The 72089-nt window shown below is 47.2% G+C and overlaps 1 pseudogene; it reads right to left on the bottom strand.

Moving 5' to 3' along the window:
• Positions 1 to 34010: 34010 nt before the first annotated feature.
• On the bottom strand, positions 34011 to 63028 carry LOC147750626 (uncharacterized; annotated as a pseudogene).
• Between the last annotated feature and the right edge of the window lie 9061 nt (positions 63029 to 72089).

Genomic DNA, 72089 nt, shown 5'->3' with positions numbered 1-72089 from the left:
CTTTTGTGTAAATATGTCTATGACCGTATTGTAAACTCAAGAATTCTTGCCTGAAGTGTAATATTGTGTATAAAAGGAGAAGGCTGGTTCTGTAAAAACGAACAGTCTCCTGAGAACTTACGACCCGTGCTGTCGTGCTTCTAGGACACATGTTACTTGGTTGCAGCCAATAAAACTCGATCTCTGACTTCAACTAGAAGACTCTTGGTTTCTGTGGTCCGGAACAGGGAGAACTCAGAGGTCTTCGGGTGTTATCCCCTGGCACCACCGGGTTCCTAAAAACCCGGCACCTCAGTTGGCGCCCAACTCGGGGCGGTATCAAGCGGTGACGGTCCAAGCCAGATGTTCGTGAGGAGCTTCGTGTGAAAATTCCAGAGGACGGCCAGCCACTTCAGCGACCCCTGTATGTCTACGTGGTTCCGAAGGTCTTTGCTGCGAGGTTCCCCGCGTCCCGACGGCTACGAAGGACTGCTGCCCTGACTATCGCCCTGTTTTGGACCCAGTGATCCTTGGTAGAGCGAAACGATAGACGAGTCTTCTAGTGACGTCACCGATCTTCAATACTTCAGTTAAGTATAAGTGGAGCGTCTCCTAGTCCTTAGTTTGGTTCTTAGTCTTTGGTATCCTTGAGGTACACCTTGTTTGGAACTTGCAAGCGCCAAAACCGAGGGATTCGTGTATTCACGAAAATATCATAATTAGATAATCCCTTGAAGTTTGAAGCTAGACTAGTGAGCGAAGATGCCTGGTCTTAGCAGACTTGGAAACTTGTTTTGTCTTGGTTGTAGTAAGGACTCCCGATTAGAGGATTCGTGTCCGGTTCCTCCGATTGGAACTCCAACATATGAGTTATATATCAAGCACGGAGTAGGCCCTATCACATATAATGAGGTATGGATAAAGTACACCAGAAAAGATGGTGTTTTAAAATGGCCCCAATATGGTAGTTTTGACTCAGAAGTCTTAGACTACCTCGAGGTGAAACTGTTTAAGAAGAAAGCCCGGCCGGCGATGTTTGACTCTTTTCGCTTATGGCGCAAAGAAGCCAAACAGAAACAAATAAAACTAGCTAAGAAAATTAAAAGAGGTATGTCAATGGTGCAAGCTGCCGTTGCATACAGGGATAACGAGGAAGAGCAGGAGAGTGAACAAATACTCAGAAGCAAGAGGTTAGCGGTAGATAAATGCTACCCGATGTTGCCACACGAAGGACAAGGTTCCAAGGGAACATCCGAGAAAGACCCATCAATGTCCCATTTATTGAATTCACCTCCCCCATATACATCGAGTATTGTTGGACCACCGAAGCGTATTGTTATACCGCGCCCTGGCGCACGAAATGCAGCTCTTGCACAAGCACCAGCTCCTCTTCAGCTGGTTCCTACTTCTCCGGCACAGCATTCTCAAGGGCCGCCGCCTTTACTACATACTCCATCTACTTCTTCTACAACTTTGCCTACCGCCCCACCTGTTTATCCTGATACTACTTCTGCTACTGCTTCGACTTCCTCTGCTATTGCCTCGACTTCCTCTTTACATCAGCCTGTCTTTTCTGGCGCATCTGCCTCTCCGCAAGCTTCTCCTTCTGTTCGACAGAGAGTGGCAAGTACTGTCACTGGTCTGTTCTCACCTTTCTTTGGGTCGCCTAAAACGACCCCTAAAACAGGACGTAGACAGTTGCTTAGTCAACTGCCTGATTATGAGGAAAGAGAAGTGCTGAATGAGTTAGCACGCAAATGGGTTACTGACACTGTTAGATATGATGTTCAGTCTGTTATGGAAGTCTTCCGACAATGGGATGCGCCCACTCAGAGATATGTATTCGAAGAGATGTGTGTATATCTTTGTGAAGATTTGGAGACAAACGATCCAAAGCGCAAAATGAAGGAATTATTTCGTATGCGTTTTAAGTTCTATGAAGGCATGATTGTAGGTGCCGATGTTGAAAAAGCAATAGATCTGTTATTATCCTATAGGAGTAAGGGAAATGACTCTAGATCATTGTATGAAGATGACGTGTCAGGTAGGAAAAAGGCGCAACAGTCCCCTTTGAGAGAGGTTCCTCCAGTTTGGAGGGAAGGCGATGCGAATGCACATCCACCCGTTCCACCGCATTTCCAGCGTGTATCGGTACATGTCCCCTGGAAAAGATCTGAAGTGTTAGCACTCAAGCAGACATTACCTGATCCATGTAAAAATCCTGCAGGGTATTATAAGGAGTTATCACAGACTGCCAGCTCATGTATAATGAATTTAGCAGATGTAGACATGTTGTTTGGGAACGTCGTTCCACAGCCTTTATGGAGTAAAATTCGTCATGCAGATCATGATCAAGAACTAGGTGACACATGGGCTAATATTACTGCTGCAGATACTAGACAAGTTGGTGGTTCCAAACCTGAGCCTTTAATAGCTGAACTTCCTGGTAGAATTATCACGTACATGAAGACCTTAATGCCTGAATTGCGTGTCAATTGGGATAAGCAAAAGAAAGATGAGAATGTGTCTGACTTTTTCACAAGGTTTGAAGAGACTTTCGTCGATCACAGTGGTCAGGATATGGCTACCGAGGGTGGCCAAAGATTGTTTGTAGACAAATTTGTACATAATTTGCTTCCTGAACTGTGCAATAAATTGAAAGATTCAGAGAGTGCTTGGGCTGTTTCCACGTCAGCGCAGATTGTAGCCACAGCCCAGTACTACGAAAATAGGCGCAAAGACGAGCTAGATAAGGCAGACAAAAAAACTAAAGACTTAAAAACTAAAGTTCTTCTCCAGCAAGCCTATCCGCCTCGCACTCCTAGTCAGCCCAATTATCAGCAACCACAGCAGTATTCGAGAAATCCGCAAGGCAACGAATTTTCCCATCAGCGTTTCCGTACGGCCCGAATCAGTGTGCCTATTGCAAAGAAGAGGGTCATTTCAAAAACAATTGTCCAGCTCTGGCGCGACGCCTAAATGGTGTTTCTGGTGCAAGAGGTAGAGGTGTTCAACAGGCTCCTAGGGGTAGGGGGCGTGGAAATAACACTTCTTTTCCGCCTCAGAATTCTATGAATAGCTTTGACCAACAGAATAATGCGTCCTCTAGGTCAGCTCAGTACTATGCTAATGACTATTACGCAGAAAACGAGAATGAGGGTAATAATTGCTAGGACAGCCATGCACAAAGAGAGGGAGTTGTTTCAGTTCCAGTAGATCAGAATGGACCTTATGTCGAGGTGATTACATCAGGAGTGTCAGAGCCATTTCTGCTGGATACTGGTGCTACAAAAAGTTCTATTATGCACTCAAAACTTCCTGGCGCACCTTAGTCTGGCGAAATGAATATTTCAGTAGGTTTCTCTGGCGCCCCTGTTAGAAACCCGATTTCTAGTCCTATGCCCCTTTCTGTTGGCCCATGCGAATTAGAAGCACCCCTCATCCTTACAACAGGTTGTGGGGAAAATTTGTTAGGTTTGGATTTGTTAAAAAGATTATATGCGACTTTGTACTGTTCTCCTTCGGGAGTACAACTTACCCTTGGTAAGAAAGTGATTTCCCCAATGTTTACAAGGCTAAGCTCTCGCAACTACATGTGTAATAACAATCAGGGTACAATGACCAATAGGAATAGAAGCACAGAAGCAGATTCTTTAGTGTGTATCTCCTTGTCACAGCAAGATGTAGGTTTTATTTTCTCCAGACTTGAGAAATGTCACATTCGCCGACACGTGTTTCGTCGTGTGCGGTTGAGTCAACACGACTCTTCAGGACTGGTGATACAAAAATAACGTAAGCATGTTTTAATTCTACGTCATATCAAGGTGACAAACTGCATATGATGACGGAAGTGCATCCAACATGCAGTAGTGACGTGCGTGTTCATTCGCACAAAGTGGGTGTGATTGGTGATATCGTTTGAGACATAAGAAATATATATGGGTGGTTGGCCTAGTGTGGTAGTGCACAAGTGGTGAGGGAAGGTGATATAGAGGAAATGTGTGTGGTCGTTGTTAGCTCGCACACAGTGGTCCTGTACTTCGAAGGTTCGTGAGGTGGTTGGGCATCAACGAAGAAGTGTCTAAAATAAAGTGTTTTGTGAGAGCATTGGTGATAGAGTCTAGCGTCTATGTGACATCAATCAGATCTCTATGAGTGGAAAATGAGTTATTATATAATACATGTCTAAGATACTCATGAATAATTAGTACACATAACCCGGTGTGTTCTTTCCTTTCCCAAAAACACTTCATGTCGATATGCATCAGCTCCAGCGCATAAAACTTTTAGTAGACTACACTAGTTTCGGATAAAAACAAGTCAAAATCTATATATAAGAACTTTTCAACTAAACTTCCCCTCTTAGTAATGGCGCCCATGTATATACAATAAACATGAGGACATCATTGATGTCTACTAAATCCTTTTAACCTCACCTCGCCCCGGGTCACGTGTTCGTACACGAGAGACAACCGCCGGGAACTACCAGAGGAGGGATTTCTTACTACGGGTGAGTGCCATTGCCTCCCCCGCCAAACTTTGAATTTGTGCCCCATTCTTTATGCTTAACTTCCGAAGCCCATAGCTCCGGGCTCTTGCACGTCCTACACGGACACTAACGATAATACTCTTGCCTTCTCAGTACACCGCCGAAGAGGAGACGCACCCGTTTCCTTCCAACGAGCACAACCGAAGAATCCCCTCCCGGCTTCCGCCTGAGACGCAGACGTACTCAGGTATTCCCCTGTTTTTAATATATCACTAGGCAACCGAACTAGACGTACTAAAGCCAGAGGAAATACTTTGGTGTAAAGACAAATTAAACCGTATTTACGTTTATATTCATGATTTTCTTATCTTAACAGAGTGCCAATACTCGAGAATCATCACCAACCAGTAAGGCGGGATCATAACAAGACAAAATAATCACCACACGTGTACCTTACTGGTTAGACGCTTCCATATCACTGATAATTCCGATTCTGATTAATAATATAGTGGTAAGAGAAGGATCTATCTTATGCCCAGTAATCCTGACCTTTGTTAATAGATGTCCTATGACATTTCCCCCTTTTTGATGCCTCCTTATGAGTTTCTTTTTCTTTCTTTTTCCCCCACTCAACTTACCCAGAACATACCAACAAGGTCCAGACTTACTTTAACCCATACATTTGGAGTTGAACATTAAGGTAATAGAATTTATCACGTAGAGAAAGCTTGTAAACGCATGGAGAGATTCTTTTGGACCTTAACCTATAATAGGCACCGCTATTTTCTCACGCTGTCACGTCACATAGACGCTCCGGCTAGACTCTATCACCAATGCTCTCACAAAACACTTTATTTTAGACACTTCTTCGTTGATGCCCAACCACCTCACGAACCTTCGAAGTACAGGACCACTGTGTGCGAGCTAACAACGACCACACACATTTCCTCTACATCACCTTCCCTCACCACTTGTGCACTACCACACTAGGCCAACCACCCATATATATTTCTTATGTCTCAAACGACATCACCAATCACACCCACTTTGTGCGAATGAACACGCACGTCACTACTGCATGTTGGATGCACTTCTGTCACCATATGCAGTTTGTCACCTTGATATGACGTAGAATTAAAACATGCTTACGTTATTTTTGTATCACCAGCCCTGAAGAGTCGTGTTGACTCAACCGCACACGACGAAACACGTGTCGGCGAATGTGACATTTCTCAAGTCTGGAGAAAATAAAACCTACATCTTGCTGTGACAAGGAGATACACACTAAAGAATCTGCTTCTGTGCTTCTATTCCTATTGGTCATTGTACCCTGATTGTTATTACACATGTAGTTGCGAGAGCTTAGCCTTGTAAATTTGCTTAGTCTGTTGACTTTTCTGGACGGTTAAGGGTGTTTGCCGTCTGCTCTACACGCACTACACAACAACATTCTATTTTACACACTGTAACGTACTAACTTAGGCAGTGCGCCCTTGGGTTCCGAATCTTCTAAAAACCCCTTTTCAGTTCATATTGATTTCCCCAATGTATTTGTCAAAGGAAAATATTCCAACTGAATTGTCATCTCTTCCAGATATACTTTGGGCTACCGGTTCTAATGATGTAGGTTGTTTGGAGATAGCACAGTATGTCATAACATTGAAAGGCACTGTTAGGTTGCCACGTATTCCCCAATACAAGATCTCTAGCGAATGTGAGAAGGCGTTGTTAGCGATCATTTACGATCTGATTGAGAAAGACGTCATTGAGGAAACAACAGGCAACATTTGTAACAGTCCTATTTTGCCTGTCTTAAAGCGTACTGATCCTTCACAGCCCCCTGTGTACAGATTTGTGATTGATCTCAGAGAAGTGAATAAGATCGTTGTACCGCAGTTTCCCGTCGTCCCCGACATTTTTGCCTTATTGACAATGGTTCCAGCTTCAGCCACTTGGTTCTCGGTGATTGACCTGAAGAACGCCTTCTTCAGCATCCCGATTGCTGAGGAGAGCAGAGACATTTTTGGCTTCAATTTAGGAGGACGAAGCTTCCGCTTCAAACGCGCTCCTCAGGGCTATTGTGAAAGTCCATCGATATTCAGTCAGGCTCTGAAAACACAACTAGACACGATTGTTCTACAGGATGGTGCAACTCTGATTCAGTATGTAGACGATCTGCTGATCGCTGCAGATACTGAAGAGATTTGCAAGCAAGCCACACTGTCGTTGTTGCGTCATTTATATGAAGCATATAGTCTCTCTTTCAAAACTGCAATTTTGTCGACAAGAAGTGACCTACTTAGGTGACATCTTATCGAAGGAGGAAGGAGACTGACCCCAGAAAGAATACAGGCAATTGCAAGATTGAGTGCCCCAAGGACACAAAGAGAACTTCGGGCCTTCTTGGGCATTACATCGTACTGTTGACAATGGATACCGAATTTCTCGCTATTGGCTAGACCTTTGCTGGCACTACTCTGCAAAGACACACCCGATCCTATGCCTTGGTCTGAAGATTGTCAGACAAGTTTCCACGAGTTGCGCGAAGCATTGTGTTCGGCTCCTTTGTTGGGCAACCCCGACTACAGTAAGCCTTTTACATTATACGTCCATGAGAAGGAAGGTTGCGCATTATCAGTACTGACACAATACCTTGGGGACAAACAGCGCCCATGCGCGTATTTCTCAGCGACTCTAGATCCTGTAGCTAAGGCATTACCAAGTTGCTTGAGGGCCACTGCTGCAGCAGCTGTCTGTATTCGACAGTCTGCTGGGTTAGTCATGAATAATACTCTGATCGTTATGGTCCCACATGCAGTAGACATTTTACTAAACAGAACGAAGACGCAGCACTTAACTAGTGCTCGACTGTCCAGCTATGAGCTGACACTGTTAGCGAGCCACATACACATAAAGAGGTGTGATACACTTAACCCCGCCACGTTATTGCCCATCTCGGCAGAGACAGATGAGGTTGAAAAACATGATTGCTGCTTTAGGACAGAAGAAGAGACAAAAGGGAGAGTAGACTTGCAGGACACTCCCCTTCCTGAATGTAATGATACTTTATGGGTTGATGGTTCATGCTTCAAGTTGCCAAATGGTGATACGACTGCAGCATATGCTGTAACAGCATTGCACACGATTGTAGAGACCGCGCGCATTCCGCACCATTCTGCGCAAGCAGCAGAGTTGGTTGCACTTACAAGAGCGTGTGTGCTGGCAAAAGGAAAGCGAGTGAATGTGTATACAGATAGCCAATACGCCTTTGGCGTAGCCCATAGTTTTGGACGATTGTGGCGTGAACGTGGGTTCCTGACGTCACATGGTGCAAAAATCCAACATGGTCAGCTAGTTAACGAGCTCCTCGAGTCACTGACCTTGCCACTACAAGTTGCGATTGTAAAATGCAGTGCACACAGAAAGATTCAAGATGATGTTGGCCGGGAGAATGCATTTGCAGACGAGGTTGCGAAAGAGACTGCAAGGAACACAATAAGTCGGATGTATGTTGTAGGTTCTGCTAGATGGATTGCTGATGTGGGTATGTGTGAGGACACTATTGAAAGTGTGAAGTCCATACAAGCAGATGCCACTGAAAAAGAGGTGAATGAATTGAGAGAAAGCAAGGGAAGATTGGATGCGAATGGTTGTTGGGTCGAATTGTCAGAACATCAGCGATGGCTATTACCTGACGCATATGTACTCGCAGTGGTGACAATGGCCCATGGAATGGCGCACATCAGTATGAAAGGAATCTGTAAACTGTTGGCCCCAGTATGGCAGAATAGTGGTATCCCGAAATGCGCGGAGAACTTGGTCAGGAACTGTATGGTGTGTTTGAAGTACAATCCCAGTAGGGGAACCCCAACTCCAGCTGGTCATTTTGCGCCTCCAATGTATCCGTTCGAGGTTTTGCAGCTCGATTTCATCCACATGGAGAGGTGCAACAATCTGAAATACGTGCTTGTTGTTGTTTGCGCTTTCTCCAGGTGGGTGAAAGCGTGTCCCCTTAAGGACAACACTGCCTTGTCAACTGCCAAAGCCCTTGTCAAGGAATTCTTCCCTAGGTTTGGTATGCCTAGAATGGTCTGGAGTGATAACGGAAGTGAGTTTGTGGGACGAGTGATGAAGAGAGTGTGCGAATGTCTAGGCATCCACCAGAAATTTCACGCTGCAAATCACCCCCAATCAGCAGGTCTAGTAGAGTGCTACAACGGCACTCTAAAACTCAAACTAGCCAAGATCCAAGCCAGCACAGGTCTTAAATGGCCTGACGCCCTGCCTTTAGCACTCCTGTCTACCAGAATGATTGTCCATTCTAGATTAGGACTTAGCCCTCATGAAATAGTGTTTGGCCGCCCAGCTAACATCTGGGGCGTGCCAAGGCCAAAGAAGCTAGACGAAATAGAGCACCCTGTACTGCTTGACTACTTGCACGAACTGACAACTAAATTGCGTGTTTTACACCAACAGGTTCACAGTTCCTCTCCGCCAGCCTATGATGATCCAGGTCACTCCATTGAACCCGGCACCTGGGTGCTGGTGCAGAATTTTCAGCGCACGAACAACGAACAGCCCAGGTGGACTGGACCGTACCTCGTCCTTCTTTCCACAAGATCAGCCATTCGGGTGGAAGGAAAGAAGAACTGGATCCACGGGACCCACTGTAAACGGGTCCATCTGCCTCTTCCATATGACCGGTGGGTCCAGGACGGAATCGCTGACTCTGAGACCGAATCCGTACCTCGCTTTGCACTCTTCAGCGATGCACGACTGAAAGGAACTGGTACAGAAAAGGAGAGTGATCGTATTTTGCAAGGATTTGTGCCACCGTCAATGCAGTTGGACACTACAGAACCTGAAACATTGTTTGAAGACCACACCGTACCTGGGAAACAACGATATAATCTGAGGTCGAGAAAAAGGGACTATTAAAAGCAAATTAATGCGATTTTCCTTTCCCCCAAGAACTATTTTTGATTTTACAGCTCTCTCGCCCAGGGAACTTGCTCATTTTTGATTTACGAACCGCCATCCGGTTCTGCTGCTAGGGTCGCGGTTGATAGTCTGAGGAGTGCAGCTGGGGACGCCTAGGTCAACGGTTCTGGTCGGTCTGAGGGAATTACCCCAGACTGAACAGAGCGCACTCCTTGGCAGAATCAAACTCCCACCGCGGGCAGCAACTAGAGGATGGAGTTTCCGAGGGTAGAGAGACCTGCTAGATCCACGAACTTTAAAAAGCAAATATGCACTGTGATGGCCAGAAAGAGATTCTTGATAGTATGTATTTTACTGTTGTGCAGCATAACGATGTTCTTGATTAGCTATACTCTATCCACGTTCCAAGTTACCTTTGTAAATAACACTCAGCCCACACCTCCTCCTACTGTTCCTACACACTCCTTTCACCCTCTACCTGAACACGAGTCCGCCAGAAGACTAGAATTTGTAAATAACTCATTCATCCAGCTCCTACAGCAGCACCAGTCTATAATGAACACATCGAACTTTTGGATCTGTGGACTTATGCTACACACAACCGATAAGGGCATCCCTTACTTCGTCCTGCCATTCAGTTACTATGGTTCTCTCTGGGCTTTTCAGACAATGTTCCTGTTTGCCATAGAACCATATCCCCCGCGTCCCACAGGGAGCAGTTCCAGCAGCAAGGCACTAGTGGCAGGAGTAAGGAATATGAGCAGGGATATCGACACATATCGAACGATTCCCAAAGATGAGTTTACCCCGTACAGTAGGTGGAACATCACTAAGTATGGGATTTCCTTAAGTGAGAGGCAGAAAACGAAGAAATCCTCCCCGGTTTGGATAGTACCCCACCGAGGTCACCTATGTCTGCAAGGTATTGGCAGGGATCCCAAAGCACAGTTGGGGAAGAGCGTATGAACAGAAACGTACGTGTTTGCATCCCGAACTTCCCCTCCATTCTTGGCAGCTAAGGGTACATACTTCATCTGCCATGACAAAGCATACACCTGGTTGCCCCCTGACTTCTCGGGCACATGTTTTATCTCGTTTCTGCTGCCACCCACCAATACGGCCGGAGCAGATTACCATCGGACAAGGACAGTTAGGGGTGTCGTGAGTCAAGACGACACTGCGGGTCAAGAATTTGGGGACTTCGCAAAGGGTTTTCTGCCCTTTTTGGGGCCTATGGTGAACAGCAGGAACATTCGCCAGTTAACAAGGGTAGTCGAATCCGCCGTGACCGAAACGGCCGGTGCCCTTAGTAATTTGACAGCTGAGCTCCAGTCGGACCGGCTTATGACTCTTCAGAACCGGGTTGCCCTAGACCTCATACTTGCAGACCGTGGTGGTGTATGTAGGGTGATCCAATCCAGTTGCTGCATTTTCATCCCTGATAATGCTCCAACAGTGTACCAGGCCATCTCCAAACTGCACAAAATCTCTGATTCCCTTCACGTGGAAAAAGGGGATTGGTCCCTGCTAGGGTGGTTCTGGGAACTGATCTCTGCCTGGGGATGGAAAACTCTGATCTTCATTGGGATGATCTTAGCCGTTCTGTTTATGTTCTGCCTGTTTGTACAGTGCGCTCCTGCAATATGTAGCCTCTGTGCTACTTCATGTGTAAGGAAGCCTGTGTCAAGGGATGAATCGAGCAACAGAATGATGCTACAGCAGCATCTCCATGAATTCATTAATACAGATTTGGACTCAGATTAGCATGAGTTATTGCCTAATATGAGGGCAAAAGGAGGGTCTGTGGTTCTGAAATTCTGGACCCTGCTGTAATACCGGTACCGAGGTCCAACACTCGTGTCACAAAATATCGTCGTACCATGACGAATTTGGTATCGGCAGACCGGTAATGATTAGGACATTATCCCTGTGCATTTGCGTCGTGATTGGGCGATGCCAACACCCTCAAATCGTGGTTTCCGTTCTGAACCCTCGGACTCCATTTTGTGAACGGCATCCATCTTATGCCTTGCCCTCATATAAGTCAATTGATTAAGGTCGAGCTTGATCTGAAAGGACACGTCCACCTTAGCTGACTTCCCCATGACCTGGCCGAACTGACTCCACCGCCTCCAGCCAAACCTGTTTGGGCAGCTCCTCGCCCAGTGGCCGAGTAAGATATCATAAAAGCACAACATGCCATAAACCATTCACCACATACAGACCATGTTTTCTACACACATACACCTGTCCATGTTCCTTGTTTATGGCCAGTTTTATGACAAGGAGGTGCCCTGTTTTATTGGGGTTTCATCGATATCTGATTGTAATTCCGGGCTGGGCTGGGTCATCTATCACAAACTGGACATCTAAAATATGGGTTGGCCAACATAACTGTGCGTTTTGCTCTATTGTGTAAATATGTCTATGACCGTATTGTAAACTCAAGAATTCTTGCCTGAAGTGTAATATTGTGTATAAAAGGAGAAGGCTGGTTCTGTAAAAACGAACAGTCTCCTGAGAACTTACGACCAGTGCTGTCGTGCTTCTAGGACACATGTTACTTGGTTGCAGCCAATAAAACTCGATCTCTGACTTCAACTAGAAGACTCTTGGTTTCTGTGGTCTGGAACAGGGAGAACTCAGAGGTCTTCGGGTGTTATCCCCTGGCACCACCGAGTTCCTAAAAACCCGGCACCTCATCTGAGGGCGTTACCCTGCAGGTCTGACTGTGGTCTTTTTCACATTCATGCAGTCCACCGGTGGCATCGCTCTATGGCTTATCCGCTGGAGTCTGCGGTTCGTCCGTGGCACTGCTTTGCAGGTGTAAATGCTTGTTTGTTTCATCCAGGAGGGTCCTTTCAGTCTCACTTTCTTGTCTTTTTCAGTTCTGCATAGTTCTGCCGCTGCGAATGTCCTACCAGTGGACGACCTTGGTCGGTGCCCTGTGGCTGTACTAAAGCGCGCAGGGTTGCCAAAACGCACTTCTCCTTTGCTGTATGTGCATCCGGTGGTTGCTCCCCACTGTATTGGCTGTTACAGAGGACTGACACTTTCCATTTCCTGGTTCTCCCCTCCCCTTCTGTGCTGGGTAGTGCTTTTCGTGCTTTGTTCTTACATGGTGGCATCTTAATCACTTGCGTCGTTCATGTATATTGCCTTGTGCCTTGCTTTCCTGGGTACTTCCCTGGCATGAGTTTTCCTCTTCCCCTGCTGCCATTCAAGCAGGAGCTTTGGCATACTTCTACTTTGGGATGCTACTGCTGCTGCTGCTGTCTGTAGATGTGTTCCCTTAGGACGTTCACTGTCTAAATTCTGTTACGCTACGTACGCTTTGTGCTGGTTCTGCCTGTACTGGTCACCCTTCCAGCTTGCCTTGCGGGGGACCCTGGCTCATCCCTGCCGAGTGGCTGGTATCGCTTATAGATCTGGACTATATCTGTCTGGTTCTGCTTCAAAATGGCTGTTGCTACCTATGGTGCACTCTTGTTTCTTTTATGCCACTCTTCCTTATGGTTGAGTCTTCTTCTGATGTTGTTCTGTCTGGCGTCTACACACACCCAAGGGCCACGCACACTAGTTTTTTTCTGCGGTGTCAGTAGGCTTGTCACAGACTTCTCATAGGTGCAGTCCTTCATTCAGTGTGTGTTCGTTTGACAGATACCTTTCACAGGGTACATACCTGGTGAGGCATCTCTCGCATCTGGACTATCCTTGTGGAACTTGCTGGTACCTTTCCTTTTATGTGGTGTGGTTATGGCTGTATACACGGTCTAACCTTTTGTACTTCTGCCACCCGCATGTGCTTTTTGTAGTCATGATTTTGTTTTTTATGTCCGCCCTTTCCAAGGTCTCTTTGGGAAAGGGAGATTGTGCACCATCAAGTCTGCTGTCTCTAGTGAGATTGGATCTTCCTTGGCATGGTCAGCACCCTCAAACTGCTGTCCCCGGTGTCCTCCTTGGTGCGCTTCAACAGTGCTTCCCCACTGTATTCATATTCAACTTGTATACTTGGACTCGGTCATACCGTCTTGTCCTCTCTATGCGCCCTTCTTTTCCTGACGTTTTGGGCTCTTTTGTTCTGCACTGCCCTTCTGGTTCTGTGCTCCCTTTCAACACTGCGTACTCTGATGGGCTTTCTGCTGTCCCTCGGTGACTTGTGATCCTTTTCCTCCCACTGTTTGTCACTCCTTGCAGAGCTTCTGGTCTGGGATGACCACTGTGGCACTGATGCCCCCACTGTGTCTCGTCAAGGCGTTCAGTTGCAGACCTGCCTCCTGTGGGGTATGGCTTTGGTATCTTATTCTAAGTTAAGGAATCTGCTGCTAGATGTCCTTATCAGAAGTAGGCGTTACTTACTGTTAGAACTGGGATTTCTGGTTGACTAAGGCTAACGCCAAAGCCAGGCAGAAACCACCATCCTAGTCAGGGCAAGGGAGTCACACGCCAAGATAACCCCTGCTCACCCCCTTGGTAGCTTGGCACGAGCAGACAGGCTTATCCCGGGGCAATGTGTAAAGCATTTGCACATGCACACAACAGCAACAACATCCTAGGCACACCACAAAAGGAACTCCACACAAGGTTATATAACAATAACTTTTGTATTGTCAAAACACATCATATAGTAATCACAGAATATACATTGTGCCAACTGGCACAGGCAATATTCACAAGGGATTATTTACAGGACAGGGCCACTGTCAGAATCAACACTTTTAGAACTAGAAATACTGTTAGAAATTGCACTTTGAACATATAACAATCAGAAGTTTCACACATGATGCATAGAACATTCAGAGGTGTAGGAAAGACACATGATGTATAAACATACATTCAGCGGTGTAAGGAACAAGGCACATGACGCATCAAAAACATTCAGAGGTGCCGGAGAATAACACATGATGCCTAAAACATTCAGAGGTGTAAGGGATGGAAACACATGATGCATACAAACATTCAGAGGTGTAGGTAAGACACATAATGCATAAAACACATTCAGAGGTGTCACAGGCATAATGGCATAGCACATTACGCATAACTCACATTTGGGCCTAACCAGTAAAAACTACAGTAGACAATCTCTCACTAGTCTAAACACATTAGACTCTGCCTCTTAAGAATAACTCACATTTAGGGGCGTAACTCACATAGTGAAATAAACTCACTAGCATAAACGTACATAGGTAAGCACAGCAAAAACACATGATGCATAACCAACACATTCAGAGGTGTAAGAACAAGGCACATGACGCATAAAAACACATTCAGAGGTGCAGGAACACACAATTGCGCAAAACTTACATAAGCCACCACCTGTGGCAGTCCCTAGGCCAACTGGCCTTGTTGGGGCTAGGACGCCCTGTGTCCAAAAGTCAGGGGACTAAACGTGGCAGCTGCCCACTAAGTGCTGGGCAGCTGTAGGATCTCTTCTGGGCCCTCTGAAAGAATACTGGGGCCCAAGAACTACATGTGAGCCTCGCAGGCTCTAGCATCCAAAACAACTGTGCCCCCGAGCCTCTCAGGGCTCTCAACAGATGCGGCACTCAAGAGCCTCTCTGGGCTTGTAGAACAACAATGATGCGGGGAATCGGATGAGTCCCACTCGGGGGACTCAGGATCAGAAAACTGCCCCTGGAGCCCTCGCAGGGCTTTAAAACAAAACTGCCTTCAAGAGCCTCTCGTCGGCTCTACAAACAAATGCGGGTCGTTGGAGCCCCATCCTGGGGACTCAGAAGCACGTAAAATGCCCTGGAGAGGAGCGGAGACACCTCTGGAGCGGCCCGCTGTCTCTCGGGCCGCTCAAGTACTCTGCCCGGCCCTCATGAGGTCCCTATGACCACCAGCGCCCCATACCTCTAACCAGCCACACGGGGGCGGGCACCGGCAATGTGCCCCGACGGATCCTCCTCCTTGAGAACCCAACACCACATGGCCCCACTCACCGGGTCTTGGCGCTGGGACTCATCTGACTGCACCCACGGGGCTCTCCTCTTCATACGGGAGTCCCGTTTCTTCTCCATTGGGCTTCACTGTTGGAGACACATGCAGGGCTCTCACTGCATCTGCGGGAGCCCTGCTTCCCCGTCTCCTACGCTGGTGCAGCTTCTTGGGCGTGCACTACCTGGACTCCTCCGCCGCTTCCTCTCTCGGCTCCGGGCTTCCTGTTTTTGGTGCCTGGCCCTGTCACGCTGCAGTTTGCCTGATTTCCGGTTTGGGGGCTGCCAATGGCAGCGCGGCCCTCGGTCGGGAGGCGGGCCCAGCACTCGGCAGCAGAACTCTGGGTAGGCTCCCGATTAAAATAACGAAGGCAAATATGCGGCGTGGCAGCCGCTCAGGGAAAAATAAAGCGCTCTGAGCGCTAGCAGCAAAAGTAAGCGCTCCCAAGCGCTACCACAGCAACACAAGCGCTTCCAAGTGCTAGAGGCAATCAACAGCGCTCCCAGGCAATAAAGGTCTAGCAAAAAGTCAGCAAAAGTCCTTCAGCCGTCCAGGGCATCCAGGGGCTGGGCAGGGCTCAGGGAGGCAAGCTTTCCCCTGGGCCCAAGCAGCAGCACGTCCCTGGCAGGATTCAAGTAGAAACAAGAACATTTTTTAAGGGACACAGCCCCGTTTTATACCGTGAAATCCTTTGTCTAGCAGGGTGCAGGCAATGTGAGAACCAGCTACAACTGGTTATAGGGAACTCCTTTCACTAGCCAGGCTGGGGACATCTCACACAACACAGGGGGTGGAGCCAGCATTGTGTGGGGAAAGCCCAGCACTATTCAGGCCCAGGTGCACCCCTCCCCTCACATCAGCATGCTAATCACCCCATTCACCACCGGCGCAGACCCACCCAGACTCTTGGAGCCAGGCTCACCAGCCAGCATCAGCCAATCACACGCCAGACACAAATTACACAAATATGCCAACTTCTAGAAGTGGCACTTCCACACTAGACACAATCATGCCGCATATATCCTTGCGCAGCATTCAATCTCACAAGTTTGCACATACCAAACTCAACCCTGCACTCCCCACACATTAGGAACTACCATGGGCATACATATTCACCATTCATTCCTATGGGAGGGCAGGTCACTCTCACCACACTTACAGAGAGCTCACGCACTTTACACTGTACCACAGTGAAAAAGTGCGCAGAGGCCTAAAATCACCAACACCAGGTCACAGAAACAGGCTAGGAAAAAGCAAAAAGTTTCGGGGTGAACCTGCCAAAAAGGACCAGGTCCAACACTTACCTTTATAACGATGTATCTGGTAGAGACACAGTCTAGGCGCAGATTCCTTAATGCCCGCCCATCCTCCCCGTTCTGCGAGGGCCTTTTCAGGTTGAGTTTTATGCTCACGCCTCCCTTTAGGTGGCTTTGTATTCCTGCAGGGTGACATCTTTCCTCCTCGGAAGGATGGTTCTTTCTGGTTTCCCTGTTTTGCTCCCCCCATTCTAGTGGTGGGGCAGGGGGTTCACATCGCCTCCTGACACTGTTTGGGGCAGAGGGTTCATCTCCTCCTACATTCCTACACCCTCACCGTGGTTCTTCCAGTGTGGGGTCTTCTAGCGTTCTTCTTCCCTCTCTTCTCCCACTTTTTTGTTGTGTTAAGGTCTCTTGTCTTTGATTCTTCTATGGTCCGTTGGCTTGGGGTCTCCCTCACTGAGCCCCTCACCAATAGTTTTCTCACAAGAGTTAAGGCATGCCTAGTGTTGCCGACCTTTGGTGAATTGTTTTTGATTCAATAGTTCGGGTCTTGTTGCTTGTCACGGTCCGATCTTGTCATTGCAGGCTTTCTGTTGTCTGCCTTGGCATATTTCATTTGCCTCGGGCAGGGCATTGCCTTCACTTTTGCAGGGCTGCTTTTCAGAGCGCTGCTTGGCTCTTTCTCTTCAATTGCTTTCCGTGTACGGTGCTTGTTACTGTTCCTTGTGGTGGTGTTTCTCACCATCCCTTCTTTTTGTTTCAATGATTTTCATAATTTTTTCACACACTGTTCCCATTCTCTCAGTTTTTGGTGGTGGCTCCGCGTTGTGGCGCGGAAAAGTTTCTCCGAAGAAAACTGATGTCAGCGCACCGGGAAGGATTTATATGGCTTCACTGACATCATGTTCGCGGACGATATCAGGGCGGAGCCATGCGGCGCCTTCCCCTGAGCGCAGAGGTGATGCTGCAAAAAATTTCCCTATCCAGTCTGACGCCTGGGGATATTCTAAGTTAAGGAATCTAAGTTAAGGAATTTGCAGCCAGACTGTAACTCTACCAGATATATTGTTACAGAAGGTAAATAACTTGTGCTTTAATGCATAAATGGGAAAAGCATCCACGAATAATCACGCACCACTTTCAGTACATAATACTCAACCGGTACAACAAAAAGTGTCTAATGTACTCACTCCCCTCCCTTGCTCTCTTCCTTCTTCTTTTTCTCCCTTTCCTCTCATTAAATCGTATTCACACTATTCTTCCTTTCCCTCTATTAACCGTCCCACTGTTTCTGCCCATAGCATAATTAGGCAGTACAATAAGCAGTTGGCTGCATTCTAAATTATGTCTGCCTGATAAGGAATGAAGACAGATGCTTCTGAAAAGTAGTCTCTGCATAGGCCAAACTTCCTGTGAATTTGGACAAATCACTTATTTTCCATCCGCCTAAAAATGAATTTGTGTAATGTAATTGGTTAGGCAAGATCATGTAAAACTGTCATCTTGCATTATCAGATTGTTGGAACAATACTGATTTGAAGCATTCATGCAGCCCTTTTTCCTTTCATGACGAATATAAAACTGCTGACCCTGTGGAGAAACTGAAGTAACAGAATAAAGCAGTAGCCTGCAATTCACTCTCTTCCCATGATTTCTGCTTTGCCACAAAACGTCCCAACTGCTGCAGCTGGTGGAAATATATAGTGAAAATGCCATTCTTCACATTTTAAAAATTGTCAATGATTACTTGACAGAATAGGTTTTTCTTTATAAAGCCCTAAAATAGCTGTATTTTTCGTACATATATCACAGAAATAGTGCTGATATTGCATCAAACTATACAAATTTAAAAAATAATTTCTCGGGGGAAGACCGCCCAAACCCACCATAACAACCTGCATGCAGAAATTCAGTGATTGCTTTTACGCCTCACCAGTCTTAAATTCCACCAGCTGCCACTGCCCCACACCTCGTCACACTTCAAGTCATCCAAGTCTTTGGGTAAGTCGAAGCACAAGAAGAAGCACCATCACTCTTCGCCTTCTCCCTGTCAGTCGGCTGATGCGATGTGGGACCTAGAGTATCGTTGCTCGAAGGCTCCATCTTTGGTGTCCCCTTCCGGGATGACTCCGCGCCTCCCTCCCTTTCCGAGAGCTGAAGCGTCCCCTGAAAAGGTTTGTACATTTTACGAAGCTCTCCACTCCATCTTTGGGCAGCCCGACTTCACCGGCGCACCTTCGGGCCCCGCGGAGCTGGCCGGGGGTCTGTGGCTTTGAAGCCTCTGGCCCTTGCACCGGAGGACCCCAGAGGATCCAGGCATGGCTCTGGATCAACGCCTGTTGACCTTAATCATCCTTCCCTGGCGCCAATCTCGGCAATGATACCCCTGGCACCGGCCATGCCCCTGGCCAACGCATTACACAGCCTCACCCCTGAGATGGACCCGAGCCGGATCGACATCGACCGACGTTCAATCCGACGCCAGAGGGTAATTTTGTTATCCTGTTCAACCCTGGTGTTCTCTATTGCCCAGAAGGTGGTAATGAGGATTGGGAGGGGTCTTCTGACCCTTTGGCAGACTAGCTTGAAGAGCCAGACTGGAGAGAGGATCTGGGTGACGCCAGTGGTCTGGACACTTCTGACCTTCACATTCTTTCTCCCCTACCATGGCTAGGAAGGAGGGAGCGTCCTATGCTGTGGTGGTGAGAAGGGCATCGCCCTGGGCCTCCAGCTCCCTTCAGTGGCAGGCAGGACTGATCTCCTGACGGAGGTGCTTCAACCGGTGGCAGCCTCGTCTGAGCCCCTTTTGCGGTTCAACGAAGCCCTCACTGACGTCCTTATGGGCACCTTGTCCAAGCCCAGCACAGGGGCTCCTGTGGAACAGACAATCACCCGCTGCCACTGCGCGACTCTGGGCGACTCTGGGCGACCCAGTTTTCCTCACCCAACACCCTTCCCCAGAGAGTTTGGTAGTCAAAGCCTCTTCCTCTAAGGGCGCATTCCCTTCTGCTCCCCCAGGTAGGGAATCCAAGAGGCTGGATCATTTTGGGAAGCGCATGTTCTCTTCCCCCAGCTTAGCAGTGGGGTCCGTGAATGCTCCATGCCTCTTAGGCCGATACTCCCATACCATCTGGGATACGTTGTGCAGGTTCTGCCTCAGTGCCTGGAGGAGGCCTGGGCTGTTCTCTCCCAGGTTTTCGGCGGATGGGAGGGACGCTGCCAAATTCACGATTCGATGTGGACAGGATACCACTGACTCTCTGGGCAGACCTGTTGCCACGTTGATAGTCCTTTGGCCGTATGCCTGGTTGAGGACGTCTGGCTTTTTGGGTGATGTCCAGGCCGCCTTGCAGGACATGCCCTTTGATGGCCATCGCCTTTTTGGTGACAAGGCAGACTCGATGCTGGAGCGCTTCAAGGATTCTTAAGCTATGGCCTGTTCCTTGGGTTCGCAGCGGCTCGTCCACCTCAGTCTGCTTTTCACCCCTTTTGTAGCTACGGAAGGGGCACCCCAACATGTCCAGCCCAAACCAGCCACTGGTTCACGCAAGCTCCACAGCCTCAGCGTGGCCGTGGCCTTGGGACCCAGCGACGCAGGTCTGGGAGCCAGCGAGTGGGCCAGTCCAACATTTCCCCCCTGCAGCCGCCTCCAAACCTTCCTAGCCTGACCTTTCAGGGCCATCAGAAGCCAGTGGGCGGCAGGATTTGCCATCAGCTCCCCCACAGGCAAGCCATCACGTTGGACAGGTGGGTTTTGCAGATAGTCCGAAGGGGCGACTCCCTCCCCTTCCAGACTACCCATCACCTCCATGCCACTGTCTTTCGATCACTTTTCGGAGGACCATTTGGCACTTCTCAGCTCTCTTGGCCAAGGGAGGTATTGAGAGGGTTCCTAAGCAGAATTAGGTTGTGGTTGCTATTCCCACTACTTTGTGGTGCCCAAGAAGGACAAAGGCCTGCGTCCTATTCTAGACCTAATGGCCCGCAATTGCTTTCTCTGGAAGGAGAGGTTCAAGATGTTAACTTTGGTTCAGGTCTTGTCTGCCGTCGACCCTGGTGACTGGATGGTGGCGCTGGAATTGATCGATGCCTATTTTCACATTCCCATTCTGCCAGCCCACAGGCTCTACCTGCGTTTCATGGTAGGCCATGAGCATTTTCAGTTCACCGTGTTCCCCTTTGGCCTTACCAGCGCCCCTCGGTAGTTCACGAAAGTGATGGCCGTGGTCGCAGCTCATCTGCGCAGATTAGGGGTTTCAGTCTTCCCTCACATTGATGACTGGCTGTTGAAGGCGGGCTTGCCACCTCCAGACTAGTGCAGACCTTCTGCATTTGCTTTGTGTTCACTGTCAACGTGCCGAAGTCACACCTCATTCCCTCTCAGATGCTGCCTTTCATCAGAGCTGTTCTGGACACAATGCTGTTGTGGGCATATCCTCCTGAGTAGCTAGTCCGGGATATTCGGGCTATTATACCAATGTTTCTGCCTCTATCCCGGATTTCGGTGAGCAGGACCCTGAGGCTGCTGGGCCTCTTGGTCTTCTGCATCCTGCTGGTGGATAATGCCAGATGGCATATGGGGGCGCTGCAGTGGGATCTAAAGTTCCAGTGAGCGCTGTAACAGGGCAATCTTTCCGACAACGTCCATATCTCGGAGGGGACTGCGCAACAATTGCAGTGGTGGCTAACAAACCAAACTTGGGTCAGAGGCAGATCCCTCTACCTTCCCCAACCAGACCTCACAGTGGTGACAAATGGGTCACTCCTGGGATGGGGTGGCCTTCTGGGAGAGGCAGAGATCAGAGTTGTCTGGTCTCTGGCAGGGTCCGGGCTCCATATCAACCTGCTGGAGCTCTGGCGATTTGTCTGACACTGAAGGCATTCCTTCCCTCTCTCAAAGGGAAAGTGAGGCAGGTGTTCACAGACAACACCACTGCAATGTGGTACTGCAACAAACAGGGCGGTGTGTTGTCATGGACCCTATGTCACAAGGCTCTTTGTCTCAGAACATGGCTGGAACATCAGGGCATGACCCTGGTGGTTCAATAGCTGGCAGGTTCTCTGAATGTCAGGGCGGCCAAACTCAGCCGCCAGTGCCTGGTCAATCATGAATGGCGTCTTCACTCGGAAGTGGTGAAAGGTCTCTTTCAGCGGTGGGGAGACCCTTGGTTAAATCTGTTCACCACCGAAGAGAATGCATAATGTCAGCAATTCTGCACGTTGGAATTTACAAGGCGCTACTTGCTCGACTACGCTTTTTGTTGCGAGTGGAACTGCGGCCTCCTGTACGCCTTTCCACCTGTACCACTTCAGCCCAGAGTGCTGAAAAAAATCAAACCTGACCAAGCCCAAGTCATTCTTGCAGCTCCGGACTGTGCATGAAGAGTCTAATACCCAGAGCTCATGAGCATGGCCATCAGACCTCCACTAAGACTACCTCTTTGGGAGGATCTTCTGTCGCTGCAGCAGGGGAAGGTTTTTCACCCAAACCTGTCCAGCTTCCACCTCCTTGCATGTAGATTGAGCGGTGACAGTTGACAGATTTTGACCTTCATTCCGAAATCTGTAGCGTCATCTTGTCAGCCAGGCGTCCCTCCACTAAGACGGTATACCCCTGTTGATGGAACACGTTTTTGGCATGGTGCACAGCAAGGGCTGTGGATCCCCTTTCTGCCCCTCTCTCAGAAGTCCTGTTGTATTTACTTTTTTTGGCCCAGGAGGGTTCTGCTCTGGGCACTCTTAAAGGCTATCTAGCGGCCATCTCTACTTTCCTTCAGCTACCAAATCAGCCATCTTTGTTCAGGTCCCCTATTGTGCATAGATATTTCAAAGGCATTACTCATCTTTTTCCTCCTTCTTCCTTCATAATGGCCCAGTCGGACTTGAACCTGATCTTAACCTATCGTATGTGCACTCACTTCGAGCCTCTTCACTACTGTCTTCTCACGCTCCTCACTCTGAAGACAGCTTTCCTTGTTGCCATCACCTCTGCTCACACACTGAGTGAGCCCCAAGCTCTTTCTTCCAAGCCCCCTTTCTTCTCTGTGTATTTGGACAAAGTGGTGCTTAGGACAAGGCCCTCCTTACTTCCCAACGTGGTTACACCTTTCACAGTGGACAAACCATTACTTTGCCCACATTCTTCCCACCACCACACCCTTCCAAGGAGGAGGGGAGACTCCACTGTCTGAACCCCAAATATGTGTTGTCTTTCTACCTTGACCACACAAAAGATTTCCAGGTGACAATAAAGTCTTAGTTGGCTATGTGGGTGCCAAGAAAGGTCGGGCCGTTCAAAAGTGGAAAATTTCTAGATGGGTTATCCTTTATATAAAAATATGCTATGCTTTGGTGAAGAAGGAACCTTCAGTGGGTCTCCATGCTCATTCTACGGTGGCCAGCACTGCTCTTGCTTGGGGAGTTCCACTCCTTGACATCTGTCAGGCGGCCACGTGGACATCTTTGCACACATTCACCAGACATTACTGCCTGCACAACTATGTCCGGAGGGATAGCAATTTTGCTCCGTCTGTCCTCCAGAATTTTCTGGGGTGAACTTAGTTTGTAGACCCTCCTCCAGAGTTGGTATTGCTGGGGTATCTATTCTAAGGTAAGGAATCTATAACAAACAGTCTCTTTCAGATGAACAAGTTACTTACCTTTGGTAACAATGTATCTGTAAGCGACATATGTTAGTTTTCTTACAGCCCCACCCATCCTCCTCGCTCTGCAAACTGACTTCTATGGCCAGGGAAACCCTTGCAGGGCCCTAGTTTAGTGCACCAGTGGTCAGTGTCTGCATGGCTCTGTGCTTCTGGCATGGAAAGTCATGACAGAACTGACGTTACTGCACAGGGGAGCATCTAAATAGACACCGCAATGTCATACCGGCAAACGCGATGCCGACGACGGACGTGGAGTCGACCAACGCCACCTAACGACACGCAGGGGTACTGCTAAGAAAAATTTCTCCAGATCCAGTCTAACGCCTGGGGGTAATTCTAAGGTAATGAATCAATAACTAACATGTGTTTCTTACAGATACAATGTTACCGAAGGAAAGTAACTTGTTGTTCTGAACCTACTACAGACATTTTATGATACTTTACAGCAGAGATTTTGTTGCTGGGCATGTTCAGAGGCCAGATCGTGCCTCAAGGACTCAGGTCTCCTATGCCACTGTGCACTGCACTTGACTATATGCAGAAGCAACAACTTTAGTCAGTCTTTTTGCAACATCTATGTCTTACCTATGTTCTCTGGATAGTGCCAGTTTCTGACCATTTTTGAGTCTAAAGATATAAGTGTAAATTTGCTGAAATATAATTGGCATGACCAATAATCTCACAAATGCATTGAAGAAACCCTGCAAATCAATATATCTGCGCAACTGTAAAAAATCCTGTGGCACAGTATTTTTTAAAAATCTTGAAGATTGCTTTTTATTGTACACAAGGTTACTTAACAGCGTGATCTATAATGGAGTTCCTTTAGTCTCCCAAAACAGCCCTATTACTTGAGAGGCTGGTTTGATTTCCTCTCTGGTCCTAATTTTGCCACTGGAGAATAACATAATATTAATACTGAGCGCATTGTAAAGCAACCATAATGTGCAGGACACCCTGCGTTTTGCTTCAAATTAAATTATGCAGTTGTGGAGCAAGGATGTTTCAAGTTGAGGTCCTGCTTCTTAAAAATATACCCTAACTTTTAAAATCTCTGTACCCGATTATAAATCATTTTGAATTCCAATTTCATTAATGCTGCAACAGTTAATATGAAAATCAGATGATTTGGGTAATTCTGTCTGAAAACATAAAATCTACAGATCTAAGTTACCTAGTTTCGTTTTGGAAGTTAGATGTACCGTAATGTGTTATTAGGCCTGATTAAGTGAATCAATGAGATCTGAAAGAAACACGTTAGTGTTAGATTCCTTACCTTAGAATATCCCCAGGCGTCAGTCTGGATCCGGAAACTTTTGCGTAGCAGTACCCTTGCGCGTCGGTAGGCGTCGTCTGCAGGCGTCTCCTGCGGCTCCGCGTCCGTCGTCGGCGTCGTGCGCCGTGATGACGTCGCTTGAGTATATAGACGCCGCCTGAGTATATAGACGCCGCCTCCGCGCGCTGACGTCAGTTCTTCTTTTTTCCGCGCCAGTGGACGCAGATCTGAAGAGCGGTACCCGGTCTTTTGACCAAGTTATTTCAACTTATCTCTACTCTTTTGTGCCTGGTAGGATGCCCGGTTTCAAAAACTGTGACGGTTGTGACCGCACGATGTCGGTCACGGACCATCACCGACTCTGTCTCCGGTGCCTGGGCCCCAACCACGACGTGGACGCCTGCGTCGATTGCCGGGCTCTGACTAACAAGGCTAGGCGGGAGCGGTCCTGCAAGCTACTCGAGCTCCGGGTGTCGGCCCCGCGTCGAGAGCGGTCGCGGTCCGGCCGGAGGTCCAGGGAGCGTTCGAGGGAGCGGTCGCGGAGCCGCGCCGGGCGCTCCGGAAGTCGACATCACTCGTCGAGTTCATCAGGTAAGAAACACAAGAAGTCGGGGCGTCGTAATCGTACCCCCGACTCCCCCCGACGCTCGCGCGATGCAGCCGGGGGTTCGGGTGACCCCAACCCCGCGGCTCCGCGAGAGTCGCCGGCGCGGCCTGCCCCATACCCTCAGGTCCCTGGGCAAGGTGCGACGCCTGAGGAGATAGAGGCGTTCCTCGTGGCCATGAGGGCCCTATCTCCTCCGGCGGGTTCCACGGCGCCTACGGGCCCAGTGAACCCGTCCGGGGGCCCTAGCGGTTCAGCTGACCCTACCTCGACGCCGTCGGATGCTCCGACACCGGCGCCGCCGGCGGCGCTGATCCCGGCGCCGCTAGGGCCTTCGGGGTCGACGCCGGATGGACGTCCATCCAATCCAGCGCCGATTCCATCGGGGTTGCCCCCGGCGCCGCCTCCGCGCGATGCCGGTTCCTCGGTGCCGGCTTCGGGCGGCACTGGGGCTCCGGAGCCGGCTCCGGGCGGCGCCGTCCCCATACCCTCACCGAATCCGGACGCGGAGTCGGACCGGCGTCGCTCGACGCCGGGCTCGACGCCGATGGGGCCTGTGAACCCCGAGGAGCCGGTCTACATGGTTGACACCGACTATGGTGATGATGTGGAGTACGGTGAGGGCTGGGAGGGGTCTGAGGACCCTCTGTCACGTGAGTGCCAGTATGACATGGACTGGACAGGTGATTTGGGGGACGCCAGTGGTTTGGATGACTCTCCTAACCCTGGCTTTGTCTCTCCTCCTTCCGTGGCATCGGAGGAGGGAGCTGCCTATTCAGTGGTGTTGATGAGGGCTGCCAAGGCCTTAAACCTTGAGCTCCCCGTCGCGGCCGTGAGGCCTAACATCCTCACTGAGGTTTTCAAACCGCGGTCATGCCCACAGGAGCCTCTGCTGCCGTTTAACGAAGCCTTATCAGACTTCTGTTGGGCACGTGGTCCAGGCCCTCTTCAGGTGCGCCTGTTGATCGGAACGTGGCCAGACGCCACCGTCCTTGTCCGGACGACCCCAAGTTCCTGTCCACCCACCCCACCCCTGAGAGCCTGGTGATCCAGGCCTCTACCTCCCAGTCCGCATTCCCGTCGGCCCCGCCCGATCAGGAATCCAAGAGGTATGACCAATATGGCAAGAAGGTCTTCTCGTCCCTGAGTTTAGGACTGCGGTCTTGCAACACCGCTTGCCTCTTGGGCCGCTACACCCACTCTGTGTGGGATACGGTCGCGGAGCTGCTGCCAGAATGCCCCATGGAGGTGCGGGCAAAACTCGGCAAAGCTGTAGCTGAGGGCCGAGATGCAGCTAGATATTCTATCAGATGTGGTCTTGTTACGACCGACTCGCTAGGCAGAGCGATGTCCACGACGGTGGCGATTCGTCGCCACGCCTGGTTGAGATCCGCCAACTTCTCGGCAGATGTCCAGAACACATTGATGGACATGCCGTTCGATGGCTGTCATCTGTTTGGTGACAAGGCGGACCACGCGCTGGAACGCTTCAAGGACTCCAGGGTCACGGCAAAGTCCTTGGGTCTCTCGACCCAGCGCCAGCAAACGGGTTCGTTTCGCTCCTTTCGTGGCCACGGAAGGGGCGCCCCCACACGTGCTGCCAGCCACGCACCGCAGCAATCACTTCAACGCGGTGGCGGCCGTGGAAACCGCCGTGGAGGCGGTCGGGGTCAACGGCGGGGTCAGGCCACATCTCCCCCCGCAGCATCTGCCTCAAAATCCTCCTAGTCCGTGCTTTCAGGCCCATGTGACGCCAGTGGGTGGCAGGGTTCGCCATCACCACGCCCGCTGGCGCACGATCACATCGGACAGGTGGGTGCTGCAAATCGTCCGAAGGGGCTACTCCCTCCCCTTCGAGACCACTCCTCCAGCCATGCCACCGCAGAACCACCGTGTGTCGGGGGACCACTTGCAACTTCTGCAGGAGGAAGTTACGGCCCTCTTGGCCAAGGGGGCCATCGAGCGCGTTCCTGGACCAGAAGTAGGACGTGGTTGCTATTCCCACTACTTTCTGGTACCCAAGAAGGACAAAGGGGGCCTACGTCCTATCTTGGATCTAAGGAACGTCAACGGCTTCCTCCGGAAGGAGAAGTTCAAGATGTTGACTTTGGCTCAGGTCTTGGCTGCTCTAGACCCTCAAGACTGGATGGTAGCGTTGGACTTGCAGGATGCGTATTTTCACATCCCCGTCCTTCCGGCCCACCGGCGTTACCTGCGGTTCACGGTAGGCCAGGAGCACTTTCAGTTTATCCTGCTCCCCTTCGGCCTTACCAGCGCCCCACGGGTGTTCACAAAGGTGTTGGCGGTGGTCGCAGCCCATCTGCGCAGGTTAGGGGTTTCAGTCTTCCCCTACCTCGACGACTGGTTGTTGAAGGCGGGCTCGCCCCAGACAGTCGTCCACCACCTCCAGATGACGGCAGACCTCTTGCACGACCTGGGGTTTTCCATCAATGTGCCGAAATCACACCTGTGTCCCTCCCAAAAGCTCCTTTTCATCGGAGCGGTTCTGGACTCGGCGCAGTTTCGGGTTTATCCTCCGGAACGGCGGATCCAGGATATTCAGGCGTTGATTCCCATCTTTCAGCCGCTATCCCGGGTCTCGGTCAGGTTGACGCTGCGGCTGCTGGGGCTGATGGCTTCCTGCATCCTTCTGGTGCATCACGCCCCGGTGGCGGATGCAGGCTCTGCAGTGGGACCTGAAGTTTCAGTGGGCCCAGCATCAGGGAAACTTGTCCGACCACGTCTTGATCTCGGAGGGCACTGCGAGACAACTGCAGTGGTGGCTTACGGACCGCGATTGGGTCAGGGGCAAGTCCCTCTCCCTTCCCCAACCAGAGCACGTTGTCGTGACGGACGCGTCCCTCCAGGGCTGGGGAGGCCACTTGGGAGAGGCGGAGATCTGAGGCATCTGGTCTCCGGCGGAGTCCCGGCTCCATATCAACCTGTTGGAGCTGCGGGCGATTCGTCTGGCACTGAAAGCATTCCTCCCCTTTGTCAACGGGAGTGTAGTGCAGGTGTTCACGGACAACACCACCGCCATGTGGTACTGCAACAAACAAGGCGGGGTGGGGTCGTGGACCCTTTGCCAGGAGGCTCTGCACCTCTGGCAATGGCTGGAACCTCAGGGCGTGACTCTGACGGTTCAACACCTGGCAGGTTCTCTGAACGCCAGGGCGGACGAACTCAGCCGTCGGTGCTCGATGGATCACGAATGGCGTCTGAACTCGGACGTGGCGCAAGGCCTCTTTCGGAAATGGGGAGAGCCTTGGTTAGATCTATTCGCCACAGAAGAGAACACGCAATGTCATCAATTCTGCGCGTTGGAGTTTCCAAGACGGCACTCGCACGGCGACGCCTTTCGGCGCGAGTGGAGTTGCGGTCTGTTATACGCCTTTCCGCCTATACCACTTCTGCCCAGAGTACTGAAGAAGATCAGGCGCGACCGGGCCCAAGTTATCCTTGTGGCTCCGGACTGGGCTCGAAGGTACTGGTATCCCGAGCTACTCAGCATGTCAGTCGGTCCCCCGATCCGCCTGCCTCTTCAGGAGGACCTTCTGTCGCAGCAACAGGGGACGGTCCTCCACCCGAACCTGTCCAGTCTCCACCTCCATGCTTGGAGATTGAGCGGCGGCAGTTGAGGCCACTTGACTTGCCTCCTGAAGTCTGTAATGTAATTCTGGCAGCCAGGCGTCCCTCCACGAAATCGGTATACGCCTGTCGGTGGAACAAGTTTGTGGCATGGTGCACAGCAAAGGCTGTGGATCCTCTTTCTGCCCCTCTCTCCGAGGTTCTTCTGTTCCTTCTCTCTCTTGCCCAGCAGGGCTCTGCTCTGGGCACTATCAAGGGCTACCTTTCTGCCCTTTCAGCCTTTCTTAGGCTTCCTGATCAGCCTTCTTTGTTCAAGTCCCCGATTGTAACGAGATTCTTGAAGGGCATCACACACATGTATCCACCTGTTCCGTTTGTGATGCCTCAGTGGGACTTGAACCTGGTTCTAACCTTTTTAATGTGTGCTCCCTTTGAGCCCCTTCATTCTTGCCCTCTCCGTCTCCTGACTTTAAAGACGGCTTTCCTGGTTGCCATCACCTCTGCCAGGAGAGTGAGTGAGCTCCAGGCTCTTTCTGTCAAACCTCCTTTCTTGTCCATTCATCCAGACAAGGTGGTTCTAAGGACTAGACCTTCTTTCCTGCCCAAAGTAGTTTCTGCTTTTCACATCGGGCAGTCCATCACCCTCCCTTCCTTCTTCCCGCCTCCGCATCCTTCAAAGGATGAAGAGCGGCTCCATCGTCTGGACCCAAAACCTGCGCTTTCATTTTACATGGATCGCACACGCCAGTTCCGGGTGGATGACCAACTGTTTGTTGGCTACGTGGGTGCGAAGAAGGGACGGGCGGTACATAAACGGACCATCTCACGGTGGGTCGTTCTCTGCATCAAAGCGTGCTACTCTTTGGCTCGGAAGGAGCCTCCTGTTGGGCTGAGGGCCCATTCCACTCGGGCCACGGCTGCTACTACTGCCCTGGGCCGGGGAGTCCCCTTGCAGGACATTTGCCAAGCGGCTACGTGGGCCTCGCTGCACACCTTTGCGAGGCACTACTGCCTGGACAGTCAAGTCCGGAGGGATGGCTTCTTTGGCTGTTCTGTCCTCCAGGACTTTCTGGTGTAGGAATGTATTCGTTCGCAGACCCACCACCGGGGTTGGTATTGCTGGGGTATCTATTCTAAGGTAAGGAATCTAACACTAACGTGTTTCTTTCAGATGAACAAGTTACTTACCTTCGGTAACGATATATCTGTAAGAAACATTAGTTAGTGTTAGATTCCTTACCGAACCCACCCATCCTCCCCGTTCTGCGAACTGATACCTAGGGTTAAGGTCATCCCTTTCAGGGCCCTAGTTTCAAAAGGCACCAGTGTTGGTTCTCTCATGGCTCTGCGTCTTCTGGCGCGGAAAAGCTGTGTACAAAGAACTGACGTCAGCGCGCGGAGGCGGCGTCTATATACTCCAGCGACGTCATCACGGCGCACGACGCCGACGACGGACGCGGAGCCGCAGGAGACGCCTGCAGACGACGCCTACCGACGCGCAAGGGTACTGCTACGCAAAAGTTTCCGGATCCAGACTGACGCCTGGGGATATTCTAAGGTAAGGAATCTAACACTAACTAATGTTTCTTACAGATACATCGTTACCGAAGGTAAGTAACTTGTTCATTAACACTAGTGATTGGAATACATCCACCACTTTTGAACTTTCAATACCATGCCTTTGCAACCTGCCATGCCAGAAATTTCACGGGGAACTGGTAGATCTGGGGGTCTCTAGTTGGCAGAGGTAAGTACCAATGTCCAAATAGGGACCCTTGCTTCTAGTCAGGGTAAAGGGGATACACTCTTTGGATAACCCTTGCTCACTCCCTTGGTAGCTTGGCACAAGCAGACAAGCTTATCAAAGGCAATATGTAAAGTATTTGCACCAGCACTCACAGAAACACAGTGAAAACACCACAAATGGACTCCACACCAGTTTAGAAAAATAAAGTATTTTTATCTAAACTACACAAGACTAAAATGGCAAAAAATGACAAAAATACAACATCAACGGTTCCAAAATAAGCCTTTAAAAAGAGTTCAAGGGTTTGCACCAAAATAATCCACAGTTGCGTCACTTTTAACCCAAAGTACCTGTAGATGCATCAAAAGTTCCAGGCGGCAGCTGCAGCGTCAGAAAACAAGCGATGTGTCACTCCTGAGACCCTGAGGAGGGGATGCGACAACCCTGCTGTACGCAGCGGGCAGGTTGCGTCAAATCCGGTCTGTATGGGGAGCGATGAGATACCTTGTATGGATTCTGGTTTGCAGGTTCTCCGGTAGGAAGCGTCTTGCACAGGCACGATGCGACAATCTTTAGGACAGTGACAATCTTCGGTGCAGCGGCGAAGCGCGGTGCAGCGTTAATCCTCTCTGTCGCGGCCCCTCGATGCGTTGGACTCTGCGACGATGTTCGCAGCGACAGGATGCGGTCCGCAGGCAAGCGGTGCGACGGTCTCCCAGCGGCAACAGGCTCTGAGACGATATTCGCAGTGACAGGAATCTTCTCGCACCGGGGTGATGCGGTCCGCAAGCGAACGATCTTCCCGGCGCCGAAAATCTTGTTGCACTGTCGACGATGCGTTCCACAAGCGAGCGATGCGTGCAAAGCTGTAGATCTTTGACTTTACTTCTTTTCCAGCTCCCGAAACAGCAGGAAACAACCTCCAGAGGCCCCACAAATAGTTCAAGCACTCTAGGCAGGTCAGAACTCACACAGCAGAGTTCAGAGGGAAAGCTGGGGGTGAAGTCCTTTTGTTCCTGGGACTTCTTAACAGGAGGCCAGCTCTCCTCAGGCCCTTGTAGACCTCTTCAAGCAGAGGACACAGCAACAGCAAAGACCTTCCCTTCTCCTTGGCAGAATAGCAACTGCAGGTCAGCCTACAAACACACAGCAGGGCAGTCCTTCCTCTTCAGTCTTCCAGCTGTTTTCCTTGGCAGAGGTTTCTTCTTGATTCCAGGATGATCCAAGGTTCTGGGGTCTGGGTATCCCTTTTTATACCAACATTTTCTTTGTTCTCTGAATGCAGAGAGGCCTTTGCCTGGTTGAAACCAGTTCTGATCAGTCCTGGAGCACTCTGTTTACATGACTCCTTCTTACCTTTGAGAGAGAGGGGCAGGATTGTCAGCCACCCAGCAGGAGGTGGAGCCAATATTGTGGAAGGCAGGCGCAGCCCTATTCAGGCCCACGTGCTATCCCCTCCCACCACCGAAGATGCAGATGAAGCTATTCAGCCTAGTGCTGACTCACCCAGCATCCTGGAGCCACCCCAGCCCCTGTCACTCACAAACCAGACATTTAATTCACAAACAGGCAAAGGCACACAGAAAGGTCATCAATCTCTGGGAGTGTAGGGGGAAAGTAATAGGTAAGGCTGCCCCCCACTCAATTATCTGTCAATTCTTTTTTATTGACACACAGAAAGGTCAGACAAGAAAACAGCCACTTTCTAAAAGTGCTGTTTACAAACACAGGATTTTAAAACCATCCTTTCCTAAAAGATGGGTTATTAAATTCTGAGTTCAGGGATGCCAGACTTCAATTTTCTATCTTGCTCCTATGGAACGATATGCAGGTAAACATTATACACAACATTCCCCCTTCTAGCCTATGGGCAAGATAGCCTTTCAATAGTGAAAAACGAAATTGGCAGTACTTCACTATCAGAGCATGTCACCCACACTAGTACATGCTCTACCTTTCACATACACTGCACCCTGCCCAGGGGGAACCATGGGCCTTCCATAGGGGTGTCCAATGTGTACAGAAAGGGAAGGGTTAGACCTGGCCATTGGGGACACTGGTCAGGTCAGTATGGCAATTAGCAACTGCACACAGTCACTGCAGTGGCAGGCCTGAGACACCATTTTAGGGCTACTTATGTGGGTGGTACAATTGGTGCTGCAGGCCCTCTAGTAGCATTTGAAACACCATCCCTGGCACACTCAGTGCACTTTACTTGGGACCTACTGATGAAATCAATCTGACAATCATGGATAACCAATCATAATAGCAATTTACCCAGGGAGCACTTGCACTTTGACACTGATCCTGCTGAGGAGGTCCATCGACACCTGCATTGGACAAATGGTAGACCTCATGGGCCAGCAAGTGGCGTTACTAAGGGACAGCCCTGCGCCACAACCAACCCCTCCACCTCCCTCTGGTGGGCGGGCCGCAGGATGACAGTGCACCATCCTCCCCTGCGGCCACAGAGAGGGGTGAGTCCTTGGATGCCACTGGCCTTCCAGCAGGGTCCCCCCAGTGCCAAGCGACCAAGGGGCCATCCTAAGAAGAGCCTGGGAATATCTGGAGGAAAAGCACCTGCTAAATGCCAGTCACTGAGCCAGCCCTGATGGCAACCCTCTTCACAACTGCATTGACCTCTTGGACTGTCCTTCCCCACACTGCCTTGGGAATGGCATATGTTTGTTGGACTGGGTCACCACATCAATGCGGTGACTACTCTACTATACTTTTGCATGATTGTCAACTCACTGCTCCACCACCACCTCAATGTAAATGTACACCCCCTCACATGTCAAAATTGAAAATTAAAAACACCTTACACACGTTGTCGTGTCAGCCCCGTCTTTATTGCAGGATGTAGTCTTCGACATGTCCATAATGTATCTGAAGTATGTACTGTATGTAGCAAGGATACGTTGAAGGCAGCTAGGGAAACACAACAGAACAACACTCACTGGTGTGGGTTTGGCGTCACAGACATCACACAACACCTACCATCTACATTAGCCAACATGCAGATGTTACAATGGGCAACAAGTGTCAACATATAAGTCCCTTATACGTTCATAAATTACATGTCCCAGAAACATTGCCACACACTGCTGAGAATACAAATGACTGTTGTTACAATTCCCACATACCCCTTCGCAACAACAGCAAAATCTTCAGAAAATGGGTATCTTGTACATTGCCAGCCACCTTCAAGTGAAGTAGCAGGTGATAAGTTGTTGATGCATGTCACTATCTTCCTCCTCTCCACTGCCCTCATCACTGGACCCAGGTTGGTGTGCAGGCGGGGGCATTGGGTCCTCATCATCATCCAGGAGCAGGGGAATCTCCATGCGAATGGTTAGGTTGTGGAGCATGCAGCATGCCACTACGATCTGACACACCTTCCTGGGCGAGTATGCCAGTGCACCTCCGGTATTGTCCAGGCAGCGGAAACGTGACTTCAGCAGACCAAAAGTACGATCCACCACACGAAGTGTCCTCCCATGGGCCTCATTGTAGCGGACTTCAGCCGGGATCCTGGTATTCCGCAGTGTGCTCAGCAACCAGGGACGGTTGGGATATGCAGAGTCTCCTAGGTATGACAAACAAAAATAGACATTGCAATGTTGCTGAGGCAGAGTGAAGCAGGTCACACACCCAGCATGCCATACGACTATCCATACTCACCCATAATCCATGCATGCTCTGGAAGCAGATTAGACATCAGCTGGGGCACAATGCTGTTCCGCAGGATGTAGGAGTCATGGGCTGAACCTGGAAATCTGGCACACACGTGGGCGATGATCATATTAGCCAGGTACACCACTTGCACATTTATGGAGTGGTAATGTTTGCGATTCCTGAAAATTTGCTCTCTTGCCTGTGGTGGCACAAGTGTGCAATCAATGGCACCAACAACATGGGGGATGCACCCAAGGGGATAGAAGTCTCCCTTCACAGCTGGCAATTCAGCACCCCTAGGGAAAATGGGCATATCTGTCCTTGTATATCATCATTGCGGACAGAACATCACGCAGGACCATGCTGACATCCCACCAGCCACTGTCTCCTGGAACAATCCAGTGGCAAAAAAATGCAGGGCTGCCGTCAACTTATAAGCTGGGGGTGAAAGCTGTTGGATATGTCCGGCGAGGCTGCAGGTGGGGCTTCAACATATCACAAAGGGTCTTTAGGGTGGCTCTATCCAGATGCAATTTCCGGGTGATTACCACATCCTCCATGTCCTCAAGCAGACTTGGCCTCCTCCTAGTTGAGAAGAAAGAGGACACATGCCAATGCAATCGATCATGACATGGGAACAGCATATCACATTCTGGATGACACAGCAACAACACTGACTGACTTAATAATTGAGTGAAACACCAGAGTACATGTAGGGACATGTTCCGCTACCTAAAGGGCACACATCTCTAATTTCAACACACAAGTACCTCAAATACCACATATGTCAATGTGAATGCATATAGTGATATGGCCACATTTCACATGTGCACGCATGGTAGCATGGCATCCAGCAAATGTGTGACAATTCAACACCACTGTCTCATAATTGGCTGCTGTACATGTTACACCTCAATGGTTCATTCCAACCTATCACACATCCACAAGACACTGACCACAGTTGGCGCATAAATGACAATTTTGTGTATGAAAAGACATAAGAGGCCATGCAAGAAACTACACCATACAGTGAAATGTGCCTTGCTGTGATTATCACTGCATCTCAACACATTGACATGTGTACACATTGTAGAGTCCACAACAACACTGCCCTGCCTCATCAACCATCAAATTCATAAGTGACATGTGAGGGAGTACAGGACAATCCACGACACACCTACACAAACATGAATGTGTAGTCACCAGTGGTGTCAATGGAACATTGGCATTGTGTTCACAGTGATGTGCCATAGACCAAGTGGCAACTGTGCACTGTTGATGTGTGCCACATGGCCATTTCCATTGTATAACACCCAAATCGCGGTGCCTCATTTGATTGTATGGCACCCAATTTGCAGTAGCTACCACCTGGCCCCAGCGGTGTGTCACCAGCACCCCCATTCACACAGGTACAGTAGTCATTGGCATGGAGACATGCTCAAATGGCGGTGGGCAGGCTCCACCACCCCAGTCGCGGTGCCCCATGTGAATGTATGGCACCCAAACCGCGGTAGCTACCGCATGGCCCCAGCGGTGTGTCACCGCCATGGAGCATGCCCTAGAGCCAATGGGAACGATGATTGCGGTGGCATGACACAATTTTGAAAATCACGGTAGGCGTGCTCCACCACCGCGGAGGCGGTCATTGGATGCATTTGAAAGGTGCACCATTGCGGTAGCACACTCTGGGCCCCAGCGGTGTGTCACCGCCATTGAGCATGCTTTAGAGCCAATGGGAACAATGATTGCAGTGGCATGATGCACTAGGCGTGCTCCGCCACCGCGGAGGTGGTCATTGGATGCATTTGAAAGAGGCAAATCTGGGCCAACAATTGCTGCAGCTCGGCACCTTTGAAACAACCCCATGGGGTTATATATGTGTGGGAGGGAGCCTCACATTTCCACTGCTCCCAGAGCCTGCTGCCTGAGACCCCTCACCTGCTGCTGCACCCAAGGGACTGCTGCCTGAGACCCCTCACCTGCTGCTACCTCCAGGGACTGCTGCCTGAGACCCCTCATCTGCTGCTGACTCCAGGGACTGCTGCCTGAGACCCCTTATTTGCTGCTGACTCCGGGGACTGCTGCCTGAGTGCCCTCATCTGCTGTTGACTACAGGGACTGCTGCCTGAGACCCCTGACCTGCTGCTGCTGCCTCCAGGGACTGCTGCCTGAGACCCCTTACCACCCAATTCCACCACAGTTGTTCCATGTCCACAGGGATGGCAAAGATAGAGATGATCCGTGCCAGTCCATTCACAAGCGAGGAGCTGGAGGTCCTGGTGGACGAGGTGCTCACACAGTACCCAAGACTGTATGGTGCCCCAAATGTCGTGGTAAGTCATCAAAAGCGGAGGTGTATGGCAGGGGGGCACACATGTAGTTATCTATGAACTGCGTTCGTCTTCGTGCTAATTAACCTGACGAACTTGAGAAGAATTTCCTGTCTCAGAGTTTCCTTCTTGGTGTTAAAAAGAAAAGCACATAACTTCTTTTTAGCCAAGGAGTTTCATTTATAAATATTAGCCACATAATATCCCAACCTCTCACAAGCCCCAGTAATAGAGAGAACAAGAGCGCCATCTACCTACCATAAAAACGAAATATTTTACGTGGGCTGGAGGAGTTGGTTTTGGAGAGAAGCTAAAGATATTTACAACGTTCAGACCCCATGTGAAAGTCCACAAGTCTACTTGTTTAAGTGAGTATAAGGAGGAAAAGATCCTAAGGAAAATTACCATAGAAATTTGGGAAAAACACACACTTACCTAGTTTTCCCCTCATCATAGACAGAACAGAGAAGGAAGCTGAAGGGCCTGAAAAGAAAAGGAAAAGAGACTTAGAGAAGACTTCTTTTGATGAAAAGACACATCCATTAAGAGAAGTAAGAAGAGAGGCAAGCCCAAAACAACCTCCTGGTAAGATAAGTTATTCATAAAACATTAAAGGAAAGTAAGTTTTTAAACAAGCAGAAAAGGTTATGTAAGCATTTGTTTTTAGCCTGAATAAGCTGAAGGAGAAGAAGAACAGAAGAAGCAGTGCCGGCAGAGTTTTGGAGCGGTCTCTTCTCTATCCCAAATCCCCTTTCCCCCCGGAGTACTTACATGCAATGGAGTAACTACTTACCTTGCTGGGAGGTTCTTAGAGGGGCGTTGGGACTTAGCAACATTCTGCTCCTGTGTGGTTTCTGGCTGAATATGAGCAGCCCTCTGACAGAGTGAAGTGACCACGTTGGTACTAACACCCGAGCAGAATGGCCGAAGGTTTAGGTCTAAAAAATGTAGGCGAGATTTTGAGTAATATTCAGAGGGACTTGGAGGCAGTGAGAGAGGAGAATAAAATATTAAGACAAGAGATAATAACCTTTAAAACTGGAACACCATTTTTGGGTGCTAGTCAAGTTACCACATCTTTTGCAACACAGGACCCAAACACTAACACTCCTTCCTTCGTCCCTACATAAGTCATCCACTCATTATCCCCAGTAATTCCTCTTGCCCCTCCAGAGAGATTCAATGGGGACCCACAAAAGGCTCAAACTTTTTTGACCCAGTATACGTTGCATTTTATGTTCCGCCCAACGATTTTCCCTGATGCACAATCATGTGTGGCGTTCATCCTTTCCTACCTGAGTGGCGACGATGCCTCTCTTAGGTTTCCCTGCCTGCAGTTGTAGGTATGAGTGACGTGTGTTGCATTGTCAGCCATACAGTGGCTCAGTATGTTGTTCATGCAGGTGCCAGGACAGTGATTGCTTTGCTGAATGGCTGTGTGTGCCCCAGTTGTACATCTCAGGGTGAGTCCAGACGGTCAGCACAGTACCCGCCCACCAAGACGAGGTCACATCACTTCACTTACTGTGTCCTTAATAGTTTCTTTCTCATTGCACACCAGCTATGCGCCATCTCAGCCCTGTAGATTGCACAAGACTGGGCTTTTGTAGAGGTATTTTTGGTTTGTGAGTCCATGTCCCTCAATGCCACACGCATGACATACTCATAGATTCACAGGGCAGGGATATTGAGTGCTGCACAGTCTTGAACACAGTGAGTCCACCCCCAGACACAGGTTGATATGTGATGTATGTGTTACCCAGACATGCAAAGGACTGGAGATGTGTGCAAGCCACATAGGGGTTTCAGTGCTGGCACCCTGCATGTGTGTGAGATGTGCAGGGACTGTGTTCCCCCTCACAGCAAAATAAAGGACCTGGGCGTCCCCACGGAAAGACAGTCTAGGACTGTTTATCCCACCTAGTAGTTGGAATCTAGGGTGAGGGTACCGTTTATCAGGAAACAACTTTATAAAGCATGCCAATAATCTGGCAGGAGAGGTAAAGTTACAATAATTCGGGCCTGATTTCTATCTGTGTATGTTCAAAAACAGGCTATGTACATTCGTAATCCTAATCTATTGTATCCCTAAAGATGCCAACTAATCAAAAAAGGGGGCTGTTCTCTCGCCGTACAATCAACATCATATAATCCACATTGGAAATGACAGTTTACTAGTAATGTACACAATGAACTGGAAGGCCTAGTTCTCATAAAAACTTATATAAGTCAATATTTTAAGTGAATGTTAAAAAAGTTTACCACACCAGGAGTTGCTCTGTTACACATTTATTATACATACAAGTTTAAAAAAATCCATCATCACAAAGTATACAGTTCATCAAAAAAACAATGTTAACACATTTGCATAAAACAATAAAAACAAAGAATCACAGGTCGACGCGGCGTTTCGGTTTCTTCTATTTCTACCTTCTTCAGGACAGATTCTAAATGAATTTAAAAAGAAATTTTTTAAAAAAACAGAGTTACTCTACATTGCTTTGGTGCAGACCATCATGTATACATAGTTATGAGTAGTCACAAAAGTTAATTAACTCAAACTTCATTTTTAGGCATCTCTAGTGAAGGCAGGCATTATTCTAGAGCCAAGATTTTCCTATTACGTGGCATTGTTGGTATTTCCACACATTTAGGTTTGGGCCCCTCATGCTTGTTCTTCTATAAAACATTAGTTAGAGAAATCTAATGATCATACTTTTTCTATTCATACACTTCGTACAAAACTAGTAGTGTTTACCTCTCCCATGGACTCTTCAGTCCAATGCTTATGTGGCCCACAAGGAGCAATGCTATTAATACATTCTGGATAATTGTAGATCTATTGCATACCTTAAAACAAGTGGAGTAACTTCCCCCACTGGACAGTACTTTCTGTTCAAAACCTTGTTGCCATCTTATTTCTGGGCTTGTTCGCGGTTTCTGTTAGGTATATTACCTCTGGATAGAATAAATTTAATGTCAGGGTGGCACATGATGATTTTATATCTCTCTGAATTTCACAATGGATATCAAAATAGACTATACAAAAGGTCTGTGTTCAATTCATACCTCCAGGTATAGTTTATAAATATTACTATGTACCTTATATTGAGTTTTTACACGCTTGGTCGTCGACTACCAGGAGGAGCCACCTAATTCACCTTAATGGGTTTCTCCAATGACCCTGGGAAATATTTAAGTTATTTAGTTAAAAGAAATTTTTTTTTAAAATTTTTCAGTCCATAAACAGGGCTCTAATTTAATTGTAGTACCTAAATTTTCACTCACCACTCAAGGTTGAAAGTTGCTACTAGTTGCAGTTTTCTCTTGTATTCTGGTTCTCAGGCACCTCAATATGGATGTCAGAACTTGTGCTGCAAAAAGTGATGGAAAAGATATTTTACTCTATTTTTCTACTTCGCAAGGAGTTTTTGTTAGTTACTGCAGCCTTTGGCTTTATTGTTACCAGTACTGTTAGACTTATAAATTAAACTCGGTTTTTAATTGTTACTACTATGCCCTTTTTAAGCTCTTACTAAACTTTTTGTGGTTTGAGCTATGCCCTCTCTCTTTTTCCTAGGCGTCTTACCTTTTGCATAAAAAAAGGCCTCCTTGCTCCTCAATCCTGGTAGTCTGTCCACAGCGTCCCTTATCCGGTCTTGTCCGATCCGTCAGGGGAAGAGAATGGAAAGCTAGTTATCACCGCGATGTTATCCTTCTAGTCCCCCCACGCCGTGAGCCCGTCGGAGAATACAAACGGGAAACTGTAAAACATCGTCCATAACCAAACCGCGCATTGACGCGCCTAAGGAAACGAGAGACGCGTTGCCAGGCAGCCAGCACGCCTAAGTGAATTGGAAACGCGTTCGGTTGCCAGGCAGCCTGCCTATCCAACCGAAGGAGCGATCAAAGCTTGGGAAGGCAAATCGAATGCTTGTTCCGCATTCGGCGGAAAGCGTTCGGTTACCACGGTAACCTCTCTCTGATAGGAGGATGAACAACCAACCAACATTGTAGTAAGAACAATCCAATCAACGCGTAGGGACTATATTAACATCGCGGTGATAACTAGCTTTCCATTCTCTTCCCCTGACGGATCGGACAAGACCGGATAAGGGACGCTGTGGACAGACTACCAGGATTGAGGAGCAAGGAGGCCTTTTTTTATGCAAAAGGTAAGACGCCTAGGAAAAAGAGAGAGGGCATAGCTCAAACCACAAAAAGTTTAGTAAGAGCTTAAAAAGGGCATAGTAGTAACAATTAAAAACCGAGTTTAATTTATAAGTCTAACAGTACTGGTAACAATAAAGCCAAAGGCTGCAGTAACTAACAAAAACTCCTTGCGAAGTAGAAAAATAGAGTAAAATATCTTTTCCATCACTTTTTGCAGCACAAGTTCTGACATCCATATTGAGGTGCCTGAGAACCAGAATACAAGAGAAAACTGCAACTAGTAGCAACTTTCAACCTTGAGTGGTGAGTGAAAATTTAGGTACTACAATTAAATTAGAGCCCTGTTTATGGACTGAAAAATTTTAATTTTTTTTTTCTTTTAACTAAATAACTTAAATATTTCCCAGGGTCATTGAAGAAACCCATTAAGGTGAATTAGGTGGCTCCTCCTGGTAGTCGACGACCAAGCGTGTAAAAACTCAATATAAGGTACATAGTAATATTTATAAACTATACCTGGAGGTATGAATTGAACACAGACCTTTTGTATAGTCTATTTTGATATCCATTGTGAAATTCAGAGAGATATAAAATCATCATGTGCCACCCTGACATTAAATTTATTCTATCCAGAGGTAATATACCTAACAGAAACCGCGAACAAGCCCAGAAATAAGATGGTAACAAGGTTTTGAACAGAAAGTACTGTCCAGTGGGGGAAGTTACTCCACTTGTTTTAAGGTATGCAATAGATCTACAATTATCCAGAATGTATTAATAGCATTGCTCCTTGTGGGCCACATAAGCATTGGACTGAAGAGTCCATGGGAGAGGTAAACACTACTAGTTTTGTACGAAGTGTATGAATAGAAAAAGTATGATCATTAGATTTCTCTAACTAATGTTTTATAGAAGAACAAGCATGAGGGGCCCAAACCTAAATGTGTGGAAATACCAACAATGCCACGTAATAGGAAAATCTTGGCTCTAGAATAATGCCTGCCTTCACTAGAGATGCCTAAAAATGAAGTTTGAGTTAATTAACTTTTGTGACTACTCATAACTATGTATACATGATGGTCTGCACCAAAGCAATGTAGAGTAACTCTGTTTTTTTTAAAAAATTCTTTTTAAATTCATTTAGAATCTGTCCTGAAGAAGGTAGAAATAGAAGAAACCGAAACGCCGCGTCGACCTGTGATTCTTTGTTTTTATTGTTTTATGCAAATGTGTTAACATTGTTTTTTTGATGAACTGTATACTTTGTGATGATGGATTTTTTTAAACTTGTATGTATAATAAATGTGTAACAGAGCAACTCCTGGTGTGGTAAACTTTTTTAACATTCACTTAAAATATTGACTTATATAAGTTTTTATGAGAACTAGGCCTTCCAGTTCATTGTGTACATTACTAGTAAACTGTCATTTCCAATGTGGATTATATGATGTTGATTGTACGGCGAGAGAACAGCCCCCTTTTTTGATTAGTTGGCATCTTTAGGGATACAATAGATTAGGATTACGAATGTACATAGCCTGTTTTTGAACATACACAGATAGAAATCAGGCCCGAATTATTGTAACTTTACCTCTCCTGCCAGATTATTGGCATGCTTTATAAAGTTGTTTCCTGATAAACGGTACCCTCACCCTAGATTCCAACTACTAGGTGGGATAAACAGTCCTAGACTGTCTTTCCGTGGGGACGCCCAGGTCCTTTATTTTGAAAACTCCCCCCAGTCCCCTATCAGTCTGCGTGGGGTCCTCCTTTTCTTTTTAACGTTCCCCCTCACAGCTGCATCTAATCACATCAGGTAGTCCTATGCACATGTCCCATGTGAAATGTACCCTAGTGTAGGATTGGCGTATTGTAGAATTTGTAATGAGTTTGCATTGTGTTCCTATACTGGTAGATGTCGGTACATACCATTGTGTCACTGATCATTGCCCCCTCTTATCTCCCATGCCTGCAGCTCAAGGTACACCAGCGTAAGGCCGTGTGGAGGGCCATTGCAGAAAAGGTGCGAGCTCTGGGGTTCTCTAACCGACGGCGCACCCACTGCCAAAAGAGGTGGGACGACATCAGCTGGCTGGCAAAGAATGTGGCAGAGATGACCTTGGGGCTGCTTCCTCGCACTGGGCATTTGGCACGGCGCAGCATGACACCACTAATGGCCCGCTTCTTGGTGGTGACTCAGCCTGAGCTGGATGCACGTCTGAAGAAGCATCAGCAGCAAGGCAGGGTTGAGTATTTGGGGAGGGTGACTTTGGCTGTGAGCGGCTGTATGTCTACAGGGCCTGTGCCAGCTCTGGCCTATGTGATGTTGTTGGAGTGATGCAGTGTCATGTAAGTGGCTGCTGGGCTGGGTGCCAGTGTCATGCATTTGTCCTGTCGCAGGGATTCCGTGCTCAGACAGAACTGTGCATAGAGGCTTGGAACCTCAGTGAATTAGGGTGTGCCAAAACTCACCTTAGTACCCAAAAATCCCCTACCAGACTAGCAATCAGTGTCTCATTGGTTATCACAAACTCCCAATGCTTAGACAAACCAGAACATGGACTTAGTACACCTCAGGTAACGTGGAACACATGAACACTCTTTCGTTATACAATCATTTCAATCCAGAACAAGGAGTAAAAGAGGACACGGGCATATTTGAAATGTTTATTCACTAATGCAGTGTTTTCAAACACAGTATCTTAGCTAATACAAGCAAACATATTATAAGTAACAAAGTAATTAGCCTAGTCACTAGTCCATAGAACACAAACGGTGAAAGCATGGTATTATGCTAAAATGAATAGGGTTTAACCAAACTTAATTCTCATCCTCCCTAGTTAGTATATTATATTACATCTAAGAAGGTCTCTTTGGGTTTTAGCAGGGCGGGCCCATACCTCAAGATCCTAGTGGTAAGGGATCACATCATCTTCCACCAGCTCTCTGCATGCGAAGCACCATCAAGTGTGTTTGTATGCTCTTGTGCAAAGCAATATAAAACGCGCCTAAAGCCAGAACTTGGCTGCAGCTGCATGTATGTTATGTCTAGGAACGTGTGAAGATCAGAGCTCACAACAACCACTGTGTTGAGATATCTTTGAAGGTTTCTGCACACACTGTACAGACACAGCTCACCAAGCAAGGCTGATATCAGAGCAACAACATATTATTCTTGCATGAATCAAAAACATTCTACTAGGCTCAAAGCTAAAGCAACAGCTATGTGTCATGTGCAAAAGCAGCAGAAAGGTAAAATGGCGTTTAAACTCCTAAAAAACTCATGCTAACTTAACACAGCATACAATCTATATATATCTATATGACACCCTCCCTTGATCCGAGCACAGATAAGATAAGATAAGAAAAAAGGACTCAATGTTGAAAGCAGAGTTCAATAAAGTATTCAGTTCAAATTTGAGTAGGTGAGGAAAACTAATTTAGTCCGCCCAAAAATCCAAAATCTCACCAGCATGACAATGTAATGTCCACAGTTATTAAAGCCAATATGTTTGATACAACAAAATTGTCTATCATAATTCCAGGAAAAAAAGTTTGAGAGAAAATAGAAAAAAATCATGACATCAAAGGCATCAATAGGAGTCAGCCTAAAACTGAGTATGCGAAATAAGCAGCAACAGCTTCCAAAAGGAAGTCACTGTTATCTTCCGAAAATAAGTCAGCCATCCAATTCAATAATGAGAAAGAACATACATGCTCTTCAATTACCGGAGCCTCTAGTACCATCAGAGGACAACTCAGTGGATTTTCAATGAAGCTGTGTGCCAAGAAATCTTGCGCCGCTGCGAATATATTCCAATGACCCAGAACTCCATGCATCGCTGCAAAGGCCATAATCCCTCCATCAGAACAAAGAAAGTCATGAGTAACTAGTCAAGTCAAGTCAAGTCAAAACCACTTTATTCGATTTAGTTAAAAATCATAAAAGCATTCTACAATCACATCACAAGAAGGGCAATACAAATTCATAAGCAAATACAAAAATCATCAATCAGTAGTATTTACATATACATAGTGAAACATGATATGAGGAAACGTCGATAATAATTAATTAATATACATTATAGAGATACATCATAAAAGAGTAAGTACTCGATAAAATAGACATTTAAATGTAAACAACACCCATTTCAGTCTTCTTCACAAAACACTAATATTTGCATTTTTAAGTCTTTTCCTCCTGATCCTAACCGCAGCAACAAGGTAATTTGCCACGCTAAACATAGCCAACGCAGAGTCCAATAATTGGAGATACAGGAGAGCAGGTTTTGCCTGGTAAAAAGCTTTGTCCTTCAATAATGGTACCAGGTATTTCTGTCTGGGCTCAGTGAAAAAATTACAAAACAACATAAAGTGCATATTATTTTGTGTAGAAAAACTATCACAATTACAGACAGGGGCATCCTCCTCCTTAAACCAACCTTGAATATCACACAAAACTGTGTAAATCTGGTTAAACCGGAGTTTAACCAGAAGCCACCTATGAAAGGGGATAGTGACGATAGTAAGGTACGGTTGTATAGTAAGCCGGGTAATGGTCAGGTAATGGGCTCTGACCGTGGGCTTGAGTAGTTGGCGTTCCTCCCTCTCCACATTTTTCAATGTTATAAAGTTGGCCTTCACCCAATCTAAATCAGATTTCTTTAGACCCTGAGGGGCCTGAAAAATATCAGGACGTCCCAGGTCCAGAGCGCACTTTTGTATATATGAAAGCCAAATAATGTTTTTATAATTATCTAGTTTTAAACAGTCCACCAGTATTTTATGATTTAGACCCAAGTTTTTATTTGTCCAAAGCCTTATCCATAACAAGATAGGGGCCATAAGAAGGGTGTCAGATATATACCCAAGCCCAACTTCCTGGTGAACTGAGAACGTGGCTGTAGATTGAGGAAGCCCTAAGGTGGAACGCAGGAACTTATTTTATTCCCTTTGAACTGGTTCACTATTTACATAGCCCCACAAACCCGAGCCGTACCTGGCTATTGCCACTGATTTTGCCCTGTACAAGTTAAGTAAGGCACCTGTTGGCTTCCCGCCCAGTCTCCTGGCAAAATTTAGGATGGCAGTGGCCGAGCTTCTGACCGCTTTAGTTTTAGCTACAATTTGCGGAGCCCAACTCCCCTTGGTGTCAAAGATTACACCCAGGTACGTGAAAATTTTAACATTAGTGATCACGTCACCATTGCAGTAGAACTGTTTTGAGTTGTTTTTACCAGCCCCAAAAGCCATGACGTGTGATTTGGAGTTGTTTATCACTAAGTCTAATGATAACATAAAATCATTAAAAGCATTTAAAAGTTTTTGCAAACCTATGGGGGTCCGAGCTATTAAAGCTGCGTCGTCCGCGTACAGGAGAACCGGAATACGAGTTTCCCCTGCACGCGGAGTATCCAAGGTAGCAGTTAAAAGAGTTTCCTCAAGTGAATTTATATACAAAGTGAACAGCATGGGGGCAAGAATGCAGCCCTGCCGCACGCCCCTGCTGGATTTGAACCAAGCGGTACGATTACCTTCTTGGTCCATTCTAATTGAAGCTTTTAAATCTTTATGTAATTCTGCCAAAAAATATACAAGGGGAGGATCAAGACCCAGCTTTAACAGCATGGTCCACAGCCGAGCTCTGTTCACCAAATCAAAAGCTGTGGACAGGTCCATAAAAGCAACAAAAATTGACCCTTTTTTAACAGTTGTGTATTTCGAAATTAACAGATGAAGATTTAAGCATTGGTCCTCAGTCCCTCTCCCAGCACGGAACCCATATTGGGCATCTACTAGAATATTATTGTCTATGGACCAGGTGTTAATTCTAGCAAGCAGGACTTTGCCCAAAATCTTCATTGAGGAATCCAATAACGAAATTGGTCGAAAACACTTAGGGTCGCTTCTTAGACCCTTTTTAAAAATAGGTACTATAATAGCACATGACCACGTTTTTGGCAAACCCCCCTCATACACACAATTAAAAACATTAGCTAAAATCTCAGCCCACATCTCAGAGTTAAGTTTGTATAGGTCCAGGGGTACCCCATCCGGGCCCGGGGCTTTATTTGCAGCTGAGCCTAAAATTGCCAGCTCTACTTCTGATTTGGTAAAATTTAATTTAGTGGGAGACGATGGGGAGTAAGGTATTTTAAATGCCTCTGCTATTTCATTAGAACCATATATATTAGAGAAATGGTTAATCCAGTCAGCTTCAGAGATGTTAATTTCAAGATCCATATTGTTAGTGTGGGAGAACAAAGGATTATTAATTATAGCCCAAAATTTGGAGCTATGTTTAAGGGTTATGGGATCCATCAAAGAGTCCCATGCTTCATCTTTGATGGCTTTTTTCCGAAGTTTGACTGCCAAAGCATATTGTCTTCTTAAATGTGCCACCAAAGTCCTATCTCTAGGGGATTGTTTAAGACCCTTCAGCAAAGCTGAGTGTGCCTGTGAGCAAGAGTGGTCAAACCATCTACACTCTGGAGCAGAACCCCTCCCTGGTTTAACTCTAAGCTCTTTTTCTATTCTAGCACAAATAGCTTCAAAGGCACTCATGACTCCCCCCCCCTCATCTCTCTATTCCTGCATTTCCCAATTTCGACTCCCATATCTTGTACAATATGACCATGAAAATCCTCTGGACAGACTTTACACCATTTAAGGCGTCTACCCTGATCTTTACTCCTCACGTCCCTTATAGAGGTAGCCCTTAATACTCCTTTATGCAAACCAGAAAGAGCATCCAAAACCAATAACACAGGGTTGTGGTCACTAAACCCACTTACAATTGCGTTATAAAACAATACATAACGAAGGAGCCCTGAGGACATAAAAAAGTAGTCGATAATAGATTCACTGCCCCTTGCGTTGTACGTGACCACTCTGTTTATTGTGTCTGCGAACCCTGGTTCATATAGGTCATTTGATGATAGCAGGTTTTCCATTGCCACACCCTTAGGGCTATGTTCGAAGTGTGGCCGTGAAGTATAATCAGGACCGTTATCATCAATGATCTGGCAATGGGACTCACACAAATGAACATTAAAATCACCCATCATTATACACTGAACAAAAGTGGTTTGTTTTGACATATATTTAGTTAAAAAATCCGATAAACCATCTAAAACAAAATTTGGGGGCCCCCCCTGCATAGAATTATAACAGTTTATTAATACAATCTTATTCTTATCAGCCAAACAAATTTCCACCAGCTGGAAGTAATGAGAAGAACTAGGGATTTCTCTAACATTACCTGCAATTTTAACTGAAACAAGGAATAGCAAACCCCCTCTGTCCCTACCCGATGTGGAGCTCTGGGCATCAACAAAAAAAGAAATGTATCCTTCTACCCAGAAGCCTTTATCTTTCATCCAAGTTTCTTGTAAGGCAACTATATCATGGTTCTTCACTGATTGTAACCAAATTGGGTCGTCTTGTTTTGCCCGTAGGCCCGCAATGTTCCATGATAATAACCGTATGTGCCCTCCACCTAACTGTAATGGGTCGTTTATAACAGTTTCAACTCTGACATCAGGTAGGGTCACATCAGTATTGCCTGGGAGTTGGCGAGTCAGGTTTTCCTGTTCAGGTACAGGTTCTAGTCATTCAATATCTATTCTATCAGCTAATGCCGAAAACATGTTTGACAATGGTAGATCATTGGAGGGTGTATTCCTTACAACATTTGCTACACCATTACCTTTGATTGTCTTAGTCATCCAGACATTAGTAGGCCTAGGTGAGATAAGATTATCCTCTGCCCAAGTGTTGTCAGTAAACTGTAACTTATTGTTCTCATTAACAACTGGCCTATAAAGTCGGGGATAAAAGAAGCCAAGAGGCATCGCCCGTACCCCTTTACTTACAGGATCCATGAGTAACTAAGGGACTCATGAGATGATTAAAATCCACTTCAGGAGACACCAAATTGCAGAGACACAAATCCAAGGCCCAGTCGAAATTGCAGCTCAGGCAATGAAAGACAGGCTGGATACAGGTGAAATAGGAAAATCGAAATGATAATCCATGTGCTGCACTTAAGGTGGCAAGGGGCAGCGCACCATAGTATTTAAGCATCCTGTTGCGAAACAGTGCTGACTGCGACAGCTCGTCTGCGAACACAGGACGGGCATCCATTTTGAATAAAACAAAATAGCACCAAAAAGCCAGCAGCCAGCGCCAGTAAAACGGGAAATCCACCAAATAGGCTGGAAAAGATCAAATGGAAGAAAGCAGGAATGACTCCAAAAATCTTTTGGAAACAAGTCACTAGAACACTGCTCACTAATTTAAATAAATGAGCCAGCCCTGAAGTGGAGGACGCATTAAAGATTGTATGAACCAGCTCACTGAAATGTAAAGGAAGGTCAGTATTTAATAAAGCATGCACTTCTGTGCGGGTGTTAGCCACATGAAGGACAAATTTTTCGCGAACAGATGTCAGGGCAACTTCTTTTTGTGGCAATAAGGCTCTTATTCTGCTCATCTTATTGAACTCTGACTTCAAGGTCGGAATCCTCGGCCAGATGGAAACATCCAGGTTCCCATGCGTGGGTGGATACAGCACATTTTTACAGAAAACCACATGCTCACTGACTGTCACAACATAAGCTATGCCTTTCAATAACCCACAGCAATCTTCATTATTTAAAAGTAAATAAATTCCGTTTGCTAATAAAGTAAAAGTCGGGACAATAGCGGGCACAGGTGTACCTTTCAAAACCCATGCCAAATTAGGGCTTTCCTGATTACAAGAGCCATGCAATTGTATGTGTCTACACATTAATGAGTGATCTGGTGTTTCTGTACACTCCTCCCCTTTCAGATAAACCTCCTTTCCATCTGTAAGGCACCTGTAAGTGAAAGGGAGCGACCAGGCTTCATGTAAATAGGAGCTACCAAGAGGCTCGTACCTACCAATGGCAAAATATTTCAGGCAATTTGTAAACTGGAAAAGCGCAAATGATTAAGTTATTAATCCGTGGATAAGCCACGTGGCAGCAGTGGCCTCTGCCACTGAAAACGGCAAAGACTCCAAGCGTTCAATGTGTAACTTGGAAAATGAAGCATCTCTCATTGAAAGCAAACGTTGTTTTTCAGTCAAATTAAAAGGGGCAAATAGAGATGAGACATTAATGTAATTCCAAGGCACTTTTCCGTTTTTCAGAGTCTGCAGGGTCCATGCAAACTGCATAATAGAATGCAATTGATTTTGAACATGGTACAAAACAGACACTTCATCCTGTACAATTTTCAACAACAGATGACACAATGTTATCCAATGTGTAAATGCGGGAGGAAAGGGTGTTAATGCTGTTATCCACTACTGCAAGCACTTTTTCCAAATTAGCTTGATCAATAGCCCTAAGGCGTGTAGCCGCTTCAATCTGTGATGTTTTCCAGAGTTCATTATAAACGGCATAGATCCATCTTTTAGATCTACCTCCAGCCGGTTCTTTTATGAAATCATTCAAGTCAACCTCGTCAGTCAGTTTAGACAAATGCATTTTGACTGACACCAACGTAGAGTGTTTGAGCCAATTCTGACACAATTTGCCTACTGAATAAGTGGTGACAGAATGGTCACTCTCAAAATGGGGATCAATTCGGACCTGTGTAAAACCATCAGCCAGACCTAAAAAACGATGTCACGAATCTCCACTTTTGTGCCACATCAACCAACCCTTGGGATTCAAACTGGATATGTTAAAATATGAATTTAGCAACAGGGTCTGCAACTCTCTAATCGAAAATGTTGTTGAATTTTCCCAACCCGAATATTCTTCCAAATCAGGGAAGGAAGGAGTATTTCATTTTTTAGTAGTAGCCAATCCAAAGCATGTTGTCTGTGAGATGTTAGAATTCAAAAACAACATATGATTTGGGATGAGACATGCACAGTGCAAAGCCTCAGTGCCTTGTACCTGCCAACGTTTAGAACCCCAAACTGATTTAAGGTCAATATTTTCCTTCCACAACTCGTAGCCACCAACAGCTAGCTGGTTTAGAAAGGACTTCGAATACAATAACTTAGTATCGGTAAGTCTAACTTTGGAAATGGATTTGTCTGTCATTTTAAAATAAAATGAAGCGGGATTGGACTGATTAAAGTCAGTAAAATAAGTGTACTTTTTCAAAAATGTATCCGAGCTGCCTCTTACAGGAACTGGGCAATGTTCCAACTGGGTATAATTCACAGTACTTCTCCTAGAATTCGTTTTATGTAGGAAGTGATAGCCAAAATGTTGGAAGCAAAACAAATCACCATAATTAGCAGACTCTAAATATAAATCTTCAGCATCAAAGGCAGCATAATACTTCGAATCAGCAAACAAAGCCTCTACGGCCTGAACATCCCAATCATCAGAACGTATGTTTTGTTGAACCACATCCCCCATGTTAACTCTAAGCACATTAGGAACATTAATAACTTCAGTTGGGCCATGGGTTTGAAATTTAACAGCGTGCCAGACTATTCCATCCAGGACAGGCCACGCGGTGATGTTAACAAAGGACAAGTCTCTTTTCAATCTGTGTGCTGAATGTGATGAGGAGTGGGGAGCCAATGTTCCATTTAGATGTCGAATGCATGTTCTCTCAACATAATGTCCATTGATGAATCGGAAAAAATAAAACACAAAACCAATTGACATAAAAAGGTAAAGCGAAAAAAGCCCCAAACAGATGTAAGTCCAAGGGGGAATTAAAAAATGTTTTTTAAACAAAGTCGCATAGGCCCTAAGCCCTGTGGGCTTCCCTGAAGATTGTGAAGTAGTGTCAAATGAAAATCTGAATTCTGTGGCTAAACCAGTTTGTAAATCAGGCATCAATAAGTCTGTTGGGTAGGTGTAGTCAGTATCATCAAGGCCAGTACCAGGCAAAGCACTCAATAAAGGACTCGAAACTGCAGGCATCTCAAGGGCCACCTCCTGATCATGATCCGAAGCAGCGGTCAAAACAGAATTTCTCACCATCGAAGGACATGAGACTGCCGGTGTCATGCTAAGAAGAATCAGCCGCTCTGTGTATTTTGACATTGTAAATGGAGATATACCTGTTCTCTTTACGACAAGGAAGTGGTGGTAAAATGACTGTTTCTGTGCCCTTCACACCAAGCACGGGAACCGGAGCACGGTAGGAGGGATCAAATACCTTCTTGTTATCGATCTTTTCCCGAACCAGTTCTCCAACTTAGGGTAGCCAGACAACTACCGGGATGTGCAACGCATCATCCGAAGTGGAGGGCAAATGTTCCTTTGCAAGACTGTCTCTCGTCTCGAGTCTGTAAAACATTGCAATGTTCATCTACATCAAAGGAGGCAGCCGTACCATCCGTGTCTAGAAGGTGAAGGTCTGGGACATACATCTTGATACCAAAGAGTATTTCGTATGGGGTCCGCCCACCCAGAGACCTTCTATGGAGATTATTAAGAGCACGCTACACGCCATGAAGATGGGCCAGCCAGTTTCTGCCAGTTCATTCGTTCCACAACACTATTACCCTCAGGTCGGTATGGAGACGAAAACTTGACTTGGACCCCCATCGAAGCCATGGCATCCCTATACACCTTAGAGGCGAAAGCAGGACCCTGATCCGAATGCAAGGTACCACAGGCAAAAATACCTACAAAGACACGCAAATCCCTGATGACAGTCCGTGAATCAGCGCTTCGATGAGGCCAGACCCATACAAAGCGTGTGCATGAATCAACTGCTACTAAGATGTACTTATACGCAGTATCTGAAGAAAAAGGACCGCAGTGATCTAAATAAACACAACCTAATGGTTTATTAGAAATGAACAACTGTGTTTGGGGTGGACCCATAGCAGTTGAAGGCTTAATCTGCTGTCAAATGTCACATTGAAGGACATAGTCACGCGTCTGTTTGTACAGTCCCCGCCACCAAAAACGTTGTTGTAATTGAGAGACAGTGGCTGAAACGCCCGCATGCGCAGACGCAACACCTTCATGGGCTGCTGTGATGAATGTATTTCTGCGATCCAAGTTGGGAATCAACCTCTCCCCAACTTCAGGAATTTTCACATAAGGAACCTTATCGGGACTTAAGTGGTATGTGTACTTCGAAGGGAACCCCGTAGGAAATTTACCTCCCTTCTCAGTGGCAGCAACAGCCGCCAAGATATCATCATCAATCTTACTTTTGGACCGTGTGACTGCTGCAACTAAATATGTCGACACTGCTGATTTCGCTGCTTCATCAGCAAGCGAGTTGCCAACAGCGTGGACTCCAACCCGCTGGTGACCGAGAGTATGAATTACAAACACGAGTGGCAACCGCTCCTTAAGCTCAGCCACTCGGACCGAGATCATTTTATGTTTTATTGTGCTACCCTTGGAATCACGAAAATCATTCTGAATCCAAAAGAACAAGTTCTCATTGTAAGACTGGACACAGTAGTAAGAATCACTTACGATAAGTGTCGTCACACTAGGATCAGCGTACTCCAATGCAAGCATCAGAGCACGAAGCTCTGCCAATTGTGCGGTGCAGTCCCCTAGAGTCTGTGTGTGCACGACCCTGGACTTGAACTCATCATTCACCATGGCACCTACCACCATGACGCATGCGGAAACGTAGGCGTGTTTAGAACCATGTGCAACCTGCGCTGAACCATCAGTGTATATGATGCAATGGAAATCCTCCAAAGGCCACATAGCCAAAGGTGCAAGATGAACAAACTCATATTGCAAAAACTCTGGCGACCGTAAGGAGGCATCAAACATGAACGTGACATCCGGAGACATCAATGATGCGGCCCATTGTATCCACCGAGGTTGCAAAGCTTTAGAATTGGGTACACTGGCTTTCGTAACTGCATCCAAAGCAGGACACGGGGTAACCAGCAACATGCGTTTTCCCTGTGACAGAGCGCGTTCCTTCAGAAACTTTCTCCACAGTGGAAAATCGCATTTCAGCCGAAGTGTACAAGTGTGACTTGTAAGCAATAGGTACTGTATCTCTTTCGTTAAAAGTAAGGTATGTGAAACCCAAAGTCCCAGGGATGATTCTTATCACCAGGTTGGTGTGATTATCACGAGTCTATAAGTATTTAGAAGCGAGCAGATCAGCCTGCAAAGATTGCAGTATAGCCGAGTGCTCAGGCAGCCAGTTTGATTTTGTAAAATTTGGTTGTATCAAAGCATACAAGGGCTTGATACGCTGGGCATATTCAGGTATGTATGTCCTCCTGAAATTTAAAAATCCCAGCAAAGACTAATTTTTTCAGGGTTGTCGGAGCGCGCAATTGTGTGCATTTTTCCAAGAAGTGAAGAGCTAAACCTCGACCTTCATTGTTGAACTCGTAGCCCAGGATCAACACTGTGTACTCTGCAATGTGCGATTTTGCAAAGTTAAATTTGTAACCAAAGTCCGCAAAGCTTCAAATTAAAACTCGACACAGATGCTCCCACAGTTCATCATCCGTGAGATAAATGTCATCCACATATGAACAAGCATCCGGGTCAACTCTCTCGAAGAGAGAGACTATGCGGGCAGCAAACACTCCAGGACAATTTTATAGCCCATCGGTAAACGTTTGAAATGTTGCTGGACACCGCCGCAAGTAAAGGAGGTCCATTGGGAACTCAGACCATCCAAATGGTGGGCATAAAAACGTTGGAAATGTCTAGCGTGGTCTTAAATCGCTTACGCACGAGACTATCCACCAAAGCAGAGCCGTGAGTATTCTGTACTGCACAGGTATGGCAATGCGAGTTTAAATGCCGGTAATCCAATACCAAACGATATGAACCGTCAGGCTTGGTCACAGTAAAAAGAGGGTTATTCAGTGGTGACACACAAGTTTCAATCACTCCCTGATATTCCAATTGTTCAAGGATCGCCGCAATGGAAGCCTTCGCTTCACGACTTATGGGGTACTGAGGTTGAGTACGGCACAAAGCCAGCACAAGGGCCTTAACCCACTCTTCTGCAAAATTCAGCGCATGCTTCTTCGAGACCGTGTGCGCGAAACTAGGGAGGATTACCTCCTCCCTTCTTGGAGCCACGAGCACAAAAGGTGGGGGCCAGTCAGCCTCCGCTAACAAAATGTCATAGGTAGTCGTAAGATTCTCCCAAAATACCCTTTCTATGGTACGTTGAATGTCACCTTCAATGAATAAGACTATTTCATAGAGTCTGTCAGGGGGAGCTACTCTAGTGTCAGCTGTCTCCACAACAACATAACGGTCAGTCGCTGTCACCTTCAGTAGTGGACGCAGGGCCTCTCGCACTATGGTAATCTCCGCCGCGCTGTCCAGCAAGGTCAGAGCCCATGTCAGATTCCAAAGCTGGGTTCTCACTCTCTGTGGCATATCTGTGTGCTGTTAAAGCAGCAACTTTCTTTTTCTGAAACTGGGGTCTCGTCGGTGTAGAATCGTCCTGCTTGCCTTTACCGTCTTTCGGGCGGGGCTGGTCACGTCCTTGCTGACCACCCCGACCCCTGCCGCTTCCTCCACCACCGGTCGAAAAGGCCGATGACTCCTGAAAAGAACGAGGAGAGCGTTGGTCAGAAACCTGAAAACGATCAGGTGATTTTATTATCGCGCAAGTCATAAACACGTTCGGTGGGCGCAGGCAACGGAGACGGAAACTCCTGTTTCTTTTGTTGTTGTTGCTTTCCATGTTTCTGTTTTTTAGGCCAATTTTGTTTCTTGGTCTTGGGCTGGTCGTCAGTTTCCGACTTCTGCCCTTGGGGTTGTTTTTTCTCTTCAGTAGAAAAATGCTTGAGACCCCTACTATTGCGGCCCACGGTTTTATAAGCCGCCACAATAATCCTCGCCAACTGCCAGGGTTTTTCCGCATCGGGAATCACCTGCAAAGCATTGGCAACCTGAAAGTTCACTGCATCCCCCTTGACATTAGCAAGTATGAGATCGGAAACCACATCAAAGGTGCCACAGAGGCGCATACCCAATTCAACCGCAGCCTCTGGTCCGTGCTCATCCTGAACACGTTTAAGGACCGTCGGCAGGACAGTCATAGACAGAGTGCCGTAACACCTCGTATAGACCGCCGCAAATGTCTTACCCCAGGTCTCACAGTCAGTAAGCTAATTGTCAGAATCCTGTGTTTTTCACCAGGAGACGTGTTAGGAAATACTGCTTCCAGCTGGTCAAACTTTTCGGCAAGCCAGAAAGGAAAATCATCCTTTTCTTGGGGGCGCTTGCCCATCACAGCGTTGATCATAACGGGACTGAGCTTCATACCGTCCTGTCCGGCAGGAAGCGCCGCACCACCCGGGGCCCCGCCCGGGAGATTGTGGGTAATGTATTGCACTAACGACCTAATCACGCTAATTGCGACCACATGTAGTTGTCTTAACTCAGCCACGTTACATGCTCCGTGCTGAGGATGAGGCGTAAATCCATCCAAAACAGGCCAAGTTGCGCCTGGAATGGACAAAGGACCTAACCTTGGAGCTGATAATGAGTGGGGTAGGGCGCCAACAAACCAAACATGATGCTGCCAAGTATCATTAGTATTCGCGTTCATAGCCGGGAAGGTCACCCATGAGTAAAAAATCTCATACGGGTAAGCCACCTCTGCACTCACTACCATGATCACGGCCATGCCATCTTCAGGGACATTATAATTCTGTAAATGATTGCGCACCGCAATGCGGCTATGTTGCGCAATGTCCACCGCAGCCATAGTGACACAGAAAGAAAAAGTACAAAGTAAACTTAGTAACACCACTGGGTAGTACTTCAAGGAAACCGTTTTTTGAAAGATTCAAGCTTGAAAGTACCTACGCAAACATAGGTAGGTTTGTCTGACACTACCGTTAACCGGAAACAATAGTGAAGGGGTTAAGGACCGAATGATGTACTACTCAAGTATCATGCAATAAGACCACCAACGATTGGGTGCCATGTCGCAGGGATTCCGTGCTGAGACAGAACTGTGCATAGAGGCTTGGAACCTCAGTGAATTAGGGTGTGCCAAAACTCACCTTAGTACCCAAAAATCCCTTACCAGACTAGCAATCAGCGCCTCAGAGGGGGACCGGAGTCTGCAGGAGGAATTCCAGCCTGAGACTCAAAGTACCACATCATCTGATGCTAGCAGTGATGCATCCATGTTGGCGGGCACAAGGAATTGAGACTCTGCCTCATCTTCAACCACACATTGGCCAGTGCCCACCGTCCCAGCCACTTCCTCTGGTGCTGCCCTTGTCTAGGTCAGTAAGAGGGGATGAGTTCCCTTCATACCTGGCACCGCTGACACTGCCCCTGTTCCCCCTGCTACCCCCAGTGATGAGTCTGTGGTTCTTTTGCACCAGCTGTGTGTGGGCCAGACAGCTCTCCTCAATGCCTTCATTGACCATGACAAAAAATTAGCCCAGGTGGTTGCTTACATGGAGGGCATACATTCCAATGTGGGTGGGCTGCACCGTACTGTCCAGGTTTTCTCCTCCACGGTGACGTCTGCCCTTCAACAGGCACATACTCCCATTCCTGCTCCAGGGCCTCTGTCCACCCCCCAGGTAGTCGCCACATCTGATGATAGTGACCACGGTTCTCATATGCCACAGTCACAGTACAGCACATGAAGCGCACAGCAGAAACAACCCAAGTGGTCATGCCCGCAGACACCATCCCCACAGAAGAGCAAAGCCAGCCTAGAATGCAAAGACAAAAGCCTGTCAGGCAAAACCAAGGCCCAAAGTGTCTGTGTCTGCATCTGATGCAGCTTTGTTGGTGTGTGTGCCTGTTGTGTCCACACCACTTTCCATCAATCCCAGTACATGGAAACCCTTTCGAATCCCCGAGAAGTGGCAACGCACATCGCCACAATCTCCCAGCCACACTGTTTCTCAGGTCTGCATGACTTCACCTCCACGTGCCACTACACCACCTGGTCCAAGCAGCCCTCCGGCTTGCCAAGCCACTAATAGCACTACCTCACCTGGGCCACTCTCTCCCCAGTCTCTAGTGCTCCAACTGTCCCCGACACAGAGCAAGCTCCCAGTCCGCCTGACAGCCAAGTCTGAGTGGTAGACCCCCTCACACACCTGTCTCTCACACAGGTGGGCCTGTACTGCCCATTGTTACCCCCTGACTGTGTTGCTGCCCATGGAAGGGTACAGTCGCACACACTCCCTGTGCAGATTCTCATGTACTCACCGTGAACATTGCCCTGGACACTGGCCTTGTTGCTCTTTGCTGTGTTGGCCTTTTCCCTGTGCAGCCTCTCATGTAGTCGCCCTGCATTTTGCCTTGGACATTGGCCTTGTTGCTCTTTGCTGTGTTGACCGATTCCCTATGCATCCCTCATGTACTCGCCCTGTACTTTGCCATGGACACAAGGTTACCTGTTTTGCCCTTGCCTGTGCAGCCTCTCATGTACTTGCCCTGGACACTGGGCTTCCTATTTTGCCCTTGCCTGTGCAGATTCTCATGAATATGCTGTGCAGCCTGTTTAGAATGAAATGAACGGCTGACTATGGTTATGCACTTACATTTCTATGTAAAAATGTAAGTTCATCGATTGTGCAATACATGTCTGGAGCTTGCCGCACAAATGCTCCACTGTCAGACAGATCCCAAGGCTTGTATTGAAAAGGAGGGTGCACCAAAAATGCAAAGTACAAGAAAGCTCCAGAATTGTCCAAATTTCTTTATTCTTTTCAATCTTTTTTTTCAAGAAAAAACACCTCAGCCAACACGTTTTGTCAGTTTGAACTTCGTCAGGGCTCATGCATCCCTTGCAGGTCCAAAGAGTGCTTCAAAGGTATGGTCCTAATTGCGCCTTATTCTCTTAAGCACATATGATGTCACGTAGTGATGAAGAAAATAGTTGAAAGATCAAAGATTAATTTATAATTGGTCAAGAGCTCGTAACAATATCTCGAGATCCATGCTGCAACTCTGACCGTAGGAACTCCTTATCACAAAAGGGCGGGCGGCTGCTACACTGGCCTATCGCTCTCTCATTTCTACTTGCGGTTATTGATGCCGCTTTTTTACTCAGCATTTTGGGTTATTGGCCCAAGCTGACTTTCTTATCGACTGGTTGTGGTTTTTTTTGGATTTGAATTACAGTCTGAGTTGCAGCGTGGATCTTGTACTTTGCTTTTTTGGTGCACCGTCCTTTTCAATACATGTTGTGCAGCCTGAACTGGCCACTGGCCTCTGGCCTTCCTGTTTTGCCCTTGCCTGTGCAGATTCTCATGGATATGCTGTGCACCCTGAACTGGCCACTGGCCTTCCTGTTTTGCCCTTGCCTGTGCAGATTCTCATGAATATGCTGTGCAGCTTGAACTGGCCACTGGCGTCCCTGTTTTGCCCTTGCCTGTGCAGATTCTCATGGATATGCTCTGCATTTTGAGCTTTGCTCTTCTCTACTGTTGGTGCCAATCTGTGCAATATGTGAATACAGAAAGTTACTCCTGTTGTCTGTTTTGTCAGTGTCCTTACTGAATAAAGTTATTTTGGTGTGTGCATATGGTTGACTGTTCCCCATGCTCAGTGTGGCACTTCAACATTGCCAATGTCTCTGCTCTTTTGTTCACAGGAGTGACAGAGACTTCAGTTCTTTCTGACACTGATACTTGTGGTGTCTGTGATGTAAAGTTTACCTGTATTGCAGTTGTCATTTTCATGGTTTGTAAAGGTTGGCTAGATTCTTCACATGTCAGGTTGGGGGACACTCCTAGCACAGAGTGTGATTATGTGCACAGGTTTGCATGCAGGCTGGGCAATGTCATCATGTATGTGTGTTATTCCTTTATGTGTGCCCAGCAGTGTATGTGTATGGTCATCTTGTGATGGCCCATCATCCTGGTCCCATGGCCTACCTGAGATGTGTGCTCTTGGGTAGTCAAGAAGTGTGCTGTGTGAAGGGTGTTACTTTGTAGGGAGTGTTGATGTGTGTGTGCCCCTGCATTGTCAACCACACATGTGTCACCCAGCAGCTGTGTGCCTGTTGTTTTGATTGTTAAGCCCTGTGGATGTGGTTGTATGCACATTTGTGAGCTGTATGCTGTGCACTGTGCAGTGTGTTGGTGTGTCCATGCAGTTCTGTCTGACTCCTACTTGTTCTTTTTGTCACTTGTGAGTGTGCAGAGTGTGTGACTGGCACATCAGTGTTGTGTTTGGTTGATCATCCTTGTGTCTTGATTCTGTTTGTGTAGACTGTACAGACCTGCAGATCCACACTGCCATTGATTGTGGTTGTGTTTTCGCATACATTGCTGGCACATGGTGCCTTTTTGCCTCCAGTATGGCATGTTGTGTGTGGTGTCATGCCATCCCCTAGGTGTGCTTCAAATGCCTACCCATTGTGGGACTGGACTCCCTCTGTTTGTGTTTGATGCATTCCTGCCATGTCCACTACTGATGTGCAGTACACTTCACTTAGAAGTTGGCTGTCCCCTTGGTTTGTATGTATGTGTGTGTGCTTCCTCATCACTTCATTTGTGACATTGTGCTGTGTGGTTCAGTTATTTGGCCAGGAGCTATGTGCCACTCAGGATGTTTCCCCAATTGTTTATTTGTGATGTTCTTGTGCTGTTTGGTAGTCATGGTTGCTCATCTGCTGTTCAGCTGTGTGTGCTGCCCAGTCCTCTGGTCAAGTTGATTCCACCTGTGTATCCCATATTCGTGCATCTGTTGATGTTGTGTTGGATGAATGTGTGTTGGCTGTGGTATTGCATTACTTCCTGGGTGTGCTGTTGTCTTTGTGCTATGTGGATTTGTGTTGTGTGGGTTGATGTTGTGTCACTCATGTCTGTGTGTGTCTGGTATGCTTGGTGTGCACACACTGCTTGTTGTGCTTACAGTGCTGTGTGTATGTTGCCTTGTCATTTCCTGGTGTGCATCCCCTGATGTCTTGCAGTGTTTGTCCTGTTTTTTTTGCCTGTGCATCTGTTGTTTGTTTGATGTAGCTGTGTTGTTCTGTGATGGTGCACTTCTTGTGTGTGTTGTGGTATGTTGTGTGTGCATTGTTCCTCAGTGATGCGGTTGTTCCCTCCTGTGGTATGTGTGCTCCCAATGCCTTTCCACAGTTTGGCTGCACTGGGCATGTCTATTTTTGTTGTGGTTCTGAAGATCCGGAATAACACACTTACTGGGTCTCGGCGGTGGGGGAACCGCCCAAGTCTTCCATACCCTTCATACGTAGTAAAAGGAGACACAGGAGCCTTCGTCTGCAGGAGGAACCCAGATTTATTCAAATAGCCCGGGCTAGAGGACCAAGCTCGTTAGAAACAAGACAGAGGAGGCTGCTGCTTTACTCCGCAGCTTACAAGCCTTTTATACTTTTTCATTCCAGTCTTTTGGCTGTTAATCCATTGTTTAATCAGGGTATTGTTTGCAGTTGATAACCAGATCCAGACGATGTTTGTAGTTAGTGACCTGGTCAAGGCTTGGTACTCAAATCATTGTTCACTCAGCTTGATCAAAGCATGGTCATTTAGGTCATTGTTCGATCAGCTTGATCAAAGCTCGGCCCTTCAAACCATTTTCAAATCACCCTGATCAAGGCCCAGCAGTCAGACCATTGTCCAGATAAGCTGATCATGGTGTCAAGGATGTTTACCAGGCAGGGAGCAGGAGATGGAAAACAAATAATTTACACAGGTCGTGAGTGTCTCATGGCTTTCTGTCGAACTGCAAAGAACAGGGGCGTTGGGTGTGCGACAGTTCCTGGGCAATAATGCAGGCTGCAAGATGGTTTTTGTCGTGTCAGTTAGAATTTCCTCAGGCATCAGCAGAAACGACCAGGTGGGTCGTGTGTAAGTGTTTGACACGGAATGGCAATGAAAAAACAATGGAGTCCTGGCACAAATGAACGCCGACCAGAAGAACACTTTTCCTCAGACCCTCCATTTGCCTTTGAGTGGCAAATACTTTAAGAAATGTTCATAAGACCATCGGTTTCTTGTTGGAGCATCATCATCATATTGGTGTTCTGAATGTTAGAGGGTGGAGGCTTGATGGTCTGGACACACATTGTACAGAGCACTGGCAGGCACTGAAAGCACAAACAGCAGGATACCAGGACAGTTACTCCCAAGGCAAGGAAGATGAGGACCCTCCACCCCCACTGGGAAAGGGGGCCCTAGATCCAGCCTGTGAGGGACCAGTTGCCTTCATCCAGATGAATTTCGGAAGAAAGGCAATGCAGACGTTGGATGGCATCGTACACTGTAGGTGTGTTGTCTGGGATGTACACGCAGCAGCTGGAGCCGATCAATTTACGCACACCACCACGATCAGCAAGGATGACGACTAGGACCATGCGGTTCTGAAGTGTTATAAGGTGGTCCGCACCAGCTGTTACTGTGATGGTGACTTCAAGGACCCTGGTCAGTCCTTGTACAGACAGACTGTTTGCCATGGGGCCCCAGAAAGGAAGGAAACCTTTAAAGAAGTCCCCGGTTTCCTGGCCTGCTGCATCCTCGGCTGATATGACACCCCTACGTGAGCGGCGCAGAGCGCCCTTGATTGGCAGGTGGTAACCTCCATGGGTGGAATACGTTGGTGGAAGGAGGAAGGCCAGATAGCAGGTACCAGACCAGTTATGGGGGAGCCAAGTGTAGGCTGCAGTGCCACAGATGAAATAGGTGTTGGGGGATGCCACCAGCTTCGGAGGATATGTAGAGTTTAAAGCTTCTGTGATATCACAAGTACTGGTACCAACTTTCTTAGTCCCTAGGCCATGGATGCAGACAAGGCCTTGCACATTTATGACATTCACAGTGTCTCATTCATCGGGCAGTATCCTTCTTGTGCGGAATCTGGAAAATGTTCGTTGAGTGGTTGAGTTGAATACTACCATCTCACAGAGTTCATCTGGTGATAGTAGCGATGTGGATGAGCTGGTCGGGCAAAAAGGAGCATTGGCATGGCCAGATCTGTTCCGCCAGAAGTCATACCGAAATGTTCCAAGGGCATAATTGTCAGTACCATTGACAGTGTAGGCCTCCTGTATCAACATCCGCCATGCAAGACAAGACCCAGAGATGGACAAGGGGTAGGGAAAGAATGGGACAGGATGTATCATGGAATACGGCATCAGTCCACACACCCAGCAGTTGGAAGTGTTCATGATCAGCTGATGATGATGCAACATTTGGATGAAGGTGTTATTAAAGAATTCTGCACGGCGGGGTAATTCGTGGGCTGGTAGCGTGACATACTGGTGTTCTGCAGGAGTCGGGGTAGGAGTTGGTGAAGTAACAGGATGGTAGATTAGTAATAGCCAACCAAGGATAGACAGGATGAGGGAGACAAACAGTGTCACCACGGTGGCCATGAAGCATTTACTATGTCGGAGACTGACATATTGTTTCTGGATTTGGGTGTTTTGGACGGCAGCCATTGTGCTAAGCCAGGCACCTCTAGTGGCTGTCTTTGATTGGTGGTTGCTTCACTGGGAGCAGGTGCCAAGAGCCCTATGGCATATCCTAATCTGACACCCCAGCACCGTTCTTAGCCAGGAGATCACAGCCCTACAGCGTATAGGCACTTAGCAAAGTCAAGAGCAAGCATTCCCTCGGGCGCCAGTTATATCTATCGGAAGTAGGGACAGTATGGTCGGAAAACAATTGTTCTTGATGTTGAGCAGAGTTAAGGGAGGGTTCCACCCTTCCTTTTAGTACGCTGTCACTCTCTGCTTCCGTAGATGTAAAATGCAGTCTGGCATCGCTGAATGGGACCAAGGTCGGGACTGTTTCTGTTTCTGAGTCTCCTTGTCCTTCCCTCACCCACTGATCATAGGGGAGGGGCAGAGGCACACACCTGCAGTGTGACGAATGCACCCAATTCTTCCTACCTTCTACTTTCACAGCAGTGTGGGTGGCCAGCAACACCTGATGGGGCTGTGTCCAGCAGGGCTCGAGGCTCTTAGTCCGTTGAAAGTTCCATACTAAGACATATTCCCCAGGTTGGATAACGTGTCCTGGGCCCTCGCATTTGTCAGGTATGGCCTCATGCACCTGGTGATAAAGAGTATGAAAGGTATTAGTCAGACTGTACAGATAATCAGTTAATACAGGGTATTCAACATCAGACAGCTTCCTAGGCCGTGGTACACCCCATACATTGGCAGGCCTCCTGAACACAATCTCATCGGGGGATAGCCCTATCCTGGTGTGGGCCGTTGTTCTTGTGGACAGTAGGGCTAAGGGCAGAGCATCAACCCAAGTGACACCTGTCTCGGCTACTATTTTGGCCATTTTAGTTTTTAGGATGCCATTGTACACCTCCACCAGACCTGCTGACTGGGGGTGGTTAGCTGCATGAATTTTTTGTTATATACCCAATGCTGTACAGACATATTCCATAATTTGAGCCGTAAAGTGGGCCCCGTTGTCACTCCAGACCAAGCGTGGCAAACCGAATCGTGGGAGGTACTCTTTTAATAGCACTTTGGCAGTAGTGATAGCAGTGCAGTCTTTGACGGGGTAGGCCGCCACCCATCGGCTGAAGGTACAGACTAGGTGTGGGCGGAAAATCCGTTCCGCTCGCGGATTTTGCGGATTTTCGGGAAATCCGCAATCCGCGAGATTTGCGAATTTCCCGCAAAATCCGCAAATCCGCGAGCAGCGGATTTTGCTCGCACTGCTCGCACTGTTCGCGTGAGTTCGCGCCCCGCGAATAAGTGCAAAATTGCAGATATACGATTTTAGCAAAACTGAAAGTAACTACTTACGAGGTTCAAAAGTTCAGGCACATCATTAGTAGCCATTTCCTGTAGTGCTTCCTGAGGGGCCCCTCCAGAGTTCAGTTGCCAGTTGAAACTATTATGTGACCCTGCTCTGAACCTCAGAATAGTTACACATATGCCACAAAGGTCCTGAATTACAGCTAAGGGAGACAAGCAGGAGCCAGGCTGGAAGTTAAAATCCATTAATCAGCCCCTAATTCATTATTGTCAGTTGGGGCAGGGCAGGTGTTGTAACTAATTTTGCAACAATGAAAGCACTTAGCAAGTGCAAAAGATCACTAATCAGGGCGCACTAAGGAAGCAGGTGCCAGCTAAAAAAATATTCTGTGACACATTAATCAGCCCCAAATTAATTCAGGTCACTTGAGGCAGGGAAGGTGTGCTTTGCTTTGCCGAAAATAATGTACACTGGACAACCAGAGGGTGTGATGATGAAACAGAGGGTGGCATGGGTGGGCCAGAGGGTGGCATGAGTAGTCAGAGAGTGGCAGTGGTGACAGAGAGTGGCAGTGATGAAGAAGAGTGTCCCAAACAGGCTGGACACGTAGAAACAACAAGTTCGCAAAACTTGCGACCCGACAGGTAAGTTCGCACATTGCGAAATTGTAAAAACCCTCGCGAACTGGCAGAAACACGGGCGAACACAAAAAAAAAAAAAAATCCGCAAATTCGCGGGAATTCGCGGATTTTGCGGATTGCGAATCCGCAAATCCGCAAAATTCGCGAACGCGAGATCCGCAAAATTCGCTCATGCCTAGTACAGACCACCATCAGGACATATTTCAAATTGTTACATCTGTCCATCTGGATGTATTCCATTTGGAGGACTTCAAAAGGGAAGGTAGGAGGAGAGAATCCTCCCTTAGGAGTAACTGTGCCTTTTCCCGGGTTATACATTAGGCAAATCATGCATGTTTTAACCAGTTTTTCAGCATATGCTGGTATCTTAGAGTTGTACCATGTAGGTTCCAACAGTTTACAAATTCCTTTTGCACTAATGTGAGCAGGACCATGGGCCATTGTAACTACTGATAGCACAGGACTGTCAGGTAACATCCATGTCTTTCAATAGTCGTACGGACCCAGCAATCATCAATTCCCTCCTTTGCTAATTGCTCCTTCCACACCCTTAGTTCCTCAGGAGTAGTATGGGACTGAATATCAATCACACTTTGTACTGTATTTTCAACCATGGGCTCGTCTGCCACCCACCTAGCGGGACCTCCTACATACATTCCTTCTCTTTTCCTAAGAGCTGTTTGTCTGGCCGTCTGGTCAGCCAGGGCATTGACTTTCCCAACATCATCTGTCACTTTCTTATGGGCCTTACGTTTTGTAATGGCCACCTTTCTAGGGAGTGTCAGGGAGTCTAACAATCGGTGAATTAGGGTGCCATGTTGAATCTTGGTCCCATGAGAGGTAAGGAAATTCCTTTCTTTCCATAACCTCCCGAAGTTGTGGGCCACCCTGAAGGAATATTGGCTGTCAGTATAAATATTTACCGTCATCCCTTTACTTAACTCACAGGCTCTTGTGAGGGCCACTAATTCTGCTGCTTGAGCAGAGTACTGCGGAATCTGAGCTGTTTCTACTACTTGCCCTAATGTCGTGAGGGCGTAGGAGGCTGAGGTGTTAACATCTGGCCCTCTGAGACATGATCCGTCCATATTCAGTGTACCTCCTGGTTCTGCTATCGGGGTATCCTGTAAGTCAACCCGTCCCTTCGTCTCCTCCTCTGTCCTTAATATGCAGTCATGTGGGTCTAAGCGGGCATCCTGAGTATCCAGTGGGAGTAATGTGGCGGGGTTTAGTACAGTGCATCTCTTGTTGTTAATGTGGCTGGCAAAGAGTGTCAGTTCATATCCTGTGAGTCGTGCGCTAGTGAGGTACTGTGTCTTAGTGTCATTAAGGAGGGTATCCACAGAATGGGGGACCATCAAAGTCAGGGGGGAGTTCATGACGATCCCCGCACTCTGACGGACCATGAGGGCGGCAGCAGCGGTCGCCCGTAGGCATCCTGGGAGAGCCCTTTCAACAGGATCTAAGGTGGCTGAAAAATAGGCACATGGCCGATGGTGACCTCCGAACACCTGGGTCAAGACAGCACATGCACAGCCGTCTGTCTCATGTACAAAAAGAAAACATTGTTTGTTATAATCAGGAGTACCAAGGACTGGAGCAGTACACAGAGCCCTCTTTAAGTCTTGGAAGGCCTGCGCATGCTCTCTAGTCTATGGAAAGGAACTGTCTGATATGTCTTTAGTGGTGAGGGCAAGAAGAGGTTTGACCATGGCTGAAAAATTGGAAATCCACTGTCTACAGTATGAGGTTAGGCCTATGAAGGCTCGCACCTGCTTTTGTGTTCATGGGGCCGTCATAGCATTGATAATGGCTACACGATCAGCGGTGAGCTGCCTTCCCTCCTTCGAGAGGAGATGACCTGAATAGGTCACATTCTCTTGACAAAACTGAAGCTTTTTTAAAGAGACTTTGTGATTATGGAGGGTAAGTCGGCTTAACAAACAGAGAGTAGCTTCTTTACATGATGGGGCAGAATTTGCAGCAATAAGGAGGTCATCTACATATTGTAATAGTGTGGAATTATCATGGAGTTCCAAGGAATCTAGTTGACTTTTTAAGGCTTGACTATAGATACTGGGGCTCTCGGTGAAACCTTGAGGGGCGTGGCAGAATCTAAAGCTCCACCCACCAAGGGAAAAACCAAAAAAAGTCTGCTGTCAGGATGTATAGGAATGCAGAAAATATGGTCCCAGGCCTTTTTTGATGCTAACAGGTATAGTGCATCAAGGGGAGTGGTTTGGGATAGCTTCAAGGCAGGATTAAGAGGAGAGACCATAAGCTATACTACCCGGGTATGGAAAAAGATTAACAGGGAAAGGGAAGCATTGATGGGAAATCTGAGTGAGGCAGAGACACAACACAGACAAGATATAATCCTAGGGGTTCAATCTGTCGAGAGTCTACATAGAGTAAACTCCCTAAAAGCAGAGATCCAGAAACAACTAGCTATAAAGGCAGCAGCAAATTATCAGGCACAGAGATCACGCCTCTATGAAACTGGGGAGCAAGCAGGCAGAGCACTTGCCCTACGAATCAGACAGGTGGCTAGTAAGAACATAGTGACACAAATTGAATATCAGGGCCAAATATATGACAAATCAGGCGAAATTTTGGAGGCTTTCAGGAAATTCTTTCAAGAACTATATCAGGAGGAGGCAGGTGTAGAGGCTCCTAATATAAGTTGGCTAGACAAGGGTAGTAAGTTAAAACAGGCCCACATCGAATCTTTGGAACAAGATATCACTATGTCGGAGGTATTGGAAGACCTGCAGGATCTGGCAAGCGGATAGGCTGCGGGCCGGGATGCAATACCGTTAGAGTTGTACAAAAGCCTAAGGGATTAAACAACACCGATGCTTTTAGATTTATTGAAAGGCGTCATGAATACAGGCATAATACCCAAGTCCTGGCAAGAAACTAATATAGCGATCGTTCACAAAAAAGGAAAACCAAAGACTAACCCTGGTTCCTACAGACCAATATCTTTGATTAATAGCGATAACAAGCTATATGCAAAAATTATGGCTGCACGCATGGGGAGGATCATTGCGTCCTTGGTTTCCCCCTGGCAGCATGGGTTTATCCCAGGAAGGGGTACCACAGATCATATTAGGAGAGCTATCACCTTATTTGACATCGGTGCTGCTAGGGGGGAGGAGGTCGCACTGATCCTCCTCGATGCGGAGAAGGCATTTGATCGCGTCAGATGGAGTTTTCTATGGAAGGTTCTGGAGGCAAGGGGGTTCGGTCCTAGATTCTGCCAAGCCATTCAGGCTATGTATTCATCAAGTATGGCAAGAATCCAATTAATGGGTGAAAGATCAGGTAAGATCAACATAACAAGGGGTACGAGACAGGGCTGTCCATGTTCTCCAATCTTGTTCGTGCTTTATATAGACCCCTTAATTACACAAATAATGAACAGTGCGGTCACTAAACCAGTAATAACTAATGGGTTTCAGACTAAACTTCTCGCATATGCGGATGACTTAGCAGTTTTCACCAAAGACCCAGAGTCAGCTATGAGGGAGGTTGTTAATATAACCTGTCGGTTTGGAGATGTGTCGGGTTACCGATTAAATGTGGACAAAACACAAGTACTATGCTCTAAAAAAATAGCCATGTTAGATGTTAGATACGTAGAATCTGTAGTTTACTTGGGAATAATAATAAACGCAGAACCGGGTAAAATAATTAACGATAATTACACACCGCTTATGCATTCGATGGAACCAGAATTAAAAAGAATGGATTCATTACAGCTGTAGTTGATTGGGAGGGCTAACGTTATAAAAATGACTATGTTTCCCAAGGTCCTTTATAAATTAAGGTCAATCCCATTTAAAATTGATGAGAAGATAATTAAGAAGATTGAGGCTATATTCATGAAATTCTTGTGGCAATATGGCAAAACAAGGCGATCAAACAGATATATGTCACTACCACAAGATAGAGGAGGGCTGGGATTGCCAGATATAAAGAGCTATCATTTCGCATGTCTCCTCACAGACATGGCAATCCTATTCCACCCGGGGGGCCCAACCCTCAGGCAGGCGGTGATACCATCAATTTTTCAGCTATTGGTGGGAAGTGAAGCCGTAGGGCTCTTATTAAGGAGAACTCAGAGGAGTTATTACAAGGAATTTGGATATAAGACGCTTGAAGATGTATGGTATATGTGGAAAACTGTTAAATAAATCCTAGATATACCCACTTTTCATCATAGCACACCAACTCAACACTCTTTCCAAACCTTAGCAGGGATGGAGCGTGGCGTCACTGGGAGAGTCAGGGTATTGTGGAGCTGGGGCAAATAATGATTAGAGATCATTGTAGAACACTTGAAGAACTTACGCAACACTATTCATTACAAGGTTATCAAGAGTTTAAATACTTACAGATTGTCAATAGAATTAAATCAATTAGGCCACGTATCACTTTGTCAGGGAGATATGAATTATTCGAGTATCTGAAGTCGGGGGGCCATAGAATTAGGGATATATATAAAATATTTATTGAAGCATCAATGGACGATATGGGTAAAATGGAAGCTGCCTGGTCCAAAAAATTGGGGGATCCGGAAGTAGATCTTGATAAGGCTCTAGCTATGGATAAAAGGTTTCTGTGCTCTTCGAATCTCAGGGCCCAACACTATAAAACTTTATTCAATCTATACTATACCCTGGAAAAATTATTCTCTTGGGGGAAAGCGACAGATAGCAATTGTCCCAGATGTGGAAATGGTCCAGCTGATATCATACACATGTTCTATGGCTGTGAAAAACTAAAAAGCATTAAAACTGAAATAGAGCAGTTTTTAGAGGGGCTTCTAGATGTCAAAATGAATCCATCCCCAACCCTGATAATAATTGGATGTGATGTGAAACTAAATATGCGTATTGAGGCCGGTGCTTTAGTTTTTATCTCTGTAGCAATCCTTAGGATTTTAATTAGTGCAGCTTGGAAGGATCTAGAAGCTCCTACGTTTCAAATGTGGATGTGTAGAATGTTGGGTATCCATAACATTGTGGAAGCACTATATGAATTAAAGGGAGCCAAGACAAGGGAAATTGGTATGCGACTTTGGGCCCCAGTAGCTGCCTGGAGAATAGCAAAAGTGCAAAATGAATGATTCATTGGTACTGTAGTTATTTAACCTGTCTATTATTCTTTTTATTGATGGTATATCTCTATGTATCTATGTATGTATCTATGTATTTGTGAATATGTAATTTACTGGTATGAACTTTCAATAAGTATAAAAAAAAATTTAAAAAAAAGGAATGCAGAAAAATGCATTCTTCAGGTCTATGACAGAAAAGTATGTTGCGTCAGAAGGGACCATCGTTAAGAGGGCTGTAATGTTGGGGACATCAGGATATTGGGAGATTGTTATTTTGTTAAGGGCTCTCAGCTCAATCACGAATCTGTATATTATAGGGAAGAGAGCATCTCCATTGGCCTTTTTAAGAACTGGAAAAATGGGACTGTTACAGATATTGCCACGTGTCTCCTCCACTACGCCCTTGTCCATCAATTCAGATATTATTGTTAAAAGGGCGATTTCTCTTTCCGTGGGTAGTCGATACTGCCAGAGACGGGGGAGAAGTGCACCTGGCTGGATGCGTACCACATGAGGGGATATGTTGAGACACCCTACATCAGTGTCTGATGATGCCCAGAGGGAGGAAGGTAAAGACTGCAACTCTGGAGGGAGGGGACCTGATAGATACATATCGGAAGCTGCGGTGGGAGAAATTGATAGGGATACACCTTGGGGACTACATGATATGGTTGCATACAGAGCTTTCAGTAAATCCATACCTAGCAAGTTTTCACTGAAACCTGTAGTAAGGACCAAGGGAGCGTCAAACTGTGCAGGGCCAATATCGAGAGGGAGGAGTTCAGAGACAGGGCTCGTCACAGGTGTTCCTACAAACCCACGGATACATTCATGTTGCCAGAAAGGGGTGCCTCCGGGACTGACAGACGTGCAATAGAAGACCTGGTGGCCCCAGTATCCAAAAGAAAATTCTGATCGTTCCCCACAACTGACATTTGAACATACGGGCCCCTTTGATCCACTGGAATTTGCACTCTGGTAATACCCCTTTCCTTGCTGTCCTATGCTTTTTAGGACCCAGTTTCATCAATGTCGTCATAATCATCATTGTAATAAGTGCGTGTTGCTTCGTACCCATCAAACCTATTGGCCGGGCGCTGCCCGACGGGGGCGTCATCCCTGGGCCTACGTTCTCTATCCTGTGTATAGGGCGGGCCATGACCCCTAGTCAGCCTCCCCTCCCTTGGAGTCTTCCCTGTTCATATGTTTTCAACTAACACAGGACACTCATCTATCCAATGGATGTACCCCTTACAATAAGCACACTGATCTGTTTGGAGGGCTCCCGTATGTTGAAGGCTGGAGGGGGTAGACTGGCGAGCCCTCGGAGGAGGTTGGAATTGAGGTCTAAAATTCCCGCAGGTATCAGGACCTCGGGGAGGGTAAGCCTGCTGCAGAAGTGCCTTAGCCTTAAGATCCCTAACCTTCTTACTTTCCTTGTCTCTATCTTCGTTCTCCCTATTCTCGTGATATTGTGCCATAGCCAAGATACCAGTCATAGTTTGAGCAGACCACGAACTTTCAACTTTCTTAAGCCTAACGGAGATCTCAGGAAGCAAGTTGCTGACAAACTTATCAACAAATACTGGGCCAGAACCTTGGGTCCAGGGATCTAAACCAATATGTCCCTTGTATTCTGTCTCAAAACGGGTAAAGAAGTCAGCCTAATTCTAATATTTTCGCTGCTTACAGGCGTTTATTTTATCCCAGTTAATGACAGTTTCCGGCAAAAGTGTTTTCATAAGCATTATTATTTTACCGGTCAAAGTCAGGATGGCAGTTTCTGGTTTAGTCACTTCTAACCTTGCTTCTTCCATAGCCTCTAGGTCAGCCCATTTACCACCCAATGCCACTTCATGGTCAGTATGTCGAATCTTGTCCCAAATTTCAGTGGGGACAACCGTACCAAAAAGTAAATCTATATCCTCAAGAACGAGAGTACCTGCAGATATAATCTGACCGAATTCTCTGTAAAAAGCAGCCGAATTCTTCCAGGGATCTGGTAATTGT

The sequence above is a fragment of the Lissotriton vulgaris genome, chromosome 1_1, assembly GCF_964263255.1.
Source record: "Lissotriton vulgaris chromosome 1_1, aLisVul1.2, whole genome shotgun sequence".
Lineage (NCBI taxonomy): Eukaryota > Metazoa > Chordata > Amphibia > Caudata > Salamandridae > Lissotriton > Lissotriton vulgaris.
Note: the sequence above shows the minus strand (reverse complement) of the source record. Positions and strands in the feature narration are given on the sequence as shown.